We start from the raw sequence: 72089 nt of genomic DNA on the forward strand, positions 1-72089 counted from the left end.
GGTGGGGGGCGCGTTTGGACAAGGCGTGCCACTGACTGGCTATAACCAGACTGCAGTCTCCTGAGCTCCCTGCGGAGCTGGTCGAGAGCAGTTGAGAAGCGCTGAAGCCAACGCTGAGCGCCTGGTTCCCTGCCCACCTGTAGGGAGGAGCGATTATGGAGCTTCACGTTCTGAATCTGTGTAGAAGGAACTGAGGCAGGGGAAGCAAAGGAAATGCCTCGGGATCCAGATAATTAAGGTAAAATGTTTAAGTCAAGAGAAATAGTAAGTCTATTGCCAGCTGGATCAGGTGGGTCCCGTCCCATCTAAATGTACTGAGATTGAGTGGCTCCTCGGGGAGCCTCCTCTTCTCCCAGACTTGTCCGTGTGAATAGGTGCGTCGTCCTGACGGTCTCTGGGTGGGTCCGTCAGGGAGTGGGGTGTCTTCGTCTGCCTTCCCGTTTCCCAAGCTGACTGGCTCCCTCTGTCCTGCCCGCCTCCCCTCCCTCCCTCCCTCCTAGTAGGGAGGCTCTTGGCCCGGGTCCCTGAAGACGCAGCAGGGGTGAGGTCACGTCTCCCTTGAGCCCCGCGCCTGGGGCTTTTCAGAGCCTTGCCGCGAGCCGGGGGCCAGAACCCGAGACCGCGCGGACTGTGCGCTCCTCCGCCCTCCTGCGCCGCGCGTCTCGCCCATGTCTCAGTACGCCCCCAGCCCCGACTTCAAGAGGGCTTTGGACAGCAGTCCCGAGGCCAACACTGAGGATGACAAGACCGAGGAGGACGTGCCGGTGGCCAAGAACTACCTGTGGCTCGCCATTGTCTCATGTTTTTGCCCTGCGTACCCCGTCAACATCGTGGCTTTGGTCTTTTCCATCATGGTGAGTGGACTAAGGCTAGAGGCAGCCCGGGAGGAGAGACCCGGGTGGCTTTGCGGCCCTCCCAGGGACCTCCCGCGTCTCTGCGGTTCCTTTCCTTGCTGCCCTACGCGCTAGGAGCTCTCTGCCTCCGCCTAACCTTTCTCAGGCTTTGGAGGTCTCCCCGCAACTATCAGCACCTCTTCAGAGTTCCTTGTGATGACCAAACCTTCCCCACGCTAGCTTTCTTCTCCTTTTTAGCGTCCATGATACGCCATCTCGCCAACCCAGGGAAGTTTTTCAGTTGACTTCGTTGCTTCCTTCTCCCCCCTCCAATGGTCCTAAGCACTCTCCGGGTCTCTGCGCTTTTCTGGTCTCCCAATGCGCGCCATCCTAGCCGACAACAGTATGCCCATTCTCTTGGCGCACAGGCTCTGTATTTCCCAAAACTGCTACGCCGGTGCTCCAGTGTCTGGCGCCCGGGGCTGTGGCTCAGCGTATGCTCCTCTCTCTCTCTCTCTTTGCTGCGCCGGGGGCACCGCCCCTGCCACCTCCAGAGGGTCCCCAGTTGAGCCCCCAACCCTCCCTCCTTGCCTTCCAGTTCCCTTGCTTTGGCACAGTACACTGTTTTCCGCACAACAGTTCCTTCTCGCTTCTTCCTACGCCCAACTCCCTTTGCTTGGCTCTCTTCAGCACCCTCTTTCCAGCGCGCCCGAGGCTGACTCATACCCGCTACCTCCCCAGGCAATTTTTCTTGAGCGCCGCTGCACTCTTCTCATCAGCAAGGTACTTGTACCGTTCCTTCGTAGTTCCTCCCCCATTTTCTGGGCACTAGCCCTATCTCCGCCTTTCTTGGCGTCCCAGAGGGCTCCCTGGCGCCGGTCCACCACTCGGTCCTGAGCCCAGGGTGCTCAAAGAACTCCACGCGCAGTGCCAATCCGCGCGCCCTCTGCGCATCGGCCTCCTGAGCTGAGCGCCCCTAGAGAGGGCGCTGGGACCGCTAGTCCGCCCTTCCAGAGCTCAGATCCGCTGCCCTCAACCCTGGTTGGAGCTCCCTGGAGAACCCCACCAGCAGGGCTGCAAGTGCTGGCTAGGTCCGCGCCTTATTGACTGGAGCAGCTGGCCTGGGGGGGTGGCGGGGTGCGCTTCGGACAGGCACTGTCCTGGGACAACCCTTTCAGTTACACTCCCTCCCCCACCGGCCCGCCTACCTTGCAGCTTAGGCGACAGAACTCCTGGGCCCCAGGCGGAGAGTCCTAATTTAGGGCGCTAAAGATCGAAAGCCAACCCCTTCTCCCCCCATCCAATCCACCCATACTTGTCCACGGCACCATATTCGTTTGATTGGTTCCAACGCACTCTGTGTATTTGAACCCCCAATTTGCCTTTTCCCAGACCCGGTTTGTAGACTGTGTCTGCACCAACTTTCCAACGCACTGTTTGGACTTCCTGGGTTCAAATCCCAGTTCCACCACTTTCTATCTGTATGATTGATCTCAGAAGTCACTGCATCTCTGAACCTTGGTCTCTTTGTAAAATGAGAATAGCCATAGCCTCATTTCTCCAAGTTGGTGTGAGCATTAATGACATAATAATTGTAAAGCGCTTACAACTGTGCCCAGTATGAGATAAGCTCTTTACCCAAATGTCATTTCGTGAGGCCTTTTTTAATCATGGTTTAAAATCAAACCCCCCTCCAGGCACACGCACCCAAGGTCTAGTCCCCCTTCCTTGCTGCCTTTCTCCAAAGACCTTCTCTCCATCTGATATTTGATTTTATTTATTCATGTGTTTACTGTCTGTGCCCTCTCATTAGAGTATAAGCTCTGTGAGGACAAGGACATTTGTAGGTTTTGTTTGGTACTGTATCTTCCACACTAAGAAGAAAATCTGGCATGTGACAGATGCTTACACATTATGAAGGGAATGCATGCATCAATGAATGGTGTTAATGAATCCCTATGTCTGCTTTACTCCTGCTCCACAAAGCCCTGGAGGCTAGTCATATCCGGTTCCTTAGGACCAACTAGCCAATTTCCTCCCCGCTTTCCTCTCCCCAGATATCCGGTCTTGAGTTATTTTGCAGAGAGGCTGGAAATAGGGCTGCAGCCAAATTCGCCAGGCAGCAGCAGACTGGCTGGCTGGCACTAGTGCCCACATTCTATCTTGCTTTATTAATGAAGGAGCCATGGCTAGGATGGGATTCCTACCCATCCCCAGCGACCTGTTTATTCACAGTGCCACTTAGAAAACTGCCTGCAGAGGCTTTTTCCCTTCATGGGTCTGAGATGAGCTAATACTCCAGCTGGTCGTGTGGTAGTTGGATACTAATGATGGCACTTGGTGTGCCCTGTGGGCTGAGGTTTGTACATCCTTCTTGTTTTCTAATCCCTTTATCCATATTCCTCCCCCCTCCAGATTTTTTCAATAGTCTCATAGCAAGAGATCATTCTATTGCCAGAACTGGCACTGGAGACAGAAAGTTGATGATGGGCAAATTTCATATCGTATTTCAACCTTAGTGGATCTTTTATTCCATCTATAAAATGGGAATGTTAAAGCTGTTTTAAGTTGACCAAAAGTGTCATAATGATGAAAACAAAAAGCATATCGAGCTCCTAGCACTACACTAGGTATGTGAAGTAATTGTCAGACAGATGTATAGATTTGGAACTTGTGGAGACCTTATGTTTTACATACGAAAACAGACTCCCTATTGCACTCTAAGTGTTTGATACTATGCAGCTCTGGGCTCAGTAAGTTTTGTCACAAAGACTCCAAAGGATGAGGAGGAAAAGTAAGGGTATACAGAAGGAAAGTGGCTGACCAATTCTGTCAGTTGTGCGCTATCTGTAGGGTATCTTGTAATGTTCAAGGCTGGCTACTTTCAAATCTCACATATCTGCAATTTATAATGATGTGCCTGGGAGTCTCCACTGATGATTGGGCCATTTCCTTTGGAAGCTTTTGGAAATGGGAGTGGGGAGGGACAATCTGTCATGGGTCTCAATGATTTGGAGTGCTACTGGCTTTGACAGAAAGAGCTAAAGTACTAATGTCCTTCCATGCTAGGAACTGTCCTCCAGTGAGGAATGGACACACCCCCAAAGCCAATACCCCTCCCCCAATTAAGAAGCCCTGTAAGGTAGTACAGATTGAGATAAGCATGGATGTGTGGAACATATTGACTAGTCCCAAGAATGGTAATAAGAGCCAGTCATTTCAAAATAATTGATAACTTTATTTATTAAATCAAGTCTGAGAAGCCTTCTATAAAAATTCCAAGTTGGAGTAGGTGAAGACTAAAACTATTTTGAAAAATACACATTTGAAAAGTGTGTTCATCAAGCTCTGGGCCTCTGTATTCTTTCCATCACCCACATGGACCCAGCGGAGTGCTGGGGTAGTGAGGTGGCCCAGTGTAATACATCTTCTTGTATTAAAATATTGGTGGATCAGGCATTCTCAGTGGCAGGGACATAGAAGTGATTGTTCCCCTATGTATTGAAAGTCTATTTGTTGAAAGTTCACTTAACCTATACTCAATTTGGGGGACACATATTTCTTTTTCTTTTTTTTTCCAACAGAATCTCACCATGTCACCCTTGGTAGAGTGCTGTGGCGTCACAGCTCACAGCAACCTCAAACTCTTGGTCTTAAGCAATTCTCTTGCCTCAGCCTTCCAGTAGCTGGGACTACAGGCACCCGCCACAACACCCAGCTATTTTTTGGTTGCAGTTGTCATTGTTGTTTAGCTGGCCTGGGCCAGGTTCGACCCGCCACCCTTGGTGTATGTGGCCGGCACCCTGCCGACTGAGCTACGGGCACCACTGAGACACATATTTCAAGAATTTCCTCCCAGGCTGGTTTACTGCCAGCCCATATTTCACCTTCTTGTGAATATGCAATATGGCACACTCCCCCCAGGCAGACACAGCCCTACCCTAGGGTACACAGCTTGGTAAGTGGAACACAGACTAGCTTTTAGGCTTCATTCATCATTTTCCTACCCACCCTCAGCAATCTTTATTTATTCCATCTGAAAATAACTCCATAATTTCCTGGTATGGACTTTAATCCTGAAGAAAAAAAAGCATGGGGTCATGTTTTTTCGCTCAACAAACATTAATTAGGTGCCATATCTATTCTAGGCATTCCTTTATCTCTAACAAGTAGTAACTAAGATTTGCATGATCTCTGCTCTCCTGGATCTGGAAAAAATGAGGTTCCAGACAGGTTGTAGGAGTTTTACCAAATGCAGGGGCAGTTCACCGACTATTAGACTTGTAGCTGGAATTGGTTACCTGACTCAGGAGACTGGAGTTGAGTCTATGCCAAGCTTCCACTCTTATGCATCATGATGCAATCACTTGCATAACTAAAGTGACTGGTCACACTAATCATTGATGCAAAATACCCAATGACATTTCATTGGATGGCTTATAAGCTTTTTATTAGAATGTCTCCCTCATACCTACAGAACCCTGCTAGAGACTGACCATTGAGGTTCAAATCCTTTTCTTTTAGTTGCTAGGCTTGTGATTTTGTGCAAGTGTCTCAGTCTTTTGGAAGCACCCTGTACAATGGGGGCTGTAATCGTGTTTACCTAAGGGCAGTTGTGGAGATTAAATGATTAAAAGTTTTCAGCTCACTTCCTAGGACACAGTTAGAAATCAATAAGTATTGATGAGCAGAAGTATATTTTAGGGATATAGACCATTACATTTTCCAATAACTGCTTTTATGTTTGTATTGGGATGAGAAAATTTGATAAAAATGAAAGCAATAACCAGTAGACATGTCACCGGAATAAATATTTGTTGCAGCCTGAAGGTAAATATCAATGCTAAACTGAAACACATGCAAATAATGAGGAAGACTTTTGGTCAAGTGTGGGGTCAAGTTGAACATACCTGTTTTTTTCCACTCCCTTCTGAAACCACTTGAAGTTACAGTAAATGAACTTAAAAGGTTTTAAAACTCAAGGATAAATTAGAAGAATAGGAGAAGAAGTGAGAGAAGTGACAAAATCTTAGAAGATAGAAAACAACTGGCTGAGCATCAACTAATTTAACAGGGTAGCTATCCCTGAAATCTAAATCCTTCACCAAGAACAGCCAACGGGAGAGTCAACTTGCCTTCAAAACTTTAAGAAGGCTCAAAGATTGGAGATGCCAGTTGAAGATATTGCCTTTGAAGGTAGGATTAAAGGATGGAGCGGGCTTACAAAATCATTGAACTGTCAGAGATTGTCTACTACCACACGTGGCCAGGCACCTACTTCCTCAGCAACCCTGACAGATGACTGGAGATTTGCTCTCCTGTGAGATCAAACAGAATGGCTCTAGACACCAGGCACAGCTGAGCGAAAAGCTGGGGCAACAAACTGAAAATGAGATAAATGGAAAGTCGGTGTGTTAAACAAAGAAGCTCCTCCCTCCCACTTGGTTACCTTACTCTGGCATCCAAAGAAAAGATTGGAGAACTTTTCTCCAAGGATGTGACCAGTCCAAAAGAAAAAACTTACAGGAGTCCCCCAGAAAAAATGACGAAGTCTCTATCCAGTCATCCTACAGGATGCTAACCCATTGATAAGCACCATCCTGATACACAAAATTCCCAAGCAGCTTTTTGGTGTCTCACTTTCAAATATGATGAAGCAGCTAAAGATTATCTGACATTTGAGAAATTCTTCTGAAATAAAAGACCTGTCATTTACAGAAGAAAGTGTAAGGTAACAAATAATGTGAGAAGTAGAAGAAAACTTCAAGAGTAGATAATTAATAACTTCAGAGAGATAAGAAACTGTGTTATATCGGCAAGATAAGGAGAGGTTGAAAAAATAAAAGAGAAGTAAAACAGGGCTCTTGAGAATTAAAAATATGACAGTATGTATTGTAAAAGAAAAAAAAACACAAGGATTGGAAGTAAAGCTAAGAGAGCCTCAAGGAAATAATATAAAAACCAAAAAGATGGAAAATATGAAAGCCAGTGTTCACCCATGTGTGATATATAACCAAAGTGTGGTATATAAAAGGAAGGAAATTCTAACACATGTTGCAATCTAGATCAACCTTGAAAATATGCTAAGTAAAAGAACCCAGTCACAGAAGGACAAATATTATATGATTTCACTTACATGAAGAACCTAAGTCATTATTTAAATTCATAGAGGCAGAAAGTAGAATAGTGGTCACTAAAGCTTGAAGAAGGGAGAAATATTGTTTAATGGGCACAGCATTTCAATTCTGAAGACAGAAAAGTTCTAGAGATGGATTATGGTGATGGTAGCACAACAATGTGAATGAATGTACTTAATCCCATTGGTAAATTTTTATGTTATGTCTATTTTACTACAGTAAAAAATAAAGGAAGAAAATATTCCCCCCAAAAGATAAATAAAGAAAAGGCAAGAGGTGCACCAAGCCATATGTTGGTAGAATTTCAGATATTTAAGGATAAAATTTCTCTCTACTCCTACAAACTCTTAAAGAGAAGAAACATGCCACACAGAGATTGATAATAGCTTCAAAATTCCTACCAGGAATGCCAAAAGCTAAATAATAGTGAAAAAATAACTTCAAAATCCTGAAGGAAGATTATTTCCAACTTCCATTCTAGACCCATCCAAATAGTCATTTGAAGGAGAGAGAGGAATAAAGACACTTGCAGACATTTAATTTCTAAAAAAGAAAAAATTGCCTGCCATCTATCTTTTCTCAGGAAGTCATGGGAGGATATGTTCCCTAAAAGAAAAGAGTAAATTAAGAAGGAGGAAGACATGGCCTTCAGAAAAGGGATCCAACAAGGAAAAGGAGAAACGAGAAATGCTCCTCAAAACAAGGCATCCAGTCTCACAAACCCACACAAGACACAGTGATAATGGACAGTTCATCCAATGCCTTTGTCATAATCTATTATCTGGTGCCTGACTGCACCTGCTCTGGACGACAAGGTCAGTTGTCAGAAAGAAAGTAAATACAGGATGAAAGAAAGACTAGACAGACTAAGTGTTCTTTTCATCTGATCCAGAATCCACCAGCTATGTTTCAAGTGGACTTTAATTAGGTTCAGAGGAAAGTTGGGAGCAGGCTGGGTTGGGTTGGGTTGGGTTGGGTTAGGTTGGTTGCATGAACTTGAAAGTAACAGGTCTTGGTCCAGGTAGCTGATACAGAGGGCTTGACACTGCCCATGACAAGTTAGAGCCCTGAAGGCTGACGTCTATCATTGGATACTTCTGTGTGATTTCTCTCCATGTTCTCTGTCTCTTTCCATGTGATTATCACTGGGATATTAAACTTAAGGACTCCTGTGACTCATTTCTTATCAATTTCTGTGTGTGAAGCTCAGAACGTTTAGACAGTTTCAGATGACAATGACCTTGTCTGAAGCGTGTCATCATTTGAAGGCTGCATTCAAGATACCCAGAGATTTAGCAGAGGTGCAAGTCACCCAAGCAGCCTGGCCTCGTCAGCTGCTTTCATGAGTTTCACCACTGTGGGGGACAGGGTGGCCACTGACATTTGGTATTTGAAAATCTAGAATTTCAATCTAGAGCCCTTTCAGGCCTAGATCATTGGAAGTGCAAACTACATCTATTTTAAGATATTAATCTGTGTGTTCCTGTCAAAAAAAACAAACATTTTAAAGGCCATTTTAAATTTTAAAAGCTGTTGTAAGTGAAATGCTATGTGGCTGGATTTGTCATCACACAAGATGTGGGGATATTAGAAATACAACAAGATTGGCCATTAATGGATAGTTGTTGAAGCTGGGTTATGGGATCATGGAGAGTTTATTAGCCTGTTAATTTTTTAATATAATTAAATTTTTCCATAATATTATAAAAAGTAATGGAAGGAAGGAAGGAAGGAAGGAAAGAATTTCTCTTCCAAAATCATTAAATACTGCCCAAATAAATGACAGATAAGATAATAAGACAGCAGCTATTAAGTGAGTTGTCCAAACAGGCCATGGTTGAGGTGGAGAGTTCGTCATTGATAGGCAAACTATTTCAGATTTATAAAGTATGCATATTAATGATGACTTTGGAGGATGACTTCAAAAAATCATCAAGGAAAGCCCAGATAGGACTCATATCCTATAACAATGCTTCTCAAATTTTCATCACCTAAAGATCTTTTTTTTTTTTTTTTTTTTTTGCTTTAAGTGATAGTTGTTTTTTTTTTTTATTGTTGGGGATTCATTGAGGGTACAATAAGCCAGGTTACACTGATTGCAATTGTTAGGTAAAGTCCCTCTTGCAATCATGTCTTGCCCCCATAAAGTGTGACACACACCAAGGCCCCACCCTCCGTCCCTCTTTCTGCTCCCCCCCATAACCTTAATTGTCATTAATTGTCCTCATATCAAAATTGAGTACATAGGATTCATGCTTCTCCGTTCTTGTGATGCTTTACTAAGAATAATGTCTTCCACTTCCATCCAGGTTAATACAAAGGATGTAAAGTCTCCATTTTTTTTTAATAGCTGAATAGTATTCCATGGTATACATATACCACAGCTTGTTAATCCATTCCTGGGTTGGTGAGCATTTAGGCTGTTTCCACATTTTGGCGATTGTAAATTGACCTGCAATAAACAGTCTAGTACAAGTGTCCTTATGATAAAAGGATTTTTTTCCTTCTGGGTAGATGCCCAGTAATGGGATTGCAGGATCAAATGGGAGGTCTAGCTTGAGTGCTTTGAGGTTTCTCCATACTTCCTTCCAGAAAGGTTGTACTAGTTTGCAGTCCCACCAGCAGTGTAAAAGTGTTCCCTTCTCTCCACATCCACGCCAGCATCTGCAGTTTCGAGATTTTGTGACGTGGGCCATTCTCACTGGGGTTAGATGATATCTCAGGGTTGTTTTGATTTGCATTTCTCTAATATATAGAGATGATGAACATTTTTTCATGTGTTTGTTAGCCATTCATCTGTCATCTTTAGAGAAGGTTCTATTCATGTCTCTTGCCCATTGATATACGGGATTGTTGGCTTTTTTCATGTGGATTAATTTGAGTTCTCTATAGATCCTAGTTATCAAGCTTTTGTCTGATTGAAAATATGCAAATATCCTTTCCCATTGTGTGGGTTGTCTCTTTGCTTTGGTTATTGTCTCCTTAGCTGTACAGAAGCTTTTCAGTTTAATGAAGTCCCATTTGTTTATTTTCATTGTTGTTGCAATTGCAATGGCAGTCTTCTTCATGAAGTCTTTCCCCAGGCCACTATATTCCAGTGTTTTTCCTATGCTTTCTTGGAGGATTTTTATTGTTTCATGCCTTAAATTTAAGTCCTTTATCCATCTTGAATCAATTTTTGTGAGTGGGGAAAGGTGTGGGTCCAGTTTCAGTCTTTTACATGTAGACATCCAGTTCTCCCAACACCATTTATTGAATAGGGAGTCTTTCCCCCAAGGTATGTTCTTGTTTGTTCTTTGTTCTTGTTCTTGTTATCGAAGATTAGGTGGTTGTAAGATGTTAGTTTCACTTCTTGGTTTTCAATTCAATTTCAAGTGTCTATGTCTCTATTTTTGTGCCAGTACCATGCTGTCTTGACCACTATGGCTTTGTAGTACAGACTAAAATCTGGTATGCTGATGCCCCCAGCTTTATTTTTGTTACAGAGAACTGCCTTAGCTATACGGGGTTTTTTCCGGTTCCATACAAAACACAGAATCATTTTTTGCAAATCTTGAAAGTATGATGTTGGTATTTTGATAGGAATGGCATTGAATAGGTAGATTGCTTTGGGAAGTATAGACATTTTAACAATGTTGATTCTTCCCATCCATGAGCATGGTATGTTCTTCCATTTGTTAATATCCTCTGCTATTTCCTTTCTGAGGTTTCATAGTTTTCTTTATAGAGGTCCTTCCCCTCCTTCATTAGGTATATTCCTAGGTATTTCATTTTCTTTGAAACTATGGTGAAGGGAGTTGTGTCCTTAATTAGCTTCTCATCTTGACTGCTATTGGTGTATACAAAGGCTACTGACTTGTGGACATTGATTTTATATCCTGAAACATTACTGTATTTTTGATGACTTCTAGGAGTCTTGTGGTTGAGTCTTTGGGGTTCTCTAAGTATAAGATCATGTCATCAGCAAAGAGGGAGAGTTTGACCTCCTCTGCTCCCATTTGGATTCCCTTTATTTCCTTGTCTTGCCTAATTGTATTGGCTAGAACTTCCAGCACTATGTTGAATAGTAAAGGTGACAGAGGACAACCTTGTCTGGTTCCAGTTCTAAGAGGAAAAGCTTTCAGTTTTACTCCATTCAGTAAAATATTGGCTGTGGCTTTGTCATAGATAGCTTCAATCAGTTTTAGAAATGTGCCACCTATGCCTATACTCTTCAGTGTTCTAATTAGAAAAGGATGCTGGATTTTATCAAATGCTTTTTCTGCATCTATTGAGAGGATCATGTGATCTTTATTTTTGCCTCTGTTAATATGGTGGATAACGTCTATGGACTTGCGTATGTTAAACCAGCCTTGCATCCCTGGGATGAAGCCTACTTGATCATGATGAATGACTTTTTTGATGATAAGCTGTAATCTATTCGCTAGGATTTTGTTGAGAATTTTTCCATCTATATTCATGAGTGAGATTGGTCTGAAATTCTCCTTTTTGTTTGGGTCTTTTCCTGGTTTTGGTATCAGGGTGATATTTGCTTCATAGAATGTGTTGAGGAAGATTTCTTCTTCCTCAATTTTTTGGAATAATTTCTGCAGTACAGGAATAAGCTCTTCCTTGAAGGTTTGATAGAATTCTGGAGTGAAGCCATCTGGACCAGGGCATTTTTTGGTTGGAAGATTTTTATTGTTTCTTTGATCTCAGTGCTTGAAATTGGTCTGTTCAGGAGCTCTATTTCTTCCTGGCTGAGTCTAGGGAGAGGGTGTGATTCCAAATATTGATCCATTTCCTTCACGTTGTCAAATTTCTGGGCATAGAGTTTCTGGTAGTATTCACAGATGATCTCTTGTATCTCTGTGGGATCAGTTGTTATTTCCCCTTTATCATTTCTGATTGAGGTTACTAGAGATTTTACTTTTCTATTCCTCGTTAGTCTGGCCAATGGTTTATCTATTTTATTTATTTTTTAAAAAAAACCAACTCCTTGTTTCATTAATTTTCTGAATGATTCTTTTGTTTTCAATTTCATTGATCTCTGATTTGATTTTGGATATTTCTTTTCTTCTACTGAGTTTAGGCTTAGATTGTTCTTTTTCCAGTTCCATAAGATGGCTTGGAGTTTGTTGATGCGCTCTCTTTCTGTTTTTTGAATGTAGGCATCTAAAGAGATGAATTTTCCTCTCAAAACTGGTTTTGCAGTATCCCACAGGTTTTGGCAGCTTGGGTCTTCATTGTTATGCTCAAGGAAGTTAATGATTTCCTGCTTTATTTCTTCCTGCACCCATCTGTTATTCAACAGATTGTTTAATTTCCATGCCTTTGGGTGGGGTCGAGCATTTTTGTTAGACTTGAGTTCCACCTTTAGTGCCTTATGGTCTGAGAAGATACAAGGTAAAATTTCAATTCTTTTGATTCTGTTGATATTTGTTTTGTGTCCCAGGATATGATCAATTTTGGAGAATGTTCCATGGGGGTGATGAGAAGAATGTATATTCTTTATCTTTGGGGTGGAGTGTTCTATATGCGTCTATCAAGCACAGTTGTTCTAGGGTCTCGTTTAAATTTCTTATATCTTTGTTTAATTTCTGTTTATAGGATCTGTCCAGCTCTGTAAGACGAGTGTTAAAGTCCCCTGTTATGATGGTATTATCAGATACCATATTGCTCAGACTTAGTAAGTTCTGTTTCAAGAATCTGGGAGCATTTAAATTGGGTGCATAAATATTTAGAATTGAAATGTCTTCTTGTTGTAGTTTTCCCTTGACCAATATAAAGTGACCATCTTTGTCTTTTTTGACTTTAGTTGCTTTAAATCCACATGTATCTGAAAATAAGATTGCAACTCCTCTTTTCTTCTGAATTCCATTTGCCTGAAAAATTGTCTTCCAACCCTTGACTCGGAGCTTTAATTTGTCTTTTGAAGCCAGGTGTGTTTCTTGCAGACAGCAAATAGATGGCTTGTGTTTTTTAATCCAGTCAACCAATCTATGTCTCTTCAGTGGGGAATTCAAGCCATTAACATTTATTGAGATAATTGATAAGTCTGGTAGTATTCTATTCGTCTTATTTGGTGAGAGTCCATTGCTTAGTTTTATCTTTTGCATCAGTGTGGAGGTTTGGTTCTGTCCTTTAATTTCTGAGTTCTTACTTTGCTGCTGATCCATTGTGGTGGTCAGTGTGCAGAACAGGTTGAAGTATTTCCTGTAGCGCTGGTCTTGTTGTGGCGAATTTCCTCAATGTTTGTATATCCATAAATGATTTGATTTCTCCATCAATTTTTAAGCTTAGCTTAGAAGGGTACAGAATTCTGGGTTGGAAATTGTTCTGTTTAAGTAAATTAAAGGTAGATGACCATTGTCTTCTTGCTTGGAAAGTTTCATTAGAGAAGTCTGCAGTCACTCTGATGGATTTGCCCCTGTAGGTCAACTGGCACTTACTCCTGGCAGCTTGCAGAATCTTTTCTTTTGTCTTGACTTTGGACAGGTTCATCACAATGTGTCTTGGAGAAGCTCGGTTAGAGTTGAGGCGACCTGGGGTCCGATATCCCTCTGAAAGCAGTGTGCCAGAATCTTTGGTGATATTTGGGACATTTTCTTTTATAATATTCTCTAGTATGGCTTCCATTCCTCTGGGGCATTCTTCTTCCCCTTCTGGGATTCCTATAACTTGTATGTTGGAACACTTCATAAATTCCCATAATTCTGACAGTGAACGTTCTGCTTTCTCTCTCTTCTTTTCTGCCTCTTTTACTATCTGAGTTATCTCAAGAACTTTGTCTTCTACCTCTGAAATTCTTTCTTCTGCATGGTCTAACCTGTTGCTGATACTTTCCATTGCATCTTTAAGTTCCCTAATTGACTGTTTCAGTTCCTTCAGCTCTGCTATATCCTTTTTATATTCTTCATATCATTCATCTCTTATTTGATTCTGTTTTTGGATTTCCTTTTGGTTATTTTCCACTTTATTAGCAGTTTCCTTCATTGTTTCCATCATTTCTTTCATTGTTTTCAACATGTGTATTCTAAATTCCCTTTCTGTCATTCCTAACATTTCTTTATAGGTGGAATCATCTGCAGTAGCTACCTCATGGACCCTTGGCGGGGTTGTTCTGGACTGGTTCTTCATGTTGCCTGGAGTTTTCTGCTGATTCTTCCTCATGAGTGATTTCTTTTATCTGTTTCCTTGCCCTAATTTTCCTTTCACTTCCTCTTGGTCTTTAAGTTCTTGTGCCTGTGGACTAAGGGTTACAGGACCAGAAGGGTGAGAAGGTTGAAGAGCAAGAGGGGATGAAAGAAAGGAGGACCGAGTGATGAGAAGAAAAAAAAAAAATAGAGAAAGGAGAGTGGGTGGGTAAAAGGAATATTGACAAAAAGAAGAGAGGCACAGAAAGAGGGAGACAGAGCAATATAGGTGTACAGTAGGGTACTTTGACACAACCTTAAAAAAAAACCCACCTTCTGGGGGTGCCCAGTTGAGTGGTTCCCTTGAGGTCAGCAGCTCTTTGATAACCTGATCAGACACAGTACCCCACCTCCACCAAGTAGAGAGGAAAGACAAAAATGCTATAAATCAAACCAAAACAAGCAAACAGAAAACTTTATGGGATAAAATTGGGTGAAAAACCAAATAATAGTGGTAGAAACACTGGCAAAAATGAAGTTCTAGTTATTGAAAAAGGTAGCAATGGGAAATTATAATTAAACTAGAAAAATTGAGAAAGAAAAAGGATCTGTATGGAAAAGGTTGAAATTAAAAAACAAAACAGCATCAAAATAAACAAAAAAAATAACCAAACCAAAAAAAAAAAAGAAAAAACACAACCAAAAACAAAGCAGTATGTATATGTTGTTGAATATTGTCTGGGCAACACGTGGTCTTCTGGGGTATGAGATGTTAATCATAGTTCTGATATGACTGGAGGCTGCTGATTTCTCAAACCCCAGCAGGTAGACACCCTAAATCTCTCTTCAGCCCACTTAAAAGGCACTTTGAACTTGTAAACTTGCTGAGCAGAAGCTTTCCCAGGAAAGTGCTTGTCGCTGGAATCACTGCTGAAGTGGCTATCCACTTACCCTGTGTGCCAAAACCAGTCTCACTCTGCCCCTGAGGGTTAGGGCTGCAAGGTGGCTCAGACCCCGCCCTTAGGCTACTTGGTGCTGGGTTACCAGCTCCCACCTGATTCTAGCTCTGCGACCCTGAGGGCGGAGCTTGCCAGGGCAGATTGCTCACAATGGCTCCCTGTGACCCACAGCCAAACACTATTAGTTCCGTCTGGCTCAGCGGCTCAGACTGAGGCCCTAGACAAAGGCCAAAGTTCTCTGCACTCCCGCTCAGGCTCTCCCCAAGGCAGTTCAACTGAGTACCAAGTCCAAAGACACCAAAACAGTTCACAGGTTAAGGCCTTTCCGGTTTGCAGTCTCGCTGCTACTGAACTTACAGTTGCGGGCGGGTTTAGACGGATTGAACGCACGCGACCACTTGCCGTTTTTCCACTGTTTTAGTCCTCCTCTTGGGGTCCAGAAGTCTCTTGCTGACTCCCTGTATCCTCACAGGGGTGATGATAGGCAGATCCCACCAGCCAGAGATGCCTGGAGTCCTATCTCCCTAGACTCACAGTGCCCAGATGCAAGGAAGCTGTTACTCAGCCGCCATCTTGCTCTCTAAAAATCACCTAAGGATCTTAAAATGCAGATTTCATTCCTCTCTCAAGGCTCAACTGGAAAAAATAACCACCTCCATGAAGCCTTGCTTGATTGCCTCCTTTCTCTCTCACCCACAGTTGTACCCCACTATGCTCTGAACAGATTTACTCTTGGATCATCTTCACTTCCTTGCACTGATCTACGTATGTGAATTGTTAGTCCCAGAACCCAGCACAACGTCAGGCACACAACATGTAACAGATGTCTGACAAAAGAATGAATGCATGAATAAATGCTTCTGTAGGCCTATGTCAGCTCTTACCTTTGTCTCTAAGGATTCCCTTCCTCAGCTGTATTTTGCATTTCCACCAAAACTTTTTCTGAAAAGATCCAGGAGAGAGAGCAAATGCCAATGGTCGCTAAGAGGCCGGCCAAGGCTTGGTTCCCAAGAATAAGTTTCCTGGCTAACCCAGAACTAACTCACTGGTATCCTCACCCTGCAGACCAATGAGTCCATGTTTAAATATTGGTCTCTATTCTCAGCTTGCTGGTCCAGGGCATGACACTTTTCAGTTCACATTCCTCTGAAATGTGAGTCTGAACACGCTTGGAAAATTCCAGTTGTGCAAGTTTAGGAATGAAGCTAGGATTTCCAAATTGTGCTTCTCAAACACCTGGTTCTGCCTGATGTTAACAATTTTCACTAAAACAGGTGTGAGGGGAGAGGATAGATAAAAGTGAGAAGTCAAACGCTAAGTGAAGCAGAAATAAATTGTTTCCTTTCCTTTGGTGTCTCTTAGAGCCTTTGGCAAACCACTGAGCTTATGGTTTTTAATGGAACAGTATAGCATGGGACATTTACCAAGCATATGTCCCAGAATCCTGGGATCAAAAGGCTAATATGCCGCAGAACATATCTGGGGAATACAGTTCTTAATGATACCTTGGTGCTCACTTTCATAAGTAGAGACATCATTGGTAAGGTCGCATTGCAGAGTGCTCCATCCCTAACATTCTTGCTTCTTAGACCCATCTTTCCACTGTCCTTCCAACACAGGTTTTTTTAATGAGCCGGGAGTGGTGACTTATGCCTGTTATCCCAGCTACTTAGGAGGCTGAGGTGGGAGGATCCCTTGAGCCCAGGAGTTCAAATCCAGCCCAAATAACACAGTGAGGCTCCTGTCTCTTAAGAAAAATATGTTGTTTTAATTTAAAATAAATTAATGAATCTCGCTAGCCAAACTTTGGCTGATTTTCTTCTTCCCTCATTCTTTTTTCCCCCACAGGTGAAATTCAGAAATTTGTCTTTCTGTTTCCTTTACCCTTAATGTCATATCTCCTATTCCTCAAACTGAAGGAGCCCTCCTATATTTAACTGCCTCTTCTGAGAATTGTATTTGTTCTTTGCTGTGGGTAATTTATAGCAGTGTAGTATTGCTATTGTTGTTGTTATTATTATAACATTCATGTGTGTGCATTTACATTTCAAAGCATTTTCATATTGTCACAATTTTACTTGTTCCTCATGAAATCCCAGCAAGGTACATAAGAAAGCTGACCTTATTTATCCATGAGAAAAGCAAGGCTCAGAAAGGTGATGAGGCTTTCTAACAAATTATATGTGACAGTTCTTTCCACCATGGAGTTTACAGTCTCTCGAAGCATTTATAACCAGACTAAACCTTACCCTTTGATAGGAATATAGCCTTGAAGTCCTGGAAGCTTACTCTTTTAACAGGCTTAGCCCAGCAATGTAAGACGCACCATATAAGACTCTCAATCAAGCCTGGCAAAATTCCTCCATAGCTTTTGACTTTAATGATAGACAGATAAAAGAACAGTTCTCATTTGTCCTTGAAGATATTTATGGAGAGAAAAAGTCAAAAAGTCCAAGAGAGAGATAGATGAGCATGACTAAATTAATAGTGATGAAGAAGAAATGTATCTAGTAATCTGGAAGCCTAATCTTAGCATGCCCAGTGCTACCTTTAGGCATAGAAACTTAGGAGCAAGCAAAATCTAAATAAGAAATCTCAAAGTCATCTGAAAATTCTGGAGTTATTACTAAAAATATTTACTAAGTGCCTACAGGCATCAAGCTATTTTGATGAGAGCCTTCTATTCAGTAGTTTGGAATCTAAAGGAATATTGATCTATATAAAGAAATTATTACACCTGGACAAAAATACCTTAGACTAGACTATGTCCAGGCATGGAAGTGAGTCTACAGGTGGCAGGGGTGGATAAGGTTGACGAGGAGATGGAGAGACAGAAAGAGACAGAGACAATGAGATAAAGAAAGAGAGAAAACTTGACTTTATCCTCACTAGCCAATGTATACTAGAGATAAAAGAGCAAAGTGGGTGAGGATACAAAATATTCATTACAAACTTTTACACAACCTTTACAAAATATTCTCTACCTGTTGGCCACTTCTTTGTGATGTAATGAATATTTTGTAAGTAAAGGTACTTTTAGCTATGACTTCCCATTTTCCCTACATATGGCGACCTTAGGGACACCCTATCGCTCTTCAGCATGAGTTATGAAGTAAGTTATAAAGTAAGTTATAAAGTAAGTTAATAAGTATGAAGCAGGGTGCATACCCAGAACATAGGAACTACCTAATGAATATTTGATGTTACTGTTTTTACAAATGTAAAAAATTTGAGATTAATATAAATGTTGATTCCAACATAGGAGATTGACTAAGTAAATTATAATGTATCTGTTTTATGGCAGGGACTATTATATAACTATTAGAATCTTTTCAAGGATTTTTTTTTTTTTGAGCCAGGGCTGGGTTTGAACCCACCACCTCCGGCATATGGGGCCAGCGCCCTACTCCTTTGAGCCACAGGTACCACCCCAACTTTTCAAGAATTTTTATGATACAGAGAAATGCTTAGGGTAAAGGATTAAACAGAAAAATAGAATAAAATACAAAATTGTGTGTACAGTGAAATCCCTCATTCATTCTTTATCACTTAAAGATGTGGCTCACAGTCTCCTCTCTTGAGCTCCACTATCTCTTCAGTAGGTATCTATCAAAATAAGGAAATGGCAGACACCAGAGAGAATGTCTCCATCTCTACAAATATCCTCCCAAAATTCTCATCCACATTCATCTTTAATTGTGGCAAAGTCCAACACTCATTTTCAATGAAAAGGAAAATGAAGGAGGCCAGGAGAGTGGTGAATAGCCATCATCAGGGTAAGCCTTGGTCACCAGCTTTCTCTCCTAATGACAGCCATCCCTGGCCTTTGCCACCATGGTAGGAGGCTGATTGGGATGTCAGTTGGCTCTGAATGTTAAAGAGAAAACTGAGTGAGAGAATTCAGATGAGGAGGGAGAGAATGAAAACTTGATATGAAGAAGCACCACTTGAGTGTAGACCCCTCAGAAAAGGTTCCACAGCACCTGGGAAACTTTCTTCAGCCACGCCTCAAGGGTAGAAAGCAGGGAGGGAGGGTCTCCCACATGCACTCAATCATCTATTCATTTAATGATTTTTGAACACCTACTGATATGCCAAGCACAGTTCAGCCTTGTACTGCTGACATTTGGGGTTCTCGGTGACTAGAAACAGCCTACATGTTCTGTCAGTGAATTCACCATTCTTCTTCTCTGTAAGAATTCTGAACCCAGTTGAGAAATAAGACACAGGAAACAGGCTTGGCACCTGTAGCTCAGCAGCTAGGGTGCCAGCCACATACATGAAAGCTGGTGGGTTCGATTCCAGCTCAGGCCTGCCAAACAATGACAACTACAACCAAAAAATAGCTGGGCATTGTGGCAGGCGCCTGTAGTCCCAGCTACTTGGGAGGCTGAGGCAAGAGTTATGCCCAAGAGTTTGAAGTTGCTGTGAGCTGTGAAGCCACAGCACTCTATGGAGGGCAACATAGTGAGACTCTGTCTCAAAAAAAAAGACACAGGAAACAAACAAATGACATGTTTGGAGAGTGTGCTTTCAGATCTACAGCCAAAGGGGCTTGCTAACACTCTGCCCTGAAATTGGACACACCAGGACAGGACACCTACTGCCTACTGCCATATCTCGAATGAGACAGTTAAAGTATCAGCCCTCCAGGAACTTACATCCAGGCATGGGAAAGACAGAGCATACACAAGTTATCAAATCAGCAAGATCATTTCAGAGAAGAGAATTAAGAGGGAGGTATGTGAGAGAGATTCCACTTTAGAAATGAGGCTCAGCAAAGGCTGAAGGATGAGCAACCAACCATGGGAAGATCTGGGCAGGCAGGCCCAAGAAATGCAAAGGCCCTGAGGTAGAAATAAGTTTCCCAGGCCATATGACAGAGATATCTGTCATCCACTTCAAATGATTTTAATTCACCTAGGAAGGAATCTAGGATAGGCCACAGAGTAGAGAGCTAGGGCTTCTGTTATCCAGTAGGGCATCTCATCAGAGCTCTTAACAGAAAATTCCTTTTGTCCAGTTTCAATCTAACTCTCCCTGCACCCCATACAGCACCAATTCTTAGTTTCCTCTTTCTTCAACACTCATTGTAACGTGGAACAATTATTACTAAAAACTAATTTGATCATCAAAGAAGCAGGGTTTATTTTTGTCTGCGTTCTGACTTCACTAGGCGTTAATGACATGTAAGTTCATTAAATGGGGCTTTACATTACTAAGCAGTAGCTGGGGTTTCTCTGGTTCTCATCCCTCTCTGCTAAGTCAACTCTCTAGAAAACTCCCTTCTCTATTTCTAGGGGGTGTTTCTCAAATGCTCACACAAAAGTCTAATCTGCTGTCACACCAGCATAGGCTGGCCACTGCTTCCACTGGTCACTAGGGTAACCATCAGGCACCCCTAAGTTTCTCTGAGATCCACAGAGAAGTCTCCAGGTGCAAAAGCTCTGTCACTGAGTCTTGCTTCTTTACCAAAAAAAGCATAAAATTTAGTGGGTTTTTTTGGGGGGGAGGGTAGAGCAAGATGGCAGCCAAGTAACAGCTTCTTTGCAACCAGGAGCAGTGAGATTGGGGAAAGAGGATTCCAGGTACCTCTGGTTTGTGGACTCTGCCCAGAAACATCCCTTTGGGGACGCCAGGAGACAGCACTTCTAGACTCCATAAGGAGGACAAAAGCAGTGGAGAAGTGGCAAGTGGTTGTGAGTGGGCTGCCACAGCTGGGCTACAACAGCCGAGATTACAGACACGAAAAGCCTTCCTTTTGGGTTGTTTTGTTTGTTTGGACTTGGGCACGTGATTGAATTAGCTTGGGAGAACTTGGTCAAGAGTGCAGGTGTTGTCCAAGGCACAGGACTGCCCCACTGGGCCAGAATGGAGCTAACATTGTTAGACTGTGGACTGTGTATAGCCATTGTGGGAGAACTGCCCCTGCAGGCTCCTCCCTCAGGGTTGCAGAGAGAGGCTCTGGCTGGGAGACCTTGGGGGGAGTGATCTAGTAACTGGGAGCAGTGCCAAATGCCAGGACTGAGATGCCAGGGAAGAGCAGAACTTTCAATGTTTGGCACTGGAGGGCTGCCTTGCAGACTTGGCCCTCAGGGGGCATAGAGTGAGGCCAGTTTTGGCCCACCAAATAAGCAGACAGCCACTTCAGGAGAGATCCCAGCAATAAGTACTTTCCTGGGAAAGCTTCTGCTTAGCCAAGGTTAATGGTTTAAAGTATCTTTTAAGCATGCTAAGGAGATATTAAGGCTCTGAACCCTGCAGAGTTTGAAGGCAAAATAGTCAGCAGAGGCCTCCAATCTCCATCTCATACAGCTGTATCAGCATTATGATTAGCATCTCATACCCCAGAAGATTACTTTTTGCCCAGATAATATCAGCAAGATATATACACTGCTTTGTTTTTGGATTTTTTTTTTCAACTTCCCCCCCTAGATTTTTCTTTTTTCCTTCTTCATTTTTCTAGTGTAAATATAATTTTCCATTGTTGCCTTTTTTAATAATAAGGACTTCATTTTAGCTCGTGTTTCTGCCCCTATTATTTGGTTTTACCCCAAATTTTATCCTGTAAGGTTTTCTGTTTGTTTGTTTTGGTTTGATTTATAGTACTTTTGTTTTTCCTCTTGATTTGGTGGAGGTGGAGTATCATATCTACTCAGACTGCCAAAGAACTGCTGACCTCAACAGAACCACCCAACGCAGCACCCCCAAAGGTTGGGGGGTTTTAAGGTGTTATTCAAAGTACCCTACTCTACACTTTTATTACTACTATCTCCCTCTTTCTATACCTCTCTTATTTTTGTCAATATTCCCTTATACTCACCACCTCTCCTATTTCTTTTTTCTTTTTTAAAAATCTTTTTTCCCTTCTTGCTCTTCAATCTACTCATCCTTTTGGTCCTGTACCAAAAGAACTTATCAAAACCTTAGGCCAGAGGCCAGGGTTGAACTTATCAAAACCTTAGGCCTTAGGCCAGAGGCCAGAGGCACCGTAACTTAATGAGCAAGAGGAAGTGAAAGGAAAATTAGGGCAAGGAAACAGATAAAAGAAAACACTCGTGAGGAAGAATCAGCAGAAAAATCCTGGCAACATGAAAAACCACTCCAGAGCAACCCCCACCCCCCAAGGTACCGTGAGGTAGCTACTGCAGAGGATTCCACCTACAAAGAAATGTTAGAAATAACAGAAGGGGAATTTAAAATACAGATGATGAAAACAATGAAGGAAATTGCTGAGAAAGTAAAAAGTAACCAAAAGGAAATCCAAAAACAGAATCAAATAATAGATGAACAATATGAAGAATATAGAAAGGATGTAGCACAGCTGAAGGAGTTGAAGCAGTCAATTAGGGAACTTAAACATGCAATAGAAAGTATCAATAATAGATTAGACCATGCAGAAGAAAGAATCTCAGAGGTAGAGGACAAAGCTCTTGAGATAACTCAGATAGTTAAAGAGGCAGAAAAAAAGAGAGAGAGAAAGCAGAACATTCATAAAAGCAGACTTTATAAAGCATTCAAAACATACAAGTTATAGATATCCAGGAAGGGGAAGAAGAATGCCCCCAGAGAAATGGAAGCCATACTAGAGAATATTATAAATGAAAATTTCCCAAATATCACCAAAGATTCTGACACACTCCGTTCAGAGGGTTATGGGACCCCAGATTGCCTCAACTCAAATACAGCTTCTCCAAGGCACATTGTGATGACCTGTCCAAAGTCAAGACAAAAGAAAAGATTCTGAAAGCTGCCAGGAGTAAATACCAATTGACCTATGGGGGCAAAACCATCAGGGTGATTGCAGACTTCTCTAATGAAACTTTTCAAGCCAGAAGACAATGATCATCTACCTTTAATCTACTTAAACAGAACAATTTCCAGCCCAGAATTCTATTTCCTGCTACACTAAGTTTTAAAATTGATGGAGAAACCAAATATTTTACTAATGTGGAAACAATGAAAAAATTTGCCACAAGACCAACTCTACAGGAAATACTTCATCCTATCCTGCACCCTAACCATCACAATGGACCCTCACCAAAGTAAGCATCCAGAAATTAAAGGACAGAACCTAGCTTCCACAATGAAGCATAAGATAAAACTAAGCAATGGACTTTCACAAAATAAGATGAATAGAACACTACCACACTTATCAATTATCTCAATAAATGTTAAAGGCTTGAATTCCCCACTGAAAAGGCATAGACTGGCTTATTGGATTAAAAAACACAAGCCATCCATCTGCTGTCTGCAGAAAACATACCTAGCCTCAAAAGCCAAACTAAAACTCAGAGTTGAGGGTTGTAAGATAATTTTTCAGGCAAATGGAATTCAGAAGAAAAGAGGGGTTGCAATCTTATTTTCAGATACAAGTGGATTTAAAGCAACTAAAGTCAAAAAAGACAAAGATGGACACTTCATACTGATCAAGGGAAAAATACAACAAGAAGACATTTCAATTCTAAATATTTATGCACCCAGCTTAAAAGCTCCCAGATTCTTGGAACAGACCTTAATTAGTCTGAGCAATATGATATCCTATAACACCATAATAACGAATGACCTTAACACTGCTCATACAGAGCTGGACAGATTCTCCAAACAGAAATCAAACAAAGATATAAGGGACTTAAATGAGACCCTAGAACAACTGTGCTTGATAGACGTATATAGAACACTCCAGCCCAAAGCTAAAGAATATACATTCTTCTCATCACCCCATGGAACATTCTCCAAAATTGATCATATCCTAGGACACAAAACAAACCTCAACAGAAACAAAAGAATTGAAATTTTACCTTGTATCTTCTCAGACCACAAGGCACTAAAGGTGGAACTCAACTCTAACAAAAACATCCAACCCCACACAAAGGCATGGAAATTAAACAACCTTATGCTGAATGACAGTTGGGTACAGGAAGAAATAAAAGAGGAAATCATTAACTTCCTTGAGCATAACAACAATAAAGACACAAGCTAGCAAAACCTGTGGGATACAGCAAAAGCAATCCTGAGAGAAAAGCTTATTGCTTTAGATGCCTACATTCGAAAAACAGAAAGAGAGCGCATCAACAAACTCACAAGCTATTTTATGGAATTGGAAAAGGAAGAACAATCTAAGCCTTAACCCAGCAGAAGAAAAGAAATCTCCAAAATTAAATCAGAGATCAATGAAATTGAAAACAAAAGAATCATTCAGAAAATTAATGAAACAAGGAGTTGGTTTTTTGAAAAAATAAATAAACTAGATAAAACTTTGGCCAGACTAACTAGAAATAGAAAAGTAAAATCTCTAGTAACCTCAATCAGAAATGATTAAAGGGAAATAACAAAAGATGCTACAAAGATACAAGAGATCATTGCTGAATACTACCAGAAACTCTATGCCTAGAAATTTGATAATGTCAACAATCTCACAAGAGATCTTATGGAATTGGAAAAAGAAGAACAATCTAAGCCTAAACTCAGTAGAAGAAAAGAAATATCCAAAATCAAATCAGAGATCAATGAAATTGAAAACAAAAGAATCATTTAGAAAATTAATGAAACAAGGAGTTGGTTTTTTGAAAAAATAAATAAAATAGATAAACCATTGGCCAGACTAACTAGAAATAGAAAAGTAAAATCTCTAGTAACCTCAATCAGAAATGATAAAGGGGAAATAACAACTGATCCCACAGAGATACAAGAGATCATCTCTGAATACTACCAGAAACTCTATGCCCAGAAATTTGACAATGTGAAGGAAATGGATCAATATTTGGAATCACACCGTCTCCCTAGACTTAGCCAGGAAGAAATAGACCTCCTGAACAGACCAATTTCAAGCACCGAGATCAAAGAAACAATAAAAATCTTCCAACTAAAACATGCCCTGGTCCAGATGGCTTCACTCCAGAATTCTATCAAACCTTCAAGGAAGAGCTTATTCCTGTACTGCAGAAATTATTCCAAAAAACTGAGGAAGAAGGAATCTTCCCCAACACATTCTATGAAGCAAACATCACCCTGATACCAAAACCAGGAAAAGACCCAAACAAAAAGGAGAATTTCAGACCAATCTCACTCACGAATATAGATGCAAAAATTCTCAACAAAATCCTAGCGAATAGATTACAGCTTATCATCAAAAAAGTCATTCATCATGATCAAGTAGGCTTCATCCCAGGGATGCAAGGCTGGTTTAACATACGCAAGTCCATAGACGTTATCCACCATATTAACAGAGGCAAAAATAAAGATCACATGATCCTCTCAATAGATGCAGAAAAAGCATTTGATAAAATCCAGCATCCTTTTCTAATTAGAACACTGAAGAGTATAGGCATAGGTGGCACATTTCTAAAACTGATTGAAGCTATCTATGACAAACCCACAGCCAATATTTTACTGAATGGAGTAAAACTGAAAGCTTTTCCTCTTAGAACTGGAACCAGACAAGGTTGTCCTCTGTCACCTTTACTATTCAACGTAGTGCTGGAAGTTCTAGCCAATACAATTAGGCAAAACAAGGAAATAAAGGGAATCCAAATGGGAGCAGAGGAGGTCAAACTCTCCCTCTTTGCTGACGACATGATCTTATACTTAGAGAACCCCAAAGACTCAACCACAAGACTCCTAGAAGTCATCAAAAAATACAGTAATGTTTCAGGATATAAAATCAATGTCCACAAGTCAGTAGCCTTTGTATACACCAATAACAGTGAAGATGAGAAGCTAATTAAGGACACAACTCCCTTCACCATAGTTTCAAAGAAAATGAAATATCTAGGAATATACCTAACGAAGGAGGTGAAGGACCTCTATAAAGAAAACTATGAACTCCTCAGAAAGGAAATAGCAGAGGATATTAACAAATGGAAGAACATACCATGCTCATGGATTGGAAGAATCAACATTGTTAAAATGTCTATACTTCCCAAAGCAATCTACCTATTCAATGCCATTCCTATCAAAGTACCTACATCGTACTTTCAAGATTTGGAAAAAATGATTCTGTGTTTTGTATGGAACCGGAAAAAACCCCGTATAGCTAAGGCAGTTCTTAGTAACAAAAATAAAGCTGGGGGCATCAGCATACCAGATTTTAGTCTGTACTACAAAGCCATAGTGCTCAAGACAGCATGGTACTGGCACAAAAACAGAGACATAGACACTTGGAATCGAATTGAACACCAAGAAATGAAACTAACATCTTACAACCACCTAATCTTCGATAAACCAAACAAGAACTTACCTTGGGGGAAAGACTCCCTATTCAATAAATGGTGTTGGGAGAACTGGATGTCTACATGTAAAAGACTGAAACTGGACCCACACCTTTCTCCACTCACAAAAATTGACTCAAGATGGATAAAGGACTTAAATTTAAGGCATGAAACAATAAAAATCCTCCAAGAAAGCATAGGAAAAACACTGGAAGATATTGGCCTGGGGGAAGACTTCATGAAGAAGACTGCCATGGCAATTGCAACAACAACAAAAGTAAACAAATGGGACTTCATTAAACTGAAAAGCTTCTGTACAGCTAAGGAGACAATAACCAAAGCAAAGAGACAACCCACACAATGGGAAAGGATATTTGCATATTTTCAATCAGACAAAAGCTTGATAACCAGGATCTATAGAGAACTCAAATTAATCCACATGAAAAAAGCCAACAATCCCGTATATCAATGGGCAAGAGACATGAATAGAACTTTCTCTAAAGACGACAGACGAATGGCTAACAAACACATGAAAAAATGTTCATCATCTCTATATATTAGAGAAATGCAAATCAAAACATCCCTGAGATATCATCTAACCCCAGTGAGAATGGCCCACATCACAAAATCTCAAAACTGCAGATGCTGGCGTGGATGTGGAGAGAAGGGAACACTTTTACACTGCTGGTGGGACTGCAAACTAGTACAACCTTTCTGGAAGGAAGTCTGGAGAAACCTCAAAGCACTCAACCTAGACCTCCCATTCGATCCTGCAATCCCATTACTGGGCATCTACCCAGAGGGAAAAAAATCCTTTTATCATAAGGACACTTGTACTAGACTGTTTATTGCAGCTCAATTTACAATTGCCAAAATGTGGAAACAGCCTAAATGCCCACCAACCCAGGAATGGATTAACAAGCTGTGGTATATGTATACCATGGAATACTATTCAGCCATTAAAAAAAATGGAGACTTTACATCCTTCGTATTAACCTGGATGGAAGTGGAAGACATTATTCTTAGTAAAGCATCACAAGAATGGAGAAGCATGAATCCTATGTACTCAATCTTGATATGAGGACAATTAATGACAATTAAGGTTATGGGGGGGGAAGCAGAAAGAGGGATGGAGGGAGGGGGGTGGGGCCCTAGTGTGTGTCACACTTTATGGGGGCAAGACATGATTGCAAGAGGGACTTTACCTAACAATTGCAATCAGTGTAACTGGCTTATTGTACCCTCAATGAATCCCCAACAATTAAAAAAAAAAGAGGAAAAAAAAAAAAAAGAAATTTGATAATGTGAAGGAAATAGATCAATATTTGGAATCACACCCTCCCCCTAGACTTAGCCAAGAAGAAACAGATCTCCTGAATAGACCAATTTCAAACACTGAGATCAAAGAAACAATAAAAAAAAATCTCCCAACAAAAAAAAAAAATGCCCTGGTCCAGATGGCTTCACACCAGAATTCTATCAAAACTTCAAAGAAGAACTTATTCCCATACTGCAGAAATTATTCCCAAAAAATGAGGAGGAAAGAATCTTCCCCAACACCTTCTATGAAGCAAACATCACCCTGATACCAAACCCCCCAGGAAAAGACCTACCTATAAAGGAAAACTTCAGACCAATTTCACTAACGAAGATAGATGCAAAAATTCTCAACAAAATCCTAGCCAATAGATTATATCTTATCGTCATGAAAGTCATACATCATGATCAAGTAGGTTTTATCCCAGGGATGCAAGGCTGGTTTAACATATGCAAGTACATAAACATTATTCACCATATCAACAGAAGCAAAAACAAAGACTATATGATCCTCTCAATAGATGCAGCAAAAGCATTTGATAAAATCCAGCATCCTTTTCTCATTAGCACACTGAAGAGTATAGGCATTGGCGGCATATTTCTTAAACTGATTGAAGCTATCTATGACAAACCCACAGCTAATATTTTACTGAATGGAGTAAAACTGAAAGCTTTTCCTCTTAGAACTGGAACCAGACAAGGTTGTCCTCTGCCACCATTACTATTGAACATAGTGCTAGAAGTTCTAGCCAATACAATTAGGCAAGACAAGGAAATAAAGAGCATCCAAATGGGAGCAGAGGAGGTCAAACTCTCCCTCTTTGCTGACGACATGATCTTATACTTAGAGAACCCCAAAGACTCTACCCCAAAACTCCTGGAAGTCATCAAACAATACAGTAACGTCTCAGGATATAAAATCAATGTCCACAAGTCAGCAGCCTTTGTATACGCCAATAACAGTCAAGATGAGAAGCTAATTAAGGACACAACTCCCTTCACCATAGCTGCAAAGGAAATGAAATACCTAGGAATATACCTAACAAAAGAGGTAAGGACCTCTATAAAGAAAATTCTGAAATCTTAAGAAAGGAAATAGCAGAGGATATTAACAAATGGAAGAACATACCATGCTCATGGCTGGGAAGAATCAACATTGTTAAAATGTCTATACTTCCCAAAGCAATCTACCAATTCAGTGCCACTCCTATTAAAATACCAACATCATACTTTCAAGGCTTAGAAAAAATAATTCTTCAGGCGGCACCTGTGGCTCAAGGAGTAAGGCACTGGCCCCATATACTGGAGGTGGAGGGTTCAAACCTGGCCCTGGCCAAAAACTGCAAAAAAAATAAAAAAGGAAAAAATTAATTTTTCGTTTTGTATGGAACCAGAAAAAAACCCGTATAGCTAAGGCAGTTCTTAGTAATAAAAACAAAGCCGGGGCATCAACACACCATACTTAAGACTGAACTACAAGGCCATAGTAATCAAAACAGCATGATACTGGCACAAAAATAGAGACATAGACATTTGGAATCAAATAGAAAATCAGGAAATGAAACTAACACCTTACAGCCACCTAATCTTCCATAAACCAATCAAGAATATACACTGGGGGAAAGACTCCCTATTGAATAAATAGTGGTAGGAGAACTGGATAGCCACATGTAGAAGACTGACACTGGACCTGCACCTTTCTCCACTCACAAAAATTGATTCAAGATGGATAAAAGACTTAAATTTAAGGCACGACACGATAAAAATCCTCAAAGAAAGCATAGGAAAAACACTGGAAGATATCAGCCTGGGGAAAGACTTTATGAAGAAGACTTCCGTGGTAATTGCATTGTGTGGTCTTTAATGTCTGGCTTCTTTTGCTTGGTATAATGTTGTCAAGGTTCATCCACGTACCATGTGTGGTACAATCTTCTTCATAAGGCTGGATAATATTCTATTGTATGGATATTCTACATTTTGTCTTTCTGTTCATTCATTACTGGACATTTGTGTTGATTCCTTTTTTGGCTCTTATAAATAATGTTGTATGAACATTCATGTATGAATTATTTATGTGAATCTGTGTGTTCAATATTGTTAGGTGTATACCTAGGAGTGGGATTGTTGGGTCATAAGATAACTCTAGGTTCAACTGTTGGGAAAAGTGCTAGATAGTTTCCAAAGTGGCTACACCATTTTATATTCCCACCAGCTCTGTATGAGGCTTCCAGTTTCCCTATTGATTCAATAACACTTGTCTTTTTTTATTCTAGCTATTCTAGTGGGTGTGAAGTGGTATCATTCTGAGGTTTTGATTTGCATTTCCCTCATGATTAATGATGCTGAGCTTTCATGTGCTTACTGGCCATTTGTATATCTTCTTCAAAGAAGTGTCTATTCAGATGTTTTGCCCATTTTTAATTGGGTTGTTCGTCTTATCATGGTTGAGTTGTAAAAGTTATTTATATACTCTAGATACAAACACTTTATCAGATAAGTAATTTGCAAATATTGTCTCCCCTTCTGTAGGTTGTCTGCGCCTTGCTTCTTTCACTACTTTGTGAAATTTATTGGAGAGATATGATTATTCTTGCAGAGTTTTTAGTGAAACTGCCTTTCATTTTTACATGTAGTTACTCTCAGCTATGGCGCCTGACATGAACACTGGGCTGGGGACAGATTCAAAGGCAGATACCATGTTGGTTCAGGCTCTGAACTCGACTCTTGAGTTTGAATCCCAGTTCTGTCCCTTCCAAGCCTAGGTTTCCCTACTTATACTATGGAAATATTAATGCCAACCTCTTTGCATTATCTTAAAAATTAAATGAGATAATACTGGGCACCTTTATACTTATTATCTCATTTAAGCCTCACAACCAACCTATGCTATATATATTATTATCTTCATTTTACAAAACCGTTCCATGGCCTTCACTACAAGGCCTTATTTTCTCCCCCCAGTGGCAGGTTTTTATTTGTGGGGGTGCATCCCCCCACAAATAACCCCCCTAAACAAACAAAAGCATATTAAATAAAATTTATAGTGGACTATAACCAGCAACTATCTGTATGTGCAATTAAATACTGTGTCTGTTACTGTGGCACAAACCTCAAACAAACAATATACAAGTGTTCTGGGAGTAGGGGGAAGTCCCAACAAGGCCTTATTTTCCTTTGGTTTAGTCACTACCAAATTAAAGATCCATATATATATATCTTATGACATTGTCTATAATAAAATGAGACATACTGCAATTCACATACATTTACATTTGTGTAAAATATTGGCAGCTATTGGTGGGGGCATGAAGAGAAACTTATCAGTAGCTCTGGCTTATGAAATAAAGGGCAAATAGGCTATCAGTTCCTCCCTACCACAGGATTCTGTCTTATTTCCTTCACAGTACTTCTGCCTGCTTGAAATTTCAATTTTTAATGATTTGTGTGAGTGCTAATTGTATGGCTCCTTCAACTCTTTGAGGATAAAGACTTGGTCTGTCTGACCAATATCTGGCTGCTAGCCCCAGCACAGTAGTGGCTGAATAAGTTTGTAATGAATGAAGGGAAACTGACTTAGTTTGGGTTTGGAAAATGTCATATTAGACCTATACCTACCCTTCTTCTTCTCCTTTTTTTTTTTTTCCATAGTTCACAGCAATCTCAAACTCTTGGGCTCAAGCATTTCTCTTGCCTCAGCCTCCCAAATAGCTAGGACTATAGGTACCCACCACAATACCCAGCTATTTTTTAAAGATGAGGTCTCACTCTTGCTCAGACTGGTCTTGAACTCCAGAGCTCAGGAAATCCGCCTACCTCGGCCTCCCAGAGTGCTGAGATTATAGGTGTGAGCCCCTACACCAGGAGCTCTATTTTCAGCTTATAAGAAGGGTATAAGCTGGTGTAGGTGTAGGCTACCCTTCTTATAAGCTGAAAATAGACAATAGTTTCCATTTAATAAAGATTAGCAATGTGCCAAGCACTGGGCTAAGATCTTTCAGTTTATTCATTCATTCAATCTGCCTGGAAATTCCAGGAAGCAGGTACTTCTTTCATCATCACCCCCATGTACAGAAGCAGAAACTAAGGCATGGAAAAGTCGGGTAACTTGCTCAAGATTCTACAAGTAGGTAGCAGAACTGGAATGGAATCCAGGCAGACTGGCTCAGAGTCCACACACTCAATCACCATGGTGCAGTGCCTTCCAGTATTAGGGAAACAAAATCTTTTCTGTTTTTTGGTTGTTTTTTTTTTTTTTTGAGATAGTCTTGCTTTGTTGCCCTCGGTAGAGTGCTGTGGCATCACAGCTCACAACAACCTCAAACGCTTGGGCTTACGTGATTCTCTTACCTCAGCCTCCCAAGTAGCTGGGACGACAGGCAGACGCCACAAAGCCTGGCTATTGTTGTTGTTTTTGTTATTGTCAGTGTTGTTCAGTAGGCCTCCATCAGGTTCAAACCCTCCCAGCCCCAGTGTGTGGCCAGTGTCCTAACCACTGAGCTATGGACGCTGAGCCAGGGGGAAAAAATCTTAGTCTCCAAGGCCAATGTTAGGTTATGGTCCCCAAACATCAGTCTCATGAAAGATACCCCACTTTATAAAACAATTGGAGGAATCAACTATAGTTTTTGCCTTTGAAGAACCTAAGACCCAAAGGAAGTCCTGTCCATAAGACTCTCACTCTCTTCTAGCTTTCATCAAGTGATGAAAGCTAGAAGATTTCACTTGATGAAAGCTAGAAGATTAATCTAATCTCAGAGCTGTAGACAAGACTGATTTTAAGTAGTGTGGAAAATTAAAAAAAAAAAAAATCAGGCTAGGTGTGATAGCGCACACTTGTAATCCCTGCACTTTGGGTGGCCAAGACTAGAGGATCACTTGAGGCCAGAGGTTTGAGACCAGCCTGGAAAATGTACATACTAAGACCCTTTCTCTAAAAAAAAAAGAAAAATTCCTTAATTAGCTGGATGTGATGGCACACACCTGTAGTCTCAGTTACGCGGGAGGTTGAAGTAGGAGGATCACTTAAGCCCAGGATGTTGAGGTTAGTATGAGCTATGATTATAACACTGCACTCTAGCCTGTGCAACAGAGCAACACCCAATTTTAGAAAAAAAAAGAAAAAAGAAAAAGCTCAGATAACTAACAGAACTAATCACTTTAGGATCACAGAATTCGAGCTTCATATGCTTGGTCAACCATGCATCCTTTTTACACACCAGCAACCAGAAACTGTCCAAATGACTAAATATTGGGGCAAATTTGTGAGAAGGCTATTTCCAAACAAAGCATTGGAAAAGGAAAACTGGTTGTATGAATTTTTTTATTGGAAATATTTATTAAGGGAGTTCTAAATATCAGACCCTCCACTAGACACAGGCAATAGAGTGGTGAGTAACGTGAGACATGGTCTATGCCTTCATGGAGCTCACAGTGGGGTGGCAAAGACTAACACTTAAAAGTTAACAAGCAATGGAATAAAGTAACTGTGACTCAAGTCAAAAGCCATGAAGGAAACAAACCAGGGTCTGAGTCAGATCCTACTGACTATGGTCATGGGGCCACTTAAAATGTGTGGATCTGAGAAAGTTGTCCTGAGGAAGCTGACCTGTAAGCCCAGATCAGAAGATTGAGCAGGCTCTGGCCATGTGGGACAGACAGGGAAGCAGACAAAATGACCAGGACAAAGAGAGTGACCAGGAAAAGGGGGATGGTGAGCAAGAAGGCAGGCAGGAGCCAGCCCTGCAGGGTCAGGAAGGGCAGCATGTAAAGTGTGAGTCTCTCCAAGGACCATAGGGAATGAAGGAAGGGTTTACAGCTGAGGCCACACAGGGTTGCTGTCCCATCCACTTACACAAGTGATGAGTTCTCTCCTCTCACTAAGATGTCATTGGCATGTCATTGGCTGCTCACGCTTCAGTCTGTCACCTGTCTCAGTTAACAGCAATGTGTTTTCTAGGCCATACCAAGGAAGAAGGGGATATAATGGCAAAACTCTTAGTTTTTATTGAGGTCTTTTTTTCTTAACACTAGACACGATCATAAAGGAAACAATTGGCCAAGGGGAATGTGAAACATACAAAATTTTATTTAATAGCTTTATTGTCATCTTTATCAATCAGTATGACATAATAATAATAGTAATAATAATCAACAATAGCTAGTGACTATTGATACTATTTCTCAGGCACTGTTCTAAGCACTTTACATGTATTAACTCATTTAATCCAGAATGACCAGGAGACTAAAATAAAAAATAACTGACATTGTCTTCTATTGTGTGTATGCGGACTAATCTGCACCAGGATTGGGAACCACCAATAGAGTTTGATCTCCCATCTATCTACTCTGGCAGCAGCCCCATGGGTGATGTTGTCTCATCTGGGTGTCTTGTGGGATGTAGTGGGAGTTCTGCTCTAAAGACCAGAGGAAAAGGGTAAGCACTTTCCGTGTTTTCCTGGCTTTGTGAAGTGTCACAAATTCCTATACCATCAGACCCATTATATCCAATGCCAGGTATCAAAGTTTCTGGGGCCATTCTGGTCTCTTCTTCTTTAAGGTGTGGTTGCCAGGAGCTGTCCACTGCATGGCCTTGCAACTGTCTTGCTGCTCCCTGCTGCCGCCTTTGTGAAGTTCAGCATAGGAACAGTCACCCTTACTTCTGGCTCCAGACCAACTTTCCCTCCATGGGTATTTAGGTATCATGTATCCATCCAAGGAAGGGATGTATAAATAAGTTTGAAATAACTAGATGTGGTGACCATGACATCATTAGTATTTACTACAGGAGAGAGGAACTTGCCCACTTCTCTGTCAAGGCCTGACCTTCATTGGCTTAGGGGACCTCACTAAGATCTGGCCACTCTCATTAGGTTTAAAGACTGTCACATTTTGCCAACATGAGCCTCTGTCCAGAGAAAAACAGTGCAGGGGACTTTTGAGTGCCCTGAGTGGACTCTTGAGTGTATAAAATGTGTGACAAGAACACATTAGTTCTGTATTCTCATGAAGGTTCAGAAGGGGAAAAATAAATTGATAATATACAGTATTTGGTGAGAGTGTGAGGAAAAGGACATCTAAAAACCATTAGTGGGCGGCACCCAATGCTCAGTGGGTAGAGCGCTGTCCACAAGCACTGAGGCTGGCAGGTTCGAACCTGGCCTGGGCCAGCTAAAACAACAATGACAACTGCAACACACACACACACAAAAATACCCTGGGGTGTGGCAGGCGCCTATAGTCCCAGCTACTTGGGAGACTGAGGCAAGAGAATTGCTTAAGCCCAAGAGCTTGAGGTTGCTGTGAGCTGTGACTCCATGGCATTCTATCCAGGGCAACAGCTTGAGACTGTCTCAAATAAATAAATAAATAAAATAAAAATCATTAGTGGGAGTGTAGATTTATATAAAGCTTTCGGAGGGCAATTTGACTCTCTTTCTCCAAATGTAAATCCATGTGTCCTTTGACTCAGCAACTTCAATTCTAAGAATCTTTCCTCATGGGAGGCTTAAATGTAGGCACAAATATATGATTAAGAATGCCCACTGCAGCATATCATGTAATCACAACAAACTTTAAATAACTAAAATGTCTATAGGTGAGGTGTAACCATTTAAATGGACCATTATGAAGTCATTAAAAAGAATGAGACAACAGTACTGCCAACATTTCTGTAAGAATGAAACGATTTGAAAATAAAAAGTTATGCCTATAATCCCAGCACTTTGAGAAGCTGAGGTAGGATGACTGCTTGAGCCCAGGAGTTTGAGACCAACTTGGGCAACATAGCAAGACCCCATCTTGACAAAAAAATTAACGATTATCCAGGAAAATCACTTGAGCCCTGGAGTTCAAGACTGCAGCAGGTTATGACTGTATGGCTGCACTCAAGCTTGGGCAACAGAGCGGGACCCTGTTTTTAAAGAAAGAAAGATAAAAGAAAGGAAAGAAGGGAGGGAATGAGGGAGGAAAAAGAAGGGGGGTAAGAAAAGAAAAGAAAAAGTTACAAAGAAAAGATTGAGCTAAGACAAATTAAGATGTTCTCCCAAAATACAAGGATGATACAGCATTAAGAAGTCTATCGATATAGGGCCAGGCCCGGTGGCTCATGCCTGTAATCCTAGCTCTCTGGGAGGCAGAGGCAGGTGGATTGCTTGAGCTCAGGAGTTCAAGACCAGCCTGAACAAGACTGAGACCCCTTCTCTAAAAATAGCTGAGCATTGTGGTGGGTGCCTATACTCCCAACTACTCAGGAGGCTGAGGCAAGAGGATCACTTGAGCCCAAGAGTTTGAGGTTGCTATGAGGCATGATGCCACAGCACTCTACCCAGGGTAACAGAGTGATTATATATTTTTGCCTACACTTGAGCCTCCCATGGGGAAAGATTCTTAGAAATGAGTTGCTGAATCAAAGAATACGTGGATTTACCAAAAAAAAAAAAAAAAGTCTGTCAACATAATTCATTATTTTAAAATCATGAATGGAAAAAGAAAACAGAAATAAGACAGACCTAGAAGCACTAGCTTGGAAAGTTGCCCACCCAATACTAAGTGAAGAAAAAGCAAGTCGCAGAACAAGTATAGTGTGATATTGTCATATTTTTAGAACCAGAGAAAAGAGAACATTAAGAAAAACTCTATGTCTGTGTATCTATGTGTGTGTGTGTAATCATTTTACCAAATTAGCTATGAGACTGTGGGCAAACTGCTTTAATGTTTTTGTGCCTCAATTTTCCCATTGGCAAAATGGAAACCATTGAGCACGTACCTTAAAGGATTATTATGAGGACTAATAATCCTTAAAAACCATTTAACACAGAGCCTTGCATATACTAAATGCTCGATAGAGGTTATCTGTTATTTATTTTGTCCAAGAAGACTTGGAGGCCAAAACATTAAGAAAAGGAAAGGTTTTACTTAAAAAGAAATGCAAGGAGGTCCAACATCAAAATGACCATCTAGCCAAATGGTCAAATACTTTCAAACACAAGTATTTAAAAGAAAGAAATGTGACGTTGCCAAGGTCACTCTCAAGCTTTGTATTAGTCTGTTTATGGTCAAAAACAAAACAAACCAGTATCTTTCTCAAGATAGAACGATATACACAAAGGAAGCAACCTATATTTAAATGTGAGCATTGCAAAAGGCAGGGATGAAGTTGTCTTTGCCAAGACTGATGAGGAAAACTGAAGGTTTTAATATTTGAGGGAGGAGGACCAGACAGACTGACTCTGTTATTCTTGGTTTATGTGAGGGTGAAAATTGCTGTTTCTTTCTACTGGTGGTGATACATGATGCCCTTTGTCATAATGGAAGCAGGAGAAAGAGTCAGTTTCCTTTCCATGTTATTTGTGGAGAAAAAAATGTAGAAGCAAATGCACAAAACTGCTAACAAGGGTTATCTCTGGGAAATGAGATTAGGGAATAGCTTTACTATTTATTAATACTTCACTGTTTACTGTCGCATTTGTATGTAGTTTCTGTCGCATTTGCATGCTTTATTTACATAGATCACATTAGTAATTTTTAAAAAGAACAAATCAGATTATATAAATTTTGAATATCTAAAGCCGTCTCATTTATTTCTAGTTCTTCCACACCAGATAAATAGTTTGCATTCTGAGCTCTTCAGAAATGCATTTTCTCTAAAATCCATTTCCACCACTTCAGTCTGTCTCATCTGCCAGGAGAACCTTCGTGTAAAATTGCAATTGGAAGAAGAAAAGAATTACAGCTGGCATGTTGGGAAGGAGGGAAAGAATTCCTTTCTCTTCATTGTTAGCCCTCTACCCTTAAGCATGAGACCTCCAGCCATTGAGGCCTTCAGAATGAAATCTGAGAGTCTGAAAGTCTCCCACTTTCACTCCCTTCCCACCCGCCCTTCTTCTTACATTTTCCCAGCAGACTGACTCATGAGCAGCACATTTTCCAAATACCAAAGGAGAAAGTGGATTCAGAAGAGGAGTCATGGGAGAAAAGAGTCCACTTGATACCAAAAGATACTTTTCACTTTCCTTCCTTCCTTCCTCCCTTCAAGAGGCTTGAGCAATCCCCTTGCTTCAGACTCTGAGTAGCTGGAACTATAGGCACCCACCTCAATGCCGAGCTAGTTTTTCTATTTTTAGTAGAAATGGATGTCACTCTTGGTCAGGCTGGTCCCAACTCCTGAGCTCTGGCAGTCCACCCACTTTGGCCTCCCAGAGTGCTAGGATAACAGGCGTGAGCCACCAAGCCCTGCTTATGCTATAGGTTTTGACAAATACATTGTGACATGAGTCCACCATTTGGTATTATACAGAATAATTTTACTGCCCTGAAAATTCTTGTGCTCCATCTATCCACCCCCTTCTGCATAACCATTGATTGTTTACTGTCTCTATAGTTTTGCCTTTCTAGACTGTCATCTAGGAATCATATAGTATATAGCCCTTATAGATTTGGCATTTTTTACTTGACAATATGTATTTAAGGTTCTTGCATGGCTTTTTGTGTGTCTGTGTATGTTTTCTCCATATCCTTTTATGTTTTGATAACATTTCTTTTTATTGCTGAAAAATATTATGTTGTGGGGTTTGTTCATCCACTCATGTTTTTTTTTTGGAGACAGAGTCTCACATTATGCCCTGGGAAAAATGCTGCGGCATCATACCTCATGGTAACCTCAAATTACTGGGCCCAAACAATCTTCTTGCTTCAGTTTCCCTAGTACCTGGGACTATAGGCGCCCACCACAATGCCTGGCTAATTTTTCTATTTTTAGTAGACATGAGGTCTTACTCTTGCTCAGGCTCATCTTGAACTCCTTGAGCTCAAACAATCCACCTACCTTGGCCTCCCAGTGTGTTGGGATCACAGACATGAGCCACTGCACCAGGCTGTATCCACTCACCTATTGAAGGACATCTTGGTTGTTTAGAAGTTTTGACACTTAATAAAGCTGCTATAAACAGTCATGTAAAAAAAAAAAAAAATATGTGCAGATTTTTGTGTGGACATAATTTTCAACTCATTTGGGTAAATACCAAGGAGTGTAATTGTGGGATCGTGTGGTAAGAGTATATTTAGTTTTATAAGCACCAAAGTGGTGGCTATACCATTTCACATTCCTACCAGCAGTGAATGAGAGTTCCTGTGCTCTATATACTCACCAGCATATGGTCCAGAGATTGGGTATTGATTTATTTAGAGAAAGAATCTCCTTCTTTTCCCCAGGCTGGAGGACAGTGGCACTATCAGAGCTCACTACACCTAATTTCTGGGCTCAAATGATTCTCCTGCCTCAGTCTCCCAAGTAACTGAGACTACAGGCATGCACCACCACATCCAACTAATTATTTTTTGTAGAGATGGGGTCTTGCTGTGTTGCCCAGGATGGTCTTGAACTTCTATCCTCAAGGGATTCTTCCTCCTCGGCCACCAAAGTGCTGAGATTATAGTCATGAACTTGGCCGCAGATTGTTTTGAGTTGTTTATTTTCCTCTACTGATTTGGGACCTTGATGAAAAAAAAGAAGGGCCAGATAGAGGTAGTAGGCTATGTTCTAACCTGTCTTCAGTCATCTTTTTTATTTCTTTCTTTTTCCTTTTTTTTTTCTTCTTAGAGCTTTATAATTGCTGAACATCTCTGCATATTTAGAATTGACAATTACTGCTCTGTTTCTCATTTATAACACTTCTGTTTTCTTCCAGACCTTCTCATCTGGAAATGAATCTTTGAATTTATTACACTTTTGAGTAGTGATTGATTACTTTTATTCCTTAACAGAATTTTATAGTAGTTTCTACATTTCTTAAAATTTGGAATGCTAGGCCAGGCCCAGTGGCTCACACCTGTAATCCTAGCACTCTGGGAGTCTGAGGCAGGTGGATTGCCCTGAGCTCACAGGTTCAAGACCAGCCTAAGCATCAGTGAGACCCTGTCTCTAAAAATATCCAGGCATTGTGGCAGGCGCCAGTTACTCAGGAGGCTGAGGCAAGAGAATCACTTGAGCTAAGACACCATTGCACTCTACCAAGGATGACCAAGTGAGACTCTGACTCAAAAAAAAAAAAAAAAAGACACTCAGACTACTTCCATGTCGGTCCAGGTGGATACCCTTCAGGGTAAAGATGTTCACCACCTTTAATTCATTCCTTCTTTTCTTCCTTCCATCTTTCCTTCCTTCCTTCCTTCGTGTCTCTCACTCTCTCTCTTTGTGAAACAGAGTCTCGCTTTGTCAACCTCAGTAGAGTACCCTGGCATCATAACTCACAGCGTAACTGTGAGTAATGCATAACTTAAACTCTTGGGCTTAAGCAATCCTCTTGCTTCAGCCACCCAAATATCTGGGACTACAGGCACCTGCCACAACACCCGGCTATTTTTTAGAGACAAGGGTCTCTGTCTTCCTCAGGCTGGTCTTGAACTCCTGAGCTCAAGCAATTCACCTGCCTCAACCTCCCAGAGTGCTGGGATTACAGCTGTGAGTCACTACACCCAGCCCCTTCACTTGTTTTTCAGGCCAACCACAGCCCCATTCCTGAACTCACTCAATGTCTCCCTTACAAGCCACAGAAAGATGGTGATTTGCAGAGAAGAGGGTCACATGTAAGATGCAGGACTGACAGCAGGGGATGACAGTGTGACAGGATTCCTTCCACCCCATGGCTACACTCAAATCCCTCTCAGCCAGGTCACCAGCATGGGTCTTCCAACCTATGCCAAATAACTCAATGTCATAGGGACGCCCATCTCACCTGAGCTCATGGGCAAACCCATCTCACCTGAGCTCGTGGGCAATGTGCAGATGACAGATATGCTCTTCAATATTGCACAGAATGCCTGTTCTCCCCACTTTTTTGGTTGCTGCTGCTAAGACCATGGCTTTGGTTTTGGTTTTTCTCATCCCAACAGCCAAGAATTGACATTGTTTAGGAAGAGAAGGGAGGGTCTCATTATTTTTCCTCTGGTTACAGCAACATAAGTGCATCACCATGACTCATCTCAGAACTGTGTTTTCCAAGGTAGCACAATAGAATAATGATCAGTTTGGAGGCATCCGAATCTAACTCATTCTAAGCTGGAGTGTAAGCTCAGAATTTAAGATCCTAATATTCTATGCAGTGACTTTGGTCATGAAGCCTCTAAAACAGCTATTCAAACGTGGGTCCCAAAGATTCAGATCCAGCAAGGGGTAGAGATGATTCTTTTGCACCACAAGAATCACATCTTTAGACTAAGAGCAAGACAGAAAGTGGCGATTCACAGCAAAAGCTAACGTTTATTGAGGATACACTATGTGCTGAGCCAATGTTAATGCACTTCACATGCATTAACTCATCCAAAGATCCTCCAACCCAAAGTAGGCATTTACTACTACTGTCTCCGATTTACAGATGAGGGCATTGAGTCATAGAAGGTCTGTAACTTGCTCTAGCTCTCATAACTGATAAGACATAGAATTTGAACTCAAGTCTCTCTGAATTTAGAGCTCATGCTCTATCACTGTAGTCCCCACCCCCAGGCTATGGACCAGTACTGGTTTTTGGCCTGTTAGTAACTGGGCTGCACAGCAGGAGGTGAGCAGCAGGTGAGAGAGAGAAGTTTCAACTGTATTCACGGGCGCTCCCCATCTCTCACATCACCGCCTGAGCTCCGCCTCCTGTCACATCAGTGCAGCATTAGATTCCCATAGGAGTGCGAACCCTGTTGTAAATTGTGCACACATGTGAAGGATCTGGGTTGCACACCCCACTCTGCCTCCAGTCAGTGGAAAAATTGTCTTTTACAAAACCAGTCCCTGGTGCCAAAAAAGTTGGGGACCACTGCTCTATCATACACTCCCTTGAAATTAAAGGTGGTAAGCATCTTGACCCTGAAGGGGACCAGAAGTTTCTAGTTCTGTGAAGATCCCAGGCATCCATCAACAGACAAACGGATAAACAAAATGTACTATAGCCATCCAAAGGAGTATTATTCAGCCTTACAGAGGGAAGGGAATTCTGACTCCTGCTACAACATGGATGAACCTTGAAGACATTATGATGAGTAAAAGAAGCCACTCAAAAGTAGACAGAGACTATATTATTTTACTTATATAGTCAGAAAGTAGAATGGGTTGCCAAGAACTTGGGGGAAGGTAGAATGAAGAATACATATTTAACAGGTATGGAGTTTCAGTTGGGGAAGATGAAAAACTCTAGAGATGGCTGGTGGTTGTGGTTGCACAACAATGTGAATATACTTAATGCCACCGAACCATACACTTCAAATGGTTAAAACGGTAAATTTTATTCATATTTTACCACAATAAAAAACATATACATAAAACATATAGCACCTGGTCCCCATACCAGTTAAATCAGAATCTCTCCAGGATTAGGGCCTAGATATTTTTGCTTTTTTAAAAAAACCTATCCATGTGGTTCTAATGGGTACCCAAGGCTGAGAACTCCAGAACTCAGGACTTGGAATTTTGGAACTTGCCTTGCTGGAAGGCCCTGATGCTGCTGCAGGTTCTCACTCTCTCATTCACACAAAAGGCCTGAAAACAAATTCTTCTCTTTGCTGAGTCTCCCAGTGTGTTGCTGACTAAGGTGGCTCAGATCCAAGAATTAAGGGGAAGTTCCAGAAGCAGAGAGCTCTGTGGTATACTGGGTATTCCTCTGGCTTGTAATTGTCTGTTATGTTTAATCCCCCTTAATAGTCCAGAAAGACGAGCAATTATTACTGAAGTGCTGTGATTTCAGAATCAAGAGCAGAGGTGCCCATGAAATCTCTAACTCACAGCGCTGGTGGAATCCCTCTGTACATAGCTGTAGCACAACTTTAGTATGATTCCTAACAGTGGGATGATAAAGAGGGCCTGTGATAGGGGAAAAAACAGCATCTGACCTTCAGCTCGGCAGCAAGCATCTCTGAGCAACTTTTCTTTCCTTGGCACCTGACTAGGTCCTGGGGAACTCCAAGATGCCCTCAAAGAACTCATGCTATGGGCCGGGTGTGGTGGCTCACGCCTGTAGTCCCAGTGCTGTGGGAGGTCGAGGTGGGTGGATTGCCTGAGCTCAGAGTTTGAGACCAAATGACCAGCAGTGAGCCAGAGTAAGACCCTGTCTCTACTAACATCAAAAACAGCAGGACAGAGCATTGCCAGAGGAAGAAGAAAATGAACAAAAAAAAAAGAGTACTTCAAACGAAAAGGAATGAACAAGCAAGCAGAAATTAAAAATAAAAACAATTTTAAAAAAAAGAACTCATGCTATGCAGGGAAACAGACATATCCATTCACCCATTCAGCCAATACATATCTCTTGAGCTTTTGCAATGTGCCAGAAACTACTCAAAGTACTAGCAATAAGATATTTTACAAGTTTGGCATGGGCACAGAATCAGAGAAGATTCTCCGTTGAGCCCAGAAATAACCCTTATGTTGCTGTACTGTGGGAAAATCTGGGGAAAGTCAAAGAAAGAAGCAGTATGGCTGGGACATTGGGGAAGGGAGGGAAGTGTCAGAGTAGCTTCTGTTTATCAATGAGTACAGGAGTATTTCAACATTTTAACAGCTGAGCATGACAACTTTGGCTTGGGCATAGAGATGAACAATTCAGCCAAGGTCCCTGACTTCATGGATTGATCTTGCAATGCAGGAGTAGGTGAACGTTTTCTGCAAATAAGCAAATGCTAAATTTTTTTGGCCTTGCAAGCCCTACAGTCTCTGTTCCAACTACCCAATTCTATCATTCTAGTACAAAAACAGCCACGGATAATAGTAGACAAATGACTGTGGCTATGTTCCAAACAAACTTGATTTATAAAAACAGGCAGCAGGCTGGATTTGGTCCATGGGCCATAGTGCCCAAAGCCCTGTTCTAAGTGGACAAGACAAATGTGCTCATTTATCCTTTTATGCTATAAATATCTATCCAGCATCTTGTATATGACAAGTATTGCAGTGGGCACTGGTATGCTATGTTGAACAAGACAGACAACAGCGGCCCCTGCTTACATTCTGGTAGAAGAGACAAAAATCTGTCCTTTAAGGCATTACAACAAATGCTAAGACAAAAGTAATCAGGAAATACAGAGGGGACAGTTAATTCAGGCTTGGAGTTTAGGGAAGGATTCCTGGAGAGGATGACCATGCCACTTGCACAAGCAAAGTCACCAGAGGGTTCTTCAGGCCTTATTATCAGGACAACCCGAGAATCCCGGTGCCTTTCCTGATAGTTTGTCTATCATCACCAGCTCTTCCCTTGTGTCCCCCAGTCTCTGAACAGCTACAATGATGGAGACTACGAAGGAGCCAGGCGGCTTGGGCGGAATGCCAAGTGGGTGGCCATCGCCTCCATCATCATTGGCCTTCTCATCATCACCATTTCTTGTACAGTTCACTTCACAAAGAAGTAAGTTGGCTTTTTGAATCCCTTCTAATATAAAATGCCTTCACTTGAATGCCCATTAGAATCTGTCAGGTTAGGTTGGGTTTACAGTCCAGTAACGAACAACCCCAAACAAAAGGGTTTTCATGTTTTCTTCACTGATGTTACATGGACCACAGAGGTCAGTGGAAGGTCTCTCCTCCACACAGTCATTCAGGTCCCCAGGCAATGCAAACATGCACCATCTTCCAGCTGCCTTATCTAGATGGAGGTCAATAACTTTTTCTATAAAGGGTCACATAGTAAATATTTTAGGCCTTGCAGGCCATATGGTCTCCATCACAGTCTCTGTCAACAACCGCTTAGCTCTGCCATGTTAGTACAAAAGTGGCCATCGACAATATATAAAGAGTAGACATGGCTGTGTTCTAATAAAACTTACAAAAGTAGGCTTCTCGTCTGTGGGCTGTAGTTTGCCAACCTCAGATCTAGAACACAAGGTATCTTCAGGGAAGATGGGGAAGAGGAAAATCAGAGAATCCCACATAAGCCTTTTATTGCCTCAGCCCAGGAGTGACTAATGTCACTTAGGCTCACATTCATTGGCTGAAGTCAATTACATAGTCCTATCTAACTGTAACAGAATAGGAAATGTAGGAGAGAAAATAGAAATCCTGAATACAGGATTATTCCTTGCTCTGCCTTGCCATGTGACCTCCTTAATGATCTCCTACTAGATTTTTCATTAAAACAGCATAATCATTCTTTGTTTAAGGGCCAAAGGGTCACCACATGTTTTTGGTATTACCAGTGCTCTCTAACCTCCCAAAGAGATGAATACTGTTGAGGTGTTCCTCTGGATTTGGACATATTTATTTTGGTTTCTCTAACCAGCTGAGATGGGCTCCATCTACTAGAATCAATGACACTTTTCATCAGGTCATAGGCCCGAAATGACATAGGGCAAGGTGATGTGATGAAGAATCCAAACTGGGAAATGACAAACCCAGATCCATCTCTGTCTTACCATGTAACTCCTGGAAGGACAGATAAGAATGCTGAGAAACCTTTTAGTTTTCTGCCAGAGCTGCACAGCCACTCCTACATATCATTGACCAAAGCCCAGTACCCCTCAAGCTGAGAAGGTCAACCTCTTTGTCTTGGTTGACCAAGAGCTTCATCCATGTGAGTAAAAGAGGGAGGGGACATCCTTTGATCTGCCAGATCAGCCAACCCAACCTGGACAAACTAGACAGTCGCAGATGTCACAGTAAATTAACTTTTTATGGGACAAGCTGGACCTAGGAACCGTCATTAGTTGGTTGTTAGATGGAGTGAGAGATGTCAAAACAGGAAGTGTCACACATACACAAAAAATAGATGGCTTTGTCCAAAGAAAGGAGAAAAGGACACTAGTGCTTGAAAGGAAACTCAAGGTTTCCTGCTTACAGGATGGCAAATTTGATGATGCTGGCCTATGTAGGGGAAGATAGAGAATAGATGTGAATACATCAACTTTATTCTTAAGAGGAGCCATAATACACTGTGTCCATGTGAACAGGGAGCCTAGAACATGGGGTTAATGGTTTAGGTCTGGCACCAAACTGACTGGGCCCTACCCTCCCCACTCCGCCCCAATCACTTACTCACTGTAAGACCTTTAGCCTATTATTTACCCTCCTCAAATCTTAATTTCCTCAGCTGTGAAGGAAAGATTCCAGCAGTATCCATTTCTAGGCTATTAAAATGGTTAGATGACCTACATAATGTGTATAGTTTGGTGTGTGTGTGTTCTTTAATTAGTGCACCAAAATGCAAACCATTAATCTTGTTATTACTATTGTTGTCAACCTTATTGGGAGAGGATCCAGAATTTAAGATACCATTAAGTAGAGTTCAAGACTTTGTACTCATGCGCCAAGCTCAAAGGACAATGTTCCAAGGGAAAGATGCCAAGTCTTGACTTAACCCCTGGGAACTTGTGAAAATACATACTTCTCAGATTAGTGTTTGATCTAAGTGCGTTATAATAATAGCAACTGACACTGACATAGACCTTGCTGTGTGCCAGGCACTGTCCTAAGTTCTTGCATGAATTCATCATCATTAAATCCTCACAGCAACCCAAAGAAGTAGGTATCATTATTCCCATTTTGCAGATGAGGAAACTGAGGCTCAGAGAGGTGAAGTGACTTGTCTAAGGTCTCACAACTAGTTAGTGGTAAAGGTAGAGTTTAAACCCAAGATAATCTGGCTCTTCAGGCTGTGTTCTTAACCAAACTCCACACTACCTCTAAACGAATGTGTCCCTTCTAGGACACCCAATAACAAAGGCTGGTAAATGGCACTTGTTCGGTGGCTAATTCCACAATTTATTTCCATGGGGATAATGTAGTGAGGTTTCAACCTACAGAACGTGATGAATCACAAAGGAGTGCAAAGATCAGGCAGAGAACAGACATGAGCGACACAGCCTGGCTGTAGGGCAATAGGGCGCAGTGGGGACCATGCCGAACAAGGGAGCACAGTTTAGAGGGCACAGCCAGACTCTGCTCTAATTGCTACAACTTAGCAGCAGGTTATAAAAGGTGTTGGAAATATGGGGTTTTATGTGAAATGCCCTGATTTTTAGATGTCAACAACCAATTCACATGATTAAAACACACGGTGAGGGTAAAAAACAAAACAAAAACAACAATTGCAGCATAGACACTATCTACCTCACAGTCTCTGGTGGACAATTTGGCTTTCAAAGATGAGTTTGCCCATGATACACCATCCAAGAAGTGTTACAAGAGATCTATAAGTCTTTATATATGGACTTTGTCAATTCTTTTTTTTTTTTTTTTTTGGCCGGGGCTGGGTTTGAACCCACCACCTCCGGCATATGTCACCGGCGCCCTACTCCTTGAGCCACAGGCACCGCCCATATATATGGACTTTGTCGATTCTTAATATAAATTTTCTACCTGGAGATGCAGAGTGGATATACGTCTGCTTATAACTGAAGTTTTCTTAGTAGGAATAAAATGCATGAGAGGAAGTAACCACTTCCTCCCTCCTTTCTTAGAGGCTGTGTTTCACAGTGCGTACAGGCTGGGCTGTAACACCAGTCTTACCAGGATTGAAATCCCAGTTCCATCCAGGCCATCTGGACAAGTCATTAAACTCTCTGTGCCTCAATTTCCCTAACTGTAAAACAAGAATAGAATTACTTACCCATCGTTAAGGTCAGATTCCTTTTATATATCTTTCCTTTCATAATATTAAAGAAAACACAAAAAGATTTCCAGAGGAGTTGGACTCCAAAGGACAAACGCAAATTTAAAGGCTTTCTTGTAAGTATATGTGCACTGGCAAGAGAGAGACAGAGACAGAGAAAATGAGAGGGAGAGAGGGAGAAAGGAACTAGCCCTTAGGGAATATTTTCTCTTCCATTCTCTCTTCCATTAAGAAACGAATGGGGAAAAAAAAAGAAAAAGAAAAAGAAAAGAAACGAATGGGAAAAATAATAATAATTCAATGGCAATGTGGAACTTCTAAGGCAGAGGTTCCCAAGCTTTGAGATACATAAAAGCTACCTAGAGAGATTTAAAAGAAGTTGGCACCTGAGCCCCACCTCAAAAGATTCCAACTTGCTAAAGCAGAGATGAGGCCTAGGAATCTGCCTTTTGCAGCTCCCATTTCCACCCCTAAGGATTCAGAGGCAGGTGCCCAGCCCTGGCAAATTTCTCCCTTCCAAAGTCCAAAAGGAAAAACACACTAATAGTGATCATTAATGGAGTGGTCAGTTTTTACATCAGCAAACTCATCATCCTAATTTGTTGCATCTAACTCAATGCCAAGGAGGAGAATAAAGTTACTGCCCAACAGGCTCTCCTGTCACAATCAAAAAGGCATCAAGGACTTGCACAGTGGGGCTGAAAAAAATCTGACTTTAAGGAGTCCAAGCCTCAAAATGAGTTTTCTGAGTTCCATTCAAAAATACTATCTGAAGTAAACTAATGCCTTTTTTAAATTGTAAAGTCCTTGCCTTAAAAAAAAAAAAAAAAAAAAGTATTATTTATCCTTATCAAGAAAGCTGTAACCAATCCACTAGAGAACAGACTGAAATCTCAAATGGTTGAAATCCCAGGTAGTTTACTTTCTTGGCAGTTTTTGGCTGAGGCTGGGTTTGAACTCACCACCTCTTGTATATGGGGCTGGCACGCTACTCATTGAGCCACAGGAGCCACCCAGTTTACTTTCTTAAAATAGTATCAGATCATGAGAGTCTTTACCCAAACTCATAAAAAAGGTCTCCATCCTAATTTTATAGGATTATCTGTGTAAGCCACATAAGCCACATTGTGATAGGGGCAAAGAAAGGCAGGGTTTCATGACTTCAGAAGCCTAAGAGCTGGGAATTATTGAACTAAAATATTCAACTTGGACAGCAGTGTTCTGGTCCAAACAGAATCAAAAACGTATAGTCTCTGAAAGAAAATTCTTGGCCTCCAAGTTGCTAGGGAAAGTAGAGACATAAATCACACAGGTAAAACATTTAAATATAGTAGCCATCTCTTTATCAGTTCTAACAATTTAAGAAAATGTGAACTCATCTGTACTGGGAAAAATTCTCTCTTATATGCAAATTAAAATGAATCCTTCCCTGGCCTCAGAATATCCTTCAATTGCATTAGGGTTGGAAGGAAGTATATGTGTGGGTATGAAATAAGAACTTGACCTTTTTACAGAAACATAAAAGCAAATCCATCTTCTTTCCGATGTTATTGGCTGGGGTAAGGCATCCTGGGAATTGTTTTGCATAGACAGGTATTCAGAGAATTTTTTATAATTCCACAATGAAAAATAGGGAATATTACCTGCTTCCAGAAGGTCAGAAAGGCCTTTCTTTGTTGGCTCCAGTAAGTTGAGGTAGAAACAAGTCAGAACTAAATTGCCAGCAGCCCTGGAAAGATTTTTGCTCTGAAAAGTATAAAAGCTAGTGGGACCTTGATGAAGAAATCAGAATAAATATAAAAAAAGATGTTCAACCTCATGAGTAACCAAGGAGGCAGAAACTGAAGCAACAGTAAAATACTATATTCTTTGGTCTGCCATATTGAAACAATTAAAATGATGGATAATATTAAGGTTGGCCACAATGTGAAAAATTGGATACTGCATGGTTGGTGGAAAAGTAAGTAAATTGGGACTATCTTTGGGAAGTCAATTTGGATGTACTTTTTTTTTTTACATATACATGTGTTTATTAGGTTTCCACTTTTGCCTTCACAGAATTAAAAAGGCTTAAAATTTAATAACAATAACAATGTTTAAGATAAGGACTAGAAACAAAAACTTTGTAAAGAATGAACAACAATAAATACATTCAGAAAAGAAATCAGATGATTGCTGCATCAAAATTGGATGTACTTTTAAACTTTAAAATCCATGTGCCCACCAACACACCAATTCCATGACTCAGTATCCACCCTAGATACAGTTTCACAAAAATGTATGCAATATAGTCATTCTCCTTCCTAGCTACACATTAGAATCACCTGGGGAGATTTTAAAAAAAAACAAACAAACAAAAAACCAACACCCAGGTCTCACCCTGGACCAATTAGTATCTCCTGTGATGGAACCAAGAACACAGGTAGCTTTTAGGGCTCTCCAGGTAATTCTAACATGCAATCAGGGCTGTGAGCCACAGATGGGCAATGATGTTCATTGCAGCCTTGTTCAAAATAGGGAAAAATCCTTAAAACAACCTAAATGCCCATTAGTAGGCAGGTTAAATAAGTAGTGGTTTATTTATATGATACTACACTGCATTTTAAACATGGATACATCCTTCTTACTGTGACTCCACAAGCCCTGCATGATCTAGTTGCTTCCTCTCTGCCCTCATCTCCTGAACTCTCTCCTTGCCTCTCTTCCTCATCCTCTCCACTGCAGCAACCCAAGCGTGGATTGGATTCTTCTCTCTGAGCAACCCAAGCGTGTTCCTGCCTCAAGGCCTTTGCACTTGCTGTTTCCTGGGCCCAGAACTCTCATCCTCCTAATACCCACACAACTTGTTCCCTTCTCTCCTTGGGTTTTTTGGTGGTTTTTTTTTTTTAATCAGGTCCAGGTGAGGCTAGAACCTGCCACTCCGAGTGTGCTGGCTGGCAAGCTAACCACTGACCTATAGCAGCCAGCTCTCTCTTTGGGTTCTTGTTCATGTATAATATCACCTTAGCAGAGAGACTACACTTTAGCTAACTTTACTTTTCTTCCTAGCACTGCTCCCTAACAAATTTTATATTTATTGATTGTTCTCCCTACTAACATGAAAATTCTGGAAATATTTTCATTTCAGTCATTGCCCATAATAATAAAGCATTTAAGAGTGCCTACTTTGAAGCTAAACTGCTGGAATTTCAAAATAAGTGCTACCTCTAAGTAGCTGTGTGCCCTTGGGTCTATCTTTTAACCTGTGCCTCAGTTTTTTCATATATAAAATGGGGGTAATAACAGTACCTACCTCAGAGGGCTGGGAAGATTAAAATTGCACAAAGCACAGTGCCTGATACACTATACTCACTAGGTAACTGTTGGATATTATTTGTATTAGCAGCACCTACAGCAGTACCCAGCATGTAAATATTTATTGAATGAATGAAAGACTAAATAAAAACAAAAAAGAAAATTGCAGCATGATCATATCATATAAACACACACAGGCAGCAAGTATATAATTTCTAAATGCATATTTATGGGTTTAAATGCAGAAACAAATGCCTGGAGAATTTGAATCAAATGTTAACAGTGCTACTAGCCCTTGGGGAGGAGACTGAGATTGAGAAATGCTCAAGAGGCATTTTGCTCCATCTGTATCATTTGAGTTTTTGTTTTTGTTTTTTTTTACACATGCGACATGTGAAATAAAATGTTTTCCAAATAGAATATATTTCTCAGAAGGAATCCATTATTTACAGTCAGAAGTGTGAAGGTCTGCTTGTCCATTTTAGCATTTGTTTCACAGAGTAATCTCCATCACATAAGGAAGCATCAAGCCAAGAAAGCCAACCATGGAAGCACAGCCCACCATCTTTCTTTCTCTCTCTCTCTGTATCACATAGTGTCTGAGGAGCCAATTGTCCAGTGGGCCACACGCGTGGAGGACAGACCTCATCTGCACACACCCCTAAGGAATGGATCGTTGACTGTGAGATCTTTTCCTCCAGAACTCTCCAGAGGCAGGTCCCTGGCAAAAGAACAATGATGACAACAACAACAAAAAAAAGTCCAAACTTTAGGAAATGCAAGCAGCGCAGCCAGATCCACCAAAGTCATTGATTTGTAAAAACAAAAAGACAAAGAAAAAGAAAAAAAAGTGAAATCTCACTGTTTCAGTTTAGCAAAGCCTGTTGTGTCCACTCCTCCTCATGAGCCTCAGGAAATCTCATTTACTTAGAATTGGTGGGGAGCAAGCCCAGATCTGGGGGGAGAGGGAGGTTTGTAGGAAGAGCAGTGGAAGCTGGTATTTACAATGTCAAGCACAAACACTTGCAGCATGTTTAAAATTGTCTAATATAGTTGGATTTGTGGATTCAACTTTTTTTCTTTACATGCTATAGCTTCATTTCAGTAACTTCCCCATCTGCACTGTCATTCCTAGAGTTCACCCATGGGGGTCATAAAAGACTCAAAGGAAGAGGCTTTCTGGACTTTAGTCTTGATCCATCCTTTCCTGATAGGCCCCCTCTCTTGCCTGCATCCACACTGTCAACTTGACCACAGCCTCACTCTTCACTCACACAGACTCTGGGAATGTATTTCCTGTCGATTCTCAATACACGAGCGCCTTCTCCACTCTCAGTTTGGGGAATAAATTGGCTATGTTTATGGAATGTGCTTTTCTTTCAGTCTTTCTCTATTCTCTCTAGCAAGTCTCAGGCAAGATCTTTGATTTTCCTGATGTCACCTGGAAATACCACCCATTGTGATTCTTTTCTGTCAAATGTACCCCTTAGGTGCAAATGTACTGGTTTAACGACGCCATTATTCTGCCTGCAAGAATATGCAACCTGGTGTTCCAGAGTGTGAAGTGTGCCACTGGTGGTGCACAAGATAATTTTTAAGTAGTTTACAGATACAACATTGGGTAATATTGAATCACGAAGAACATTTCTCGTTTTCTATTCATTTTCCATCTAGATCATAGCAAAGAGAAACTCTCTGCTGCATGCTACGGGTCTTTAACACTTTTCTGACACTGTGGCTCTTTTCCCCTTTTAACAAAGAAAGAGCAGGCCTCGGGTTCAGAGTCTTCTGTCTAGATAGAGGTTAATGATACTGTTTTGTTCTTATGGTATTTATTTTATTTATTTCTTTCATTTATGGCTTCCCATAGATGGATGTGATATTCCCTTTCTGTTCAAATAAATTAAAGAAAGTAGGAGGACTCAAAAATATCAAGTAATTAACACAACAGATGATATGTATATATAGCAAAAGTCACTTCAAGAATGAATATTAGAAATCCAGTTGTAATGAACTTTCACAAGCAAAAATAAAAAGGCAGCTCATTCTAATTGAACGAATAAGAGGCTGAGTGAAAATACCTGAATTCCAATGCCTTTTTTGCCATAATTAGCTATGCAAGATGATTTTAGGCAAGTTTCTTAGCCTCTCTGTGCCTCGAATTTCTTTATCTGGAAAATGGAGTTAACAACGACTGCCTACTTACCTCACAGTGTTATGAGAATTAATTGCCATAATTAATTCTTTTTTTTTTTTTTTTTGTAGAGACAGAGTCTCACTGTACCGCCCTCGGGTAGAGTGCCGTGGTGTCACACGGCTCACAGCAACCTCTAACTCTTGGGCTTACGCGATTCTCTTGCCTCAGCCTCCCGAGCAGCCGGGACTACATGCGCCCGCCACAACGCCCGGCTATTTTGTTGTTGTTGTTGCAGTTTGGCCGGGGCTGGGTTTGAACCCGCCACCCTCGGCGTATGGGGCAGGCGCCCTACTCACTGAGCCACAGGCACCGCCCGCCATAATTAATTCTAAGTGCTATACAAATACAAAGCATTGTTCTGAAATTATTGTGAATCTCAGGCATTTGTTAAAATACTGAACCCTAGCAAAAAATAAAAATTGATTGATACCAGACTCCATCTGTCATCTTACCCAGATGTCCATCATGAGCCAGCACTTGTCCCAGGAGGACATTGAATCAGGGACATGAAATCTCAGCACACAGATTCTAGCGTCATTCCAGTAAATTGGATCCGGATTTCTGTTTCTGGTATCCTGTGTTTTGTTCATGCATGTTTGGGTTCCTGATCTTTTACCCAAATTAAATGAAAAGTGTTGCTGAGAGGCAGAATAAAAATGGTTTTAAGTAAGGCTGCTTATCATGGTGTGTGAATTGTGTTTGGGGGGATTGGGAGTGGGTTCCCAACCTACCAGAGACTTCCATAACTAAAATGCCATCATTCACCCCATCCTTAGTCCCCAGGGAAGACTATAGGAAAACCAGGGGCAGGGCTGGGGAGGCATCACTCTGAATCAACTTATGGCCTGAGATGCCCTTCTATGAGGCATTAAACATATCCCACTAAAGTAAGAAGTAAGTAAGAAGAATTCTGTCACAAAGTGAGATCTCTGTCAGGAGGGCCTCTGGTTTTATTGGGCCCTGAGACTCTAAGCCCTAAGATCAACAAAGTGGGAGGTGGTCTTGCCAAGGGCATCCTACAAAACTGAGATTACCCTACAAGCACAATTAGAAAAAGGGTTAACCTGGTGCATCAACCTAAGGACTCTTTTGTCAGCCAGTGACAAAAACTGGCTAATGCAAAAAGTACAGTTTACTGCTCATATAACTGAAAATTTCAGGTACAGCTTCAGGTATGGCTGGATCTTGGTGCTTGGTGTTATTAGGAACTCGTTCCTCTCTACATCTCAGCCCCAGTTGCTGAGTTCATGTTAATTTCATAGTGATAAGATGGCTGCCAATAACTTTGGACTTCTTCCTAGCAGCTTAGCAATGCCTGAAGAGATAAAAGTGTTTCTTCCCTAATAGCACTGGGGCGGGGTGGGGGAGATTCAATTCAGAATAATGCACAATTGATTTGAAACAAGAACCAATTCATCAGACTGGATGCCAGCCATTAACAAACAGGTGTGGCCACTGTACCAACACAAATTGATGCTGTGGCCAGGGGTGTGCAGCACCCTCTTTGCAGAGGCATAAGCCAAGGTATTATGCAGTCACTTTGCAGGAGGCTTGAAGTCAGAATTCAATCACTGGAGATGAGTATGAGATCAGCTCCACCCATCCCAAACTTTATAGATCGAAGGTGCGGGAAAGGTAGTTCCCCAAAGAAAAACCGAAGTGCTTTTACCAGAAGGAGAGACAGATGCTGGGAGGAAAATAAATAACCACCGTTCACATTAAGCATGCTGCCTTTTCCTATCCCTCTACACACAGGACAAAAGTAATCTGATAGTTTTTCAAACAATTTCTCCATAGTGTCGTTAGTCTGATGAATTTCCTCTTCTGACCAATGTTTTTAAAGCACCCGTTCAACCCTAGAAACTGGGCTCAGTTACCACTCTTTGCATTGTTGAGGCTGATAGGGCTGTAACTCTTGAAGCTGCCTCTCTCTGCCCACAAGTTATGGGCAGAAGCAGATGCAGACATAAAATCGCTGGCCTCAGCTCCTGGATCAGCAAATTATCTTTGGCCTACAGCAGGACAGCTGCATTCAGCAAAACAGTGCCATGCATGTATCTTGATATGTAACCCTATATCCAGGCTTCTAAATATAAGAGACAGTTTTGAGCCCACTGACTACAAAAAAAATTATTATGTGTGTGTGTGCATATATATACACACACATATATATGCACACACACATTAAATAAAAATTTGTTTTAGTTCTTCTTAGATAGCATTCATATTTATGACTATTAATCCATAAAAAATGTTCATGGATGTTGAATATTTGAGCCTGGAGATTTACCCTTTAAAAACAGGTCTCTGAACTAAGACACTTTGAACTCTGGTTTTGAGGGACTCAAAGAGAAGCAAACTGATTATTCGAGCATCACCTGTTGTTTCTGGAGAAGCCACAGAAAGAAGGAATTCCCTTTCCAGTAGAGATTGATTTATTTATGTATGTGTTCCATCCATCCATCCATTCATTCATTCATTCCAATACAAATTTATTTAGCAGGGATCAGGAGAGGGGAGTACATAGTTGCCTTTGCACACTTTTTGCATGAGGCATCTGAGTTTCATTGTGGTTACCTGTTCCACACTTGGATGAGCACCAAGTCAAAACTGCAGTGGTCCGGTCACGAGGTTAATCTCTGTTCCTGCCTAAGTGTAGACTTTTCCAGTTCACACTCACATGCAAAAAGTGTACAAGGGCAACTATGTATTCTCCTCTCCTGATCCCTGATAAATACATTTGTATTGGAATGGATGGCTGCATGGATGGCTGCATGGATGGATGGATGGAATACATACATAAATAAATCCATCTCCACTGGAAAGGGAATTCCTTCTTTCTGTGGCTTCTCCAGTTCACACTCACATGCTGGTTCAATGACGTGCCCTGCCATTGGATTTTTCCAAGCTGTCTGCTCCTGGCACTGCCATCAAGTGTTTATTCCCCAGGTGACATGGAGTCCTGGTTTGTCAGGACTGGTTGTGCCTCGGAGTGAGTGTTAAGTATTGAGAAGATATCATAAAAAGCCAAATCCTGCCCACATAGAGGTAGCAAATGCCCTGATGACAAACATGAAAGAGGATTGTCGGTGTCGCAGGGCCGCTGACCAGCAGGGACGAGGACACCAACGGAAGGATCAAGGGCACTTTATTGTAGAAATGATACAGCTTGGAAAAAAGCAAGCTCTCCTCTTCCTTCCTCTTCTTTCTCCTGAAATGGAATCTGTACTGCCAGAGTTTGAGGCACGAAGGTTCACACGGGATTCGGACAGACCCGTGGGGCGCCCTGCAGGCAGCTTGCGGAGGACAGGTGAGCAAGCGCCGACGCGTCCCCCCGGGTAGAAAGCCTTAAGTAGTGGCCAGAACAACAGTGGCTCTGAATCACGCCTAATGACCATTACTTAAGAAAGCACGGACACCTGCCTGACTAATCATCCTTACTCAAAATAATCTGGCTCCTCGTGGCCCTCAGGCGAGAAAGCCTAATTGTCTCATCTTCCCTACAGAGTCTAAAACCCTCCTGGAGGGACGCCTCTGCACTGAGTCTCACTGAGGGGGCCCCCGGGCTTAGGGAAGGGGCTCCGTTATAGGTTGCCTAATGTAGTACAAGCAGTTAGCGCGTCATCTGTTTCTGGGGAGCAGCTATCTCTACAGGTTAGGTTTTTCCCATCCCTCCGCCCATTTTAGGCCAGCGGCCATCGTCGTCTTACAGGTCTCTCCACAAGGATCTAACACAAATTCCCACATTTAGGAGGGAAGGTAAATAAATATTTCTTAAGCCATTCCCAAAGCTCATTTGAACAATTATAGTAGCCTTCTTAGAGAACCCTCTGTTTCTTAGTTTCCAATTGATGGTATACCAAATATTACAAACTTAGTAACTTAAAACAACCCGAATTTATTATTTTATAGTTCTGGCATGTGCCCCTACCCCTAACTAATGTCCATTCCTTTGTCTCAGAGTCTGAAATAGGCCTCACTGGACCAGAAGCAAGATGGTGGGGAGCTGGATTCCTTTCTTGCCTTTTCTGGTATCCCACATTCCTTAGCACATGGAATGGCACATGGTCCCCTCCCATCTTCAAAGTCCAAAGCAATGGCTACTGGGCTGGTTCTCATGCCATTCCTCTCTCGTTCTGACTCCATTGCTTCCCTCTTCCCTATCTAAGGACTCTTGTCATGACTTCGGGTCCACATGGAAAATTCGAATAATCTCCCTATTTTAAGGTCAGTTGATTAGCAACCTTAATTTTATCAGCTTCCTTAAATTTCCCCCTTGCCATGTAACCTAACACATTCACACGTTCCAGGAATTAGTATGGGGACTTTGGGGGACCATTATTCTGTCGACCACATCCTGCCTTCACATCTATCTCCCTACGACATATACACAGCAGCCAGTATTATCTCAAAACCTAGATGAAACCACATCATTCCTCTGCTGCAACCTAACACACCCAACCAATGGCCTCCCATGGAATTAAAACCCAAACTTTTAACCATGCTCCACAAAGCCCTACACCATCAGACTCTGGGATCTCAGAGGTCATATCTCACCCACTACTCCCCACTCCCTGATGCTGCAGCCACACACTGGCCTTCTCACTGTTCCCCAAAGGTGGCCAGATCACTACTGCCTCAAGGCTTCTGTTTCCTCCACTCATAACAGATAGCTATATTTCAGATAGCTGGTTCTTCCTCATAACCTGGGTCAGCTTCTCAGAGAAAACCAAGCAAACCCCTTCTCTAATTCAGCAACCCTACCCCTAATCACTTGCTATCTGTTTTATTTCTTCCATGGGGTTTACCACTACCTGTAATTTTCTTGTTTATTTAACCACTTACTTACTCATTATCTTCTTTATTGCTTACTGTATTGTCTATCTCCTCCCCCTAGGATGTTGGCACCCTAAGGACAGAGACCTTGTCTGTTCTGTTCACTAATGTATCCCTAGCACCTAGAAAAGGGTGTAAGCCATGGCAGATATTATATATTTATTAAAGGAGTGAAAATTTCTTCTCCCCATGTCACCATACCCCTAGCTAATGTCCATTCCTTTGTCTCAGATTAACGTCTCTGTTGTTTTTGTTGTTTTTTTTTCACTTTTAAATTTTATTTTAATAGGATTAGGGGGTACATGTTGAATTCAATTATATGTATATATTTCATACTAGTGGAGTGTGGGCTTTTGGTGAACCCATCACCCAAGTAGTGTACATTGTAACTAATAGGTAATTTCTCATCCCCCATCCCCTCCTATCCTCCACCCTTCTGCATCTCCAGTGTCCATTATACCACACTATGTGCCCTTGTGTAGCCATCATTTAGCTCCCACTTAAAAATGAGAATTTGCAAAATGACTCCTTTTGTCTCATATTAAGAGCCTCTTCTTAGGGAACATGCCAAGTCCTCAAGAACACAAGGGGCTCCCTTTTGAATACTTATACAGCCCTGTAGTTTTACTTAAGGTCTTTTTCCAATGGTAGTGAAATACAGTTCATGCAATTATCATTTAATATCTATCTTTCCCAGCAGATTATGAGCCCCCATAAGGGCAAGGATCACGTTATCTTGTTCAGCTCTGTGTTTCTGGTGCCTAGCTTGGTACCTGGCAACATAGAAGGTTTTCAATAATTATTTGTTGAAGATATGAATGAATGAATGGGGATAGGAAGGCAGGGAGAAATGGGAGAAGAGAACTGAATGAACCAAAGTTTCCTCTATTATCGCAGCTTTATTTTTACATTGTTATCTGACAGACTCAAAGCTGAATTTTAAAGGAAACTGAAGCTAACTAACCAAGGTGTTAGCTGAAAATCCTATCTCAAAACATTCTCATTTATTCCTTTTTCAACTTATCATGAAGGTTTAGAAAATGGAAGAGATGAAAATACGCCTATCCTGAAGAGTAATTTCAAGTAGATAAAAGACCCAAATGAACCCCAGACTTCTTTGAGTGGGAGCAATGGAGAAAGGCACATTAGGGTGTTCACTGGTGAATGGCGCCTTTCTTATGCCTTACATATGCTTTGAGCTTGTGTTGGGGATCTAGAAACAAGCTGGAGGGAAACCACACAACTTTGGTAAAGAAAAGAAGCAACAGGTTCCAGAGTAACTATCTTTCAATAAAGTGAGCTGAGCTAATGCTTAGGCTCTCACCTGGCGTCAGGCACTGTTCTAAGCACTTTGTGCTACAGCATTTAACCTTCCTAAGAACCAGTTGAGGAAGATACTATTCATATCAACTTTTGACAATAAAGGAAACTGAGGTATGAAAAGATTACGTAACTTGCCCAGGGGCCTATAAGTAGAAAGTGGTGAAACTAGAATTTGAACCTGGGTAACTAGCACCAGAGCCCCAGAGCCCAAAAGTGCAGTCTGTTGCTTTTGAACCAGATTTTTGGCTGACTTTACTTTTGGCCTGAAATTGCTCATCTTTTATGTATTAATAGATACAAATCATTCACATCTCTGTTCCTTAGAAATACCCAATGTAGATAAGTTTATCAAATGCCCAGTGAATGCAGAAGACAAAAGACTGGCTCAGCAGGGCTCATTCCTCCTCTCTACCCTCTATAATTCTTTTTTTTTTTTTTTTTTTTTTTGTAGAGACAGAGTCTCACTGTACCGCCCTCGGTAGAGTGCCGTGGCGTAACACGGCTCACAGCAACCTCTAACTCTTGGGCTTACGCGATTCTCTTGCCTCAGCCTCCCAAGCAGCTGGGACTACAGGCGCCCGCCACAACGCCCGGCTATTTTTTGTTGCAGTTTGGCCGGGGCTGGGCTTGAACCCACCACCCTCAGCATATGGGGCCAGCGCCCTACTCACTGAGCCACAGGCGCCGCCCTTACCCTCTATGATTCTAAACTTAACTCTTCTGTCCAAAGAAGTTGTTTACCCCTTAAGAAAATACTGAGTAACTATAATAACAACCTTTATGGCTTGCTGTCAGGCATTGTGCTAAAACATTTTACATAAATTCTCACTTGGCCAGGTGGGCACAGGTGGCTCATGCTTGTAATCCTAGCACTCTGGGAGGCCGACGGAGGTGGATTGCTGGAGCTCAGGAGTTTGAGACCAGCCTAAGCAAGAGTAAAACCCCAGGTGTTGCGGTAGATGCCTATACTTCCAGCTACCTGGGAGGCTGAGGCAAGAGGATTGCTTGAACCCAAGAGTTTGAGGTTGCTGTGAGCTGTGATGCCATAGCACTCTACCAAGGGTGACAAAAAGTGAGACTTTGTCTCAAAAAATAAATAAATAAATAAAGCACAAACTCTCACTTGATTAATATTAACAACTCTAGATATAAGTACAACTATTAAATCCTCTTTTCCTTGAAGGAAACTGAGACACAGAGGAATTAAATAATTTGTCCAAGGTCATACAACTGTGGAGTGTCAGCTATTTGATCCTAAAATCCATCTTCTTAATCACTACATTCAACTAACTCTCATAAATCATAACTAACTCCCATAATTCAGCTCATAACTAAGCAAAAATAACAAAATTACTTTTTGCACATACCACAATGGAATGACCTAATAGCCTATTGCCCATTTTCCCTAATTAGTTGCAAGCTTGACATAAATTTGTGTGGGCTATACTTTTAGGACAGATTTATGTTAATTCTAATGCACTTCCTTTTTTTGATTTGATTTTGACTTGAAGCTCTGAGATCTTACTTCTATACCTAAAATATATTTTCTGTGCACAATAATTCATAGTTATAGGAAAGATAAAAACAGCTACATTCCTATTGTTTAAGAATATGTGCCCTATGTTAACCAGTGTGATGAAAATATGTCAAATGGTATATAAAACCACTGTATGGTGCCCCATGATTGCATTAATGTACACAGCTATGATTTAATTAAAAAAAAAGAATATGTGTCCATCTGAGTGTATGATTTATACTACTTTTGCTTGCAGTCAAGCATGATAGCTCATGCCTATAATGCCAGCACTTTGTGAGGCCAAGGCAGCAGAATTGCTTGAGGCCAGAAGTTCAAGACCAGCCTAGGCAACATAATGCTTTTGGTTGCAAGCCACAGAAAATCCAACTGACTTAAATAAAGACAGAAGATACTGGTTCTCATAATGGAAAATTTCAGATAGAAGACAAACATCAGGGTTGACTTGATCTAGCACATCACAAAGTCAGTGATACCATACTTGGCTTAGTTTCTCCTTGATTCTCTCAGCTCTGTCTTCTTTTGTGTGTATTCACTCTGCCCAAACTGGCTTCTCTCCTGGGAGGAGCGCCTTGCGCTACAAACTTCCTCATCAATGTCCCACTCTAGCCTGGGACAACAAAGTGAAACTCTGTCTCAAAAAATAAAAATAAATAAAACTTCTGAAGAAAATATGGGAGGATGTGGATAAATGAGAATACTTGTACAGTGTTGTTGGGAATGTAATATAGTGCAGCTGCTATGAAGTGCAGTATAGCAGTCCCCCCAAAATTAAAAATACTGATAGAATCACCATATGATCTGGTGATTTCACTTCTGGATATATGCCCAAAAGAATAAAAGGCAAGGACACAAAGAAATATTTGTACACCCATGTTCATAACAGCATTATTCACAATAGCCAAAAGGTAGAAGCAACCCAAGAGTCCAGATAAATGAACTCTGGTGTGTGTGTGTATATATATATATTCAGCCTTAAAAAGGAAGGAAATTATGATCCATGCTACAACATAGATGAAACTTAAAGACATTATTCTAAGTAAAATAAGCCAGTCACAAAAGGACAAATACTATTTGATTTCACTCATAGAAATACTCAGAGTAGTCAAATTCAGGGCAGCGCCTGTGGCTCAAGGAGTAGGGCGCAGGTCCCATATGCTGGAGGTGGCGGGTTCAAACCTAGCCCCGGCCAAAATAAAAAAATAAAAAAAAATGCAGAGTAGTCAAATTCACAGAGGCAGAAAGTAGAATGGTGGTTTCCAGGTGTCAGCAGAAAGGTGGAATGAGGAACAGAGCATCAGTTTCGCAAGACGAAAAAGGTCTGTGGTTGGAAGGTGGTGATGGTGGCACAACAATGTGAATGGACTTAATGCACTGAAATGTCTGAATAAAAATGGCTAAAGCACTACATTTTATGCTATATATACGTGGATTACTTCAAAAGTTTTCCAACAGACTGTGTTATGGTCATTATTTCACTTCCAAGAAGCACAATCAACAGCATCCTCTCTGATTCACCTGTGCAGATTTCAACTAGCTACGTTTATGGGTGTTGCCGGGAGGGCCTCACTTGTTTGTGTCCGTGTGGATTTTACATTTTTTGATTTTTTGTGTATCTCAAAACTTTTATAATGACCCATATATATTAATCACATTTTTAACTGTCCATCTTTTATGATACTTGCCATATTGAAGCTTCACTGACTGGGAAGAGACTGTCCCTCACAGGGTTAGCTAGTTTCTAGAGATAGCAAATGTCTTGCCTGCAATACATGTATGCAAATCCAGAGGCTGTACACTGAACCACACCCTCTATCTGGCTTTACACTCCAGGAGACAAGGGTCCTCTGCCCTAATCATCTTAGGCCAGGTATCAGATAATGGGGGACGTACCCCTGGAGCTCACTGCTGCCAGAAATTATTTAAACTATCCAATCCTAAACCTGTTAATCTGCTTACCATCTGCCTTCTTGTAAAAAATACAAAGAAGGCTTCTGCCCATTTCCTCCCCTCACCTCTTCACCTGTGACTAACTGCAAAGTTCTCTCCTGTGGCTCTACATGGCACGGTGTGCCCCCATCTTGGGAAGTGTGGGTAATAAAACTGTCTTTTCAATGGCAATGGTCTCCTAATCTGTTGGTATTACCATACATTAATAAAACCATACTCCTAAGTATATCTTATTTTAATATTTTTCTTTTTTGAGACTCTGAGAAGAGTCCCATGGCATCACAGCTCACAGCAACCTTAAATTCCTGAGCTTAAGCAATCCTCCTGCCTCAGCCTCCTGAATAGCTAGAACTACAGGTGCCCGCCACAATGGGTCAGCTAATTTTTCTATTTTCAGTAGAGATGGGGTCTCACTCTGGCTGGTCTTGAACTCCTGAGCTCAAGCAATTCACCCACTTTGACCTCCCAGATTGCTAGGATTACAGGCATGAGACACAGTGCCTGACCTGTGAGTACATCTTAGAACAGCATATTTTACCATACAAAAAAATCCTTTTATCATAAGGACATTTGCACTAGACTATTTATCACAGCTCCATTTACAATCACCAAAATGTGGAAACAACCTAAATGTCCACCAATCCAGGAATGGATTAACAAGCTGTGGTATATGTATACCAGCCACTAAAAAAGATGGAGACTATACATCTTTTGTACTAACTTAGATGGAGGTGGAACATACTCTTCTTAGTAAAGCACCACAAAAGTGGAGAAGCAAGAATCCAATGTACTCAATTTTGATATGAGGACAATTGATGACCTACGACATGGTGGGGGGTAGAGGAAATGGGGGAGTAGAGAGAGGGAAGGAGGGAGGTGGGGGGGGTCACAGTGTTTGGCACACCTCTTGGGAGAAGAACACATTTATAAGAGGGACTTTGCCTGACAAATGCAATTAGTGTAACCTGGATCTTTATACCCTGAATGAATCCCCAACAATAAAAAATAATAATAAAAAAAATAAATAATTTTTAAGTGAGTATTAAGAAAATAGTGGGTATAGCATCAGCCACATACACCGAGGGTGGCCGGTTTGGACCCGGACCAGGCCAGCTAAATAACACTGCAACAATAACAAAAATGATAGCTGGGCATTGTGGAGGGCACCTGTAGTCCCGGCTACTTGGAAGGCTGAGGCAAAAGAATCGCTTAGGCCCAAGAGTTTGAGGTTGCTATGAGCTGTGGCACCACGGTACTCTAGCAACATAGTGAGACACTGTCTCAAAAAGAAAATAGAGATTGATGAAGTAAGTCACTGTATTTACTTCTATGCTGCAGTAAGTGGGGTTATTTGGTTTTTTATTGATTTTTTTGTTTTTTGCTTCTGCAATAGTTTAACAAAGTAGTTTAAGGGGAATCATATTTTCTGCATCTAAATCCTGGCTTCACCACTTATTAGCACTGTGATATTGGTCAAGTTACTTGTCCACTTGAGCCTTAGTTTTTTCTTATGTAAAGTGGACATAATAATAGAATGCACATATTAAAACTTTGTAAGAATTATATGTAAATATTAAAGTGAGGTAAGTGCTCACTTTAAGGATAGGGCCAGGTATACAGTAAGCACTCTATAAATGTAACTTTTCTTGTTATGGAATCTGCAGCCATTAAAAAAGAAAAAGAAGTAGTAGATCTGTATTATTGACACAGAAAGATACACTAAGGAAAAGAAGTACTAATTGTATAAACTTTTTAAAGGAGAGAGATGTAAACAAATACTTTTTCTGGAAAAGTAGCTACATAATTATGGCAAAATATATCCCTCCCAAAATATGCAAGAAACTCTTAACAAATTGTTTGTAGGAAAGGAATTAGTTATCTAGGAGAAGTCATGAAGAAGACATTTGGTTTCTTTTCAATACCCCAAATACTGCTTGAAGTTTTGACCTTGTTCATTCATATTTAAAAATACATTTCATTTTTTTCAAATACTTTCTTAATATTTTAATTGCTCTTTATTGCCATCTAGGGGATTCTAAGGGCATTGCCTGCCATGATTGCAATCAATGATGTCAATTCTATTCACTATTTATAATAATAAGTGAACCTACTTTCTTTTTTTTTTTTTTATTGTTGGGGATTCATTGAGGGTACAATAAGCCAGGTTACTCTGATTGCAATTGTTAGGTAAAGTCCCTCTTCCAATCATGTCTTGCCCCCATAAAGTGTGACACACACCAAGGCCCCACTCCCCTCCCTCTGTCCCTCTTTCTGCTCTCCCCCCCATAACCTTAATTGTCATTAACTGTCCTCATATCAAAATTGAGTACATAGGATTCATGCTTCTCCATTCTTGTGATGCTTTACTAAGAATAATGTCTTCCACTTCCATCCAGGTTAATACGAAGGATGTAAAGTCTCCATTTTTTTTAATGGCTGAATAGTATTCCATGGTGTACATATACCACAGCTTGTTAATCCATTCCTGGGTTGGTGGGCATTTAGGCTGTTTCCACATTTTGGCGATTGTAAATTGAGCTGCAATAAACAGTCTAGTACAAGTGTCCTTATGATAAAAGGATTTTTTTCCTTCTGGGTAGATGCCCAGTAATGGGATTGCAGGATCAAATGGGAGGTCTAGCTTGAGTGCTTTGAGGTTTCTCCAGACTTCCTTCCAAAAAGGTTGGACTAGTTTGCAGTCCCACCAGCAGTGTAAAAGTGTTCCCTTCTCTCCACATCCACGCCAGCATCTGCAGTTTTGAGATTTTGTGATGTGGGCCATTCTCACTGGGGTTAGATGATATCTCAGGGTTGTTTTGATTTGCATTTCTCTAATATAGAGATGATGAACATTTTTTCATGTGTTTGTTAGCCATTCGTCTGTCATCTTTAGAGAAGGTTCTATTCATGTCCCTTGCCCATTGATATATGGGATTGTTGGCTTTTTTCATGTGGATTAATTTGCGTTCTCTATAGATTCTAGTTATCAAGCTTTTGTTTGATTGAAAATATGCAAATATCCTTTCCCATTGTGTAGGTTGTCTCTTTGCTTTGGTTATCGTCTCCTTAGCTGTACAGAAGCTTTTCAGTTTAATGAAGTCCCATTTGTTTATTTTTGTTGTTGTTGCAATTGCCATGGCAGTCTTCTTCATGAAGTCTTTCCCCAGGCCAATATCTTCCAGTGTTTTTCCTATGCTTTCTTTGAGGATTTTTATTGTTTCATGCCTTAAATTTAAGTCCTTTATCCATCTTGAGTCAATTTTTGTGAGTGGGGAAAGGTGTGGGTCCAGTTTCAGTCTTTTACATATAGACATCCAGTTCTCCCAACACCATTTATTGAATAGGGAGTCTTTCCCCCAAGGTATGTTCTTGTTTGGTTTATCGAAGATTAGGTGGTTGTAAGATGTTACTTTCATTTCTTGGTTTTTAATTCGATTCCAAGTGTCTATGTCTCTGTTTTTGTGCCAGTACCATGCTGTCTTGACCACTATGGCTTTGTAGTACAGACTAAAATCTGGTATGCTGATGCCCCCAGCTTTATTTTTATTACTAAGAACTGCCTTAGCTATACGGGGTTTTTTCCGGTTCCATACAAAATGCAGAATCATTTTTTCCAAATCTTGAAAGTACGATGTTGGTATTTTAATAGGAATGGCATTGAATAGGTAGATTGCTTTGGGAAGTATAGACATTTTAACAACATTGATTCTTCCCATCCATGAAGAATGGTATGTTCTTCCATTTGTTAATATCCTCTGCTATTTCCTTTCTGAGGATTTCATAATTTTCTTTATAGAGGTCCTTCCCCTCCTTCATTAGGTATATTCCTAGGTATTTCATTTTCTTTGAAACTATGGAGAAGGGAGTTGTGTCCTTAATTAGCTTCTCATCTTCACTGTTATTGGTGTATACAAAGGCTACTGACTTGTGGACATTGATTTTATATCCTGAGACATTACTGTATTTTTTGATGACTTCTAGGAGTCTTGTGGTTGAGTCTTTGGGGTTCTCTAAGTATAAGATCATGTCGTCAGCAAAGAGGGAGAGTTTGACCTCCTCTGCTCCCATTTAGATTCCCTTTATTTCCTTGTCTTGCCTAATTGTATTGGTTAGAACTTCCAGCACTACGTTGAATAGTAAAGGTGACAGAGGACAACCTTGTCTGGTTCCAGTTCTAAGAGGAAAAGCTTTCAGTTTTACTCCATTCAGTAAAATATTGGCTGTGGCTTTGTCATAGATAGCTTCAATCAGTTTTAGAAATGTTCCACCTATGCCTATACTCTTCAGTGTTCTAATTAGAAAAGGATGCTGGATTTTATCAAATGCTTTTTCTGCATCTATTGAGAGGATCATGTGATCTTTATTTTTGCCTCTGTTAATATGGTGGATAACGTTTATGGACTTGCGTATGTTAAACCAGCCTTGCGTCCCTGGGATGAAGCCTACTTGATCATGATGAATGACTTTTTTGATGATAAGGTGTAATCTATTGGCTAGGATTTTGTTGAGAATTTTTCCATCTATATTCATGAGTGAGATTGGCCTGAAATTCTCCTTTTTGTTTGGGTCTTTTCCTGGTTTTGGTATCAGGGTGATGTTTGCTTCATAGAATGTGTTGGGGAAGATTCCTTCTTCCTCAATTTTTTGGAATAATTTCTGCAGTACAGGAATAAGCTCTTCCTTGAAGGTTTGATAGAATTCTGGTGTGAAGCCATCTGGACCAGGGCATTTTTTGGTTGGAAGATTTTTTATTGTTTCTTTCATCTCAGTGCTTGAAATTGGTCTGTTCAGGAGCTCTATTTCTTCCTGGCTGAGTCTAGGGAGAGGGTGTGATTCCAAATATTTATCCATTTCCTTCACATTGTCAAATTTCTGGGCATAGAGTTTCTGGTAGTATTCAGAGATGATCTCTTGTATCTCTGTGGGATCAGTTGTTATTTCCCCTTTATCATTTCTGATTGAGGTTACTAGAGATTTTACTTTTCTATTCCTCGTTAGTCTGGCCAATGGTTTATCTATTTTATTTATTTTTTAAAAAAACCAACTCCTTGTTTCGTTAATTTTCTGAATGATTCTTTTGTTTTCAATTTCATTGATCTCTGATTTGATTTTGGATATTTCTTTTCTTCTACTGAGTTTAGGCTTAGATTGTTCTTCTTTTTCCAATTCCATAAGATCTCTTGTGAGATTGTTGATGCGCTCTCTTTCTGTTTTTCGAATGTAGGCATCTAAAGTGATGAATTTTCCTCTCAAAACTGGTTTTGCAGTATCCCACAGGTTTTGGTAGCTTGTGTCTTCATTGTTGTTATGCTCAAGGAAGTTAATGATTTCCTGTTTTATTTCTTCCTGCACCCATCTGTTATTCAACAGAAGATTGTTTAATTTCCATGCCTTTGGGTGGGGTCGAGCATTTTTGTTAGAGTTGAGTTCCACCTTTAGTGGCTTATGGTCTGAGAAAATACAAGGTAAAATTTCAATTCTTTTGATTCTGTTGATATTTGTTTTGTGTCCCAGGATATGATCAATTTTGGAGAATGTTCCATGGGTGATGAGAAGAATGTATATTCTTTATCTTTGGGGTGGAGTGTTCTATATGCGTCTATCAAGCACAGTTGTTCTAGGGTCTCATTTAAATCTCTTATATCTCTGTTTAATTTCTGTTTAGAGGATCTGTCCAGCTCTGTAAGAGGAGTGTTAAAGTCCCCTGTTATGATGGTATTATCAGATACCATATTGCTGAGACTGAGTAAGGTCTGTTTCAAGAATCTGGGAGCATTTAAATTGGGTGCATAAATATTTAGAATTGAAATGTCTTCTTGTTGTATTTTTCCCTTGACCAATATAAAGTGACCATCTTTGTCTTTTTTGACTTTAGTTGCTTTAAATCCACATGTATCTGAAAATAAGATTGCAGCTCCTCTTTTCTTCTGAATGCCATTTGCCTGAAAATTATCTTCCAACCCTTGACTCGGAGCTTTAATTTGTCTTTTGAAGCCAGGTGTGTTTCTTGCAGACAGCAAATGGATGGCTTGTGTTTTTTAATCCAGTCAGCCAATCTATGTCTCTTCAGTGGGGAATTCAAGCCATTAACATTTATTGAGATAATTGATAAGTGTGGTAGTATTCTATTCGTCTTATTTGGTGACAGTCCATTGCTTAGTTTTATCTTTTGCATCAGTGTGGAGGTTAGGTTCTGTCCTTTGATTTCTGAGTTCTTACTTTGCTGCTGATCCATTGTGGTGGTCAGTGTGCAGAACAGGTTGAAGTATTTCCTGTAGAGCTGGTCTTGTTGTGGCAAATTTCCTCAATGTTTGTATATCCATAAATGATTTGATTTCTCCGTCAATTTAGAAGGTTAGCCTAGCAGGGTACAGAATTCTGGGCTGGAAATTGTTCTGTTTAAGTAGATTAAAGGTAGATGACCATTGTCTTCTTGCTTGGAAAGTTTCATTAGAGAAGTCTGCAGTCACTCTGATGGATTTGCCCCTGTAGGTCAACTGGCACTTACTCCTGGCAGCTTGCAGAATCTTTTCTTTTGTCTTGACTTTGGACAGGTTCATCACAATGTGTCTTGGAGAAGCTCAGTTAGAGTTGAGGCGACCTGGAGTCCGATATCCCTCTGAAAGCAGTGTGTCAGAATCTTTGGTGATATTTGGGACATTTTCTTTTATAATATTCTCTAGTATGGCTTCCATTCCTCTGGGGCATTCTTCGTCCCCTTCTGGAATTCCTACAACTCGTATGTTGGAACGCTTCATAAAGTCCCATAATTCTGACAGTGAACGTTCTGCTTTCTCTCTCTTCTTTTCTGCCTCTTTTACTATCTGAGTTATCTCAAGAACTTTGTCTTCTACCTCTGAAATTCTTTCTTCTGCATGGTCGAACCTGTTGCTGATACTTTCCATTGCATCTTTAAGTTCCCTAATTGACTGTTTCATTTCCTTCAGCTCTGCTATATCCTTTTTATATTCTTCATATCGTTCATCTCTGATTTGATTCTGTTTTTGAATTTCCTTTTGGTTAATTTCCACTTTATTAGCAGTTTCCTTCATTGTTTCCATCATTTCTTTCATTGTTTTCAACATGTGTATTCTAAATTCCCTGTCATTCCTAACATTTCTTTATAGGTGGAATCATCTGCAGTATCTACCTCATGGTCCCTTGGCGGGGTTGTTCTGGACTGGTTCTTCATGTTGCCTGGAGTTTTCTGCTGATTCTTCCTCATGAGTGATTTCTTTTATCTGTTTCCTTGCCCTAATTTTCCTTTTACCTCCTCTTGCTCTTTAAGTTCTCGTTCCTGTGGAAGTTGCGGGCAGGTTTAGATGGATTAAACACACGCGACCACTTGCCGGTTTTCCACTGTTTTAGTCCTCCTCTTGGGGTCCAGAAGTCTCTTGCTGACTCACTGTGTCCTCGCAGGGGTGAGGATAGGCAGATACCACCAGCCAGAGATGCCTGGAGTCCTATCTCCCCAGACTCACGGTGCCCAGATGCAAGGAAGCTGTTACACAGCTGCCATCTTGCTCTGCCTCGAACCTACTTTCTTGATTTTAGTATGTTACACCAAGTCAGTCATGGCCTCCAACTTTCAGGTCTTTATTAATTTTGGTAAGAATAAGAAACACGGATAAAATGTTCAGATAAATGTAGTGATAAAATTTAATAGATGTTAAAACAAACACCTAGTTTGATCTCCCTCACTGAATGACTATTTCAGCTTTATACTTATAGATCAGCCTGACCCATTGGCCCACCCAAAATTATCTCACTCTGCTCCCAATGACATGTCCACATGGCCTAACATTTCTACACCAGTCTGGTTGCCTGCATTTAAATTCTGGTTCCATGACTTCCTAGCTGTGTAAACTTGAGCATGTCACATCATCTCTCTAAGCTTCAATTTCTTCACCTGTAAAATTGAAGTGATAATAAGAGTAGGTTCCTCACAGGACAGTTGGGAGGATTACATGAGTTTATATATCAAGCACACTGCCAGGCACAGAATAAGGGTCTGATGAACAATTTTTACTTTAACACCCACAATCTTCAAATTTCAGTTTGTCACTTCCTCCAGGAAGCCTTCCATGATGTCCTGACTTATTCACATTCTTCTCACTAGGTTACATTTCTCCTTCCTACCATTTTTCATGGATGACTGTTGGATGATTATTTCATTAATGTCCCTTTTCCCTACTAGATCATAAGTACCCAGGATCATCACTCCAAAAGAAAATACCACACCCATTTTCTCCTCATTCCTTCTTTCCCTCAACTGCTGACCATGACAAATCTATTTTCTATTTATATGGATTTACTTATTCTAGATATTTCATTCTAGAATCATATAATATGTGACCTTTTGTGTCTAGCTTCTTTCACTTCGCTTAGCATATTTTCAAGGGTATCCAGACTATACACTGGATACTTCATCCCTTGTTATGGTTGAATAACATTCCATTAAATGGACATACCACAATATGTTAATCCATTCATTTGTCAATGGACATTTGGGTTGCTTCCACCTTTTGGCTATTATGAATAGTGCCAAACAATCCTGGGTTTTGTTTTGTTTTTTTTTTAAGTCTCCATGGTTCATCACATCATGAAAAATGAAATCTCAGGCTCATTGCCTATAGCTCAAGCTGCTCAGGCACCAGTCACATACACCAGAGCTGGCAGGTCTAAACCCAGCCCAGGCCTGCCAAACAACAATGACAACTATAAACAAAAAATAGTTGGGCGTTGTGGCAGGCACCTGTAGTCCCAGCTACTTGGGAGGCTGAGGCAAGAGAATCAGTTGCCAGGAGTTAGAGGTTGCTGTAAGCTCTGATGCCAAAGCACTCTTGAGGCTCTGTCTAAAAAAAAAAGAATGAAATCTCCAACAATACCCTGGGTCAGAAACCAGGGCACAAGATCCAAATGATGGTCTATGACTACCAGGTTCTTATCTAATTAAGCAAGTCATCACACCTATCTATCTGTAACCTAAATGGTTGAACGAGGATTTTTGTACAAGCAGTTTGCAAAATGATTCTGAGTATTTTATTTGGAAGATGCTCCTCAAGAAGTGATCAAGAAAATGAAAGGAAGGAAATCAATGAATTTAGTGTTCATTTATGCAGCAACTTTATCAAGTTATTGATTTGGGCAACTGAGGTTTATTCCCACTAGGGACCTCTCAGCCACTAGGGAATACATCTTAGAGTTGTCCCATACACCAATTCCCATCTGTTGCTAGCTGAGAGCTTCAACAGGTGTCCACTCTGGCTTCCTGGATTCTGCCTTGTGCAGACCAATCTTTTTCCAGAAGGCTCTCAAACAGGGTCATACTTGGTCACAGAAGGAAGTTTTGGACATGTATAGAAGTACAGATGCAAATGGGGTATGGTGATCTCAACAGCATATGTTAGAGGGTTTGGGAAACCCTGATCCTTCAATCCCTCGGAGCTTATATTTTAAAGAGATGAGACAGAGACAGACGTTCTTCCCCCTCCACCCCTTTTATTGGATCTTTGCCTGAATTCTGCTTTATTTTGTCAGTTGTCCTCTTGGGAAGGAGTAGAGAATGTATACATACTTTCTTCCCTGTTCCTTTAAAGCAGCAGTTCTCAACCTTCCTAATGCCATGGCCCTTTAATACAGTTCCTGTGGGTTGTGACCCACAGGTTGAGAACCACTGCTTTAAAGCTTCTTGAAAGAGGACAGATTTAGGGTAAACTTTAAGAAAGATGTGTTATCTTAATCTGGGTGCTTTTTCCCCTAGGTATTAACTTACCCTGTAAGTGAACTATTTTGTTTTAAAATATTTTT

The 72089-nt window shown here is 40.9% G+C and overlaps 1 protein-coding gene across 1 annotated transcript; it reads left to right on the plus strand.

Annotated features, from left to right (window-relative positions):
• Nucleotides 1–412: 412 nt before the first annotated feature.
• Nucleotides 413–51175, plus strand: TMEM233 (transmembrane protein 233). The gene is made up of 3 exons (XM_053589894.1): nt 413–854; nt 43811–43947; nt 51036–51175. The coding sequence occupies exons 1-3, from the start codon at nt 669–671 to the stop codon at nt 51040–51042; spliced, it is 330 nt and encodes a 109-aa protein (XP_053445869.1). The 5' UTR covers nt 413–668; the 3' UTR covers nt 51043–51175.
• The last annotated feature ends 20914 nt before the right edge of the window (nt 51176–72089 follow it).

The sequence above is a fragment of the Nycticebus coucang genome, chromosome 4 (assembly GCF_027406575.1).
Source record: "Nycticebus coucang isolate mNycCou1 chromosome 4, mNycCou1.pri, whole genome shotgun sequence".
Taxonomy (NCBI): domain Eukaryota; kingdom Metazoa; phylum Chordata; class Mammalia; order Primates; family Lorisidae; genus Nycticebus; species Nycticebus coucang.

Excerpts from the sequence above, each read along its gene's own strand:
- TMEM233 (XM_053589894.1), top strand. The coding sequence starts at position 669 with ATGTCTCAGTACGCCCCCAGCCCCGACTTCAAGAGGGCTTTGGACAGC. Across the intron at positions 855-43,810 it reads CTTTGGTCTTTTCCATCATG|TCTCTGAACAGCTACAATGA; the intron begins GTGAGTGGACTA and ends TGTGTCCCCCAG.